Raw genomic sequence first — 60948 nt, 5'->3', positions numbered from 1 at the left:
GATTCTCAGGAAAAGGCAGGAAAGTGCTTCAGGCGGAAAAACGCCTTGATCCAGTCCTGCCCTGCTCAATACAGCAACCTCTGCAACAAACTCTAGATTTGCTGAACACATTGCAGTACTATAACCGCAGTCACAAAGCCTTTTGCCAGTTCTAAAGCTGTTCCCAGCCTTGTTCTCCTGATATCAATCAAGAGCTCGACTGGCAAAGGAGCTGCTATATGTGAATGCTTAATCTGGTTTGATAGAGGTACATCTAAAGGGCTTGTCATAAAGACTAGGGCTAAACACAGACCTCAACTAGACACAGGCAGGAGAGTTCAGAGCTGACTTGTAGGTGCCCCTGGAGACAGCAGGTGATCAAGACTCTCTTCAGTCTGTTTCATTATCAGTTTACTACACTTTTAGTGATAGCTGATCCATGGCCATCTGATGTACCTTTGGGGACTATTAATTTGGTATATATTTATTATTGGTTGGTTAACATGCAGGCCTGTCACTTCTTTCACTGGACTGTATTTGAATGTAATGGTTTTCATTTCATATTATTGTTAGCTGTTACAGTCATACCTCATGTTATGTCCGTTTCATGTTACGTTCTTTCAGGTTACGTCCCGCGGTAACCCAGAAGTACCAGAAAGGGTTACTTCCGGGTTTCGCCGCTCGCGCATGCACAGAAGTGCAAAATGACGTAACCCGCATGCACAGAAGCGGCGAATCGCAACCCGCACGTGTGCAGATGCGCGGCTGCGGTTGCGCTCTTTTCATGTTGCAAACGGGCCTTTAAAATGGATCCTGTTCGCAGCCAGAGGTACCACTGTATCAGTTCATTATCCTGGAAGAACTGTACTGTCTGCTGCTGTGCTCGGAGCACCCTATTGCAATGTTTGGAGCACCCATCATCTCATAGGATATTGTCTGTGGAAAGGCATTCTGTCTCTATTTCAGTAATCTTTGACTTACCACTCCTACCATTCATGGAACATTTATTTGATTCTTATTGGTTTGTGACTCCATGCACATATTATATGTCTTCTGTTTATGAATTTTGAAAAAGCATAGCGTAATAATAATAATAATAATAATAATAATAATAATAATAATAATAATTTATTATTTATACCCTGCCCATCTGGTTGGGTTTCCCCAGCCACTCTGGGCAGCTTCCAACCAAATATTAAAAACAATACAGCGTCAGACATTAAAAACTTCCCTAAACAAGGCTGCCTGTTATAAAAAATATTATCAGTATATTATCAGTATGTTGATGACACACAGCTCTGTTTTCCCATTCCATCTGAACTGGGTGTGCTTTTCTACCTGCGAAGGTGTTGGAACCTGGAAGCTATGGTGGACTGTATGGGGCCAGTAAAGTGAAGTTGAATCCCAATTCAATAGAGTTGTTGTAGTGGGGGATTCTTATGTCCGAGTATTAGGTCTGAGTATTCATTTACCAAGTGGTAACTTATCAGAGTAGACAAACATCAGTGGAAGAAACTGTGAACACACACATGTGCCAGGGAGAAATTTATCCACCCATTCATGCCCAAGGACATAGTGACATTCTCCTTTGCCACAAGTGGGCATGCAGTAATGTATATGTGAATGAATGAATGTAAACAAGCCTGGTTACTGGGCATTTTTACATTTGATTTGTTCCAGTAGCCACTGAATTCCATCTACCAGTCCATCCAAGGTGGAAGTTTCAGTGTCCTGAACCTGTGAAATGCAGGAATAAGCAAATGTTAGTATCTTTCACAAAACAAAAGTGCTTGAGGCTTCAGCTTGATTGGCAAAGATGAAGGCCTGTTTCTCCAGGCATTGCCTCTATGAGTGGATTTCCTGTGGGGTGAACGGGTTCACACTGCTGATCCAGCAAGTGTTGGAAGCCTGCTTTCTCTTGGCAATGGTGGTGCACCTTCCGGCTCCCAATTGTGTGCTGGTAGCTGCATCTCTACCTGTTCCTGATGGAGTCAGGTGAGGGCAGGTGAGCCCGGTGTAGGGAAAATGGCCTTGTGGGCCAAATCTGGCCTGTGGGCTGCTATAGACATAATCTCAATGAATTTGACCAACCCTTAAAAAAAGAATAAGGCATCAAAGGTATAGGCCAGTTCTGTAACCTACAGTGAAATTCTATGCAAGTATACTCAGAAGGCAGTCCCATTGGTTTAACAGGCATTACTCCCATATAACTGAGAATAGGATGGCAGCCTCAATTACACGATGTGGAATGGTGCTTCTAGAGCCTGTTGTCAATCAGTTTCATGATCCCAGATACTTAAACAAATGAAAGGGGGGGAAATGCTACCATCCATGGCTGCGTGCCAAGCAGGTTCAGCTGCAGCTGATGCGCCATGTAAACACAAGGAATCCTTTCGATCTCAGCACAGGAAACGCAGGACAGGGCAAGCAGAGGCCTATCTGTAGGGCCAAGGACTGGGTCAAGCATGGCTGCCAGCCAGTCAAATTCAAGTTGACGGTTGTGTCCTGCAAAAAGAGAGTGAGGGAGATAAAGGCTCTGCCACCCTCTGCCAGCTGTACGCTAAAAGCTATGTTGGCATCATTCAGAAGCCCTTACATTTATTTATTTTAATTTTAAAAAGGTTTTTGTTGGTATAAAGCACATGCACACAGAAAACAATAGAAAATACAACAGATCCCCCATTCTTAGACCCTACTGGGTTGTGTAGCCACATAATTATTCCCTTTTGACCCATATGGCACAAAGGTCCTTACTTTCATGAGTGTCAGCATATGCAAGATAGATGAACCCATCCATTAGTCTGCACACGTTTTTTAAATGTTTGTTCAGACTGTAATGCATTTTCCCATCAACACCGGACTCCGCAGAGAACACCTTGTTGACGGGACTAGTGTTCTCTTCCTTTGCTCTGAGACTTTCCTCACTGGAAAGAGAGGAGAGAAACCAGTAAGGAAGGGGGAAACTATGCAGAACTGAAGGTGTTGAGGACTAGTGCCTTAAGAAAGAACAGTGTGGTCTTCTGTACACATCTAGGCCAGGCCGTTCAAGGAAATGAACAATTCACAGGTCTACTCTGGCTCCTAGTAGTCTTAAGTCCCCCAATTCCTGAGTGAACTGAGCAAATGAGGCCATGTCCAGACTGTGGCCAAAGGTTTCCTTGGAAGAAACGTGCACAGAATGAGCACTTCTTGAAACGGGCTTGCTCTCCTCTTCAGACAATCCTATTACTATTAGAAAATTATCATATGCATCGGCATGATGATGGAGATCTAGAATTTTCTTATTTTGGGACAATCCTATCACTGTTGGAATACTGTTACTTAAAGGGGCGGGGAAGCAAGCAAGCAAAAAACACCTCAGATAACACTTACATGCTTTCTGTACACAGTGTAATATTGAATTTCTGGCCATTCAAATGATATGTGACTCCTAATTCTATCCCTGTTTGAGACACAGAAAGAAGAAAAGAAAGGTGAAGAATTTGAGGCCTGTTTAAAACTGACAAGTTCTTTAAAAGGTAATGTTTAAAACTGACAAGTTCTTAAAAAGGTAAAGGACCCCTGACAGTTAAGTCCAGTTGCGAACGACTCTGGAGTTGCGGCGCTCATTTCGCTTTACTGGCCAAGGGTGCCGACGTTTTGTCTGCAGACAGTTTTTCTGGGTCATGTGGCCAGCATGACTAAGCCACTTCTGGCGAAACCAGAGCAGTGCACAGAAACACTGTTCACCTTCCGGCCAGAGCGGTACCTATTTATCTACTTGCACTTTGACATGCTTTCGAACTGCTAGGTTGGCAGGAGCTGGGACTGAGCAACAGGAGCTCACCCCGTCACGGGGATTCGAACCACTGACCTTCCGATCGGCAAGCCCTAGGCTCAGTGGTTTAGACCACAGCGCCACTCGCGTCCCACATCCTTCTAAGTTCTTAGAAGATTATAAATGGCAGCTAACAGATTGAGGTTGAATCCTGACAAGACAGAAATACTGTTTTGGGGGGGACAGGGGGCGGGCAGGTGGGGGGGACTCCCTGGTCCTGAATGGGGCAACTATGCCCCTGAAGGAGCAGGTGCGCAGCCTGGGAGTCATTTTGGACTCACTGCTGTCCATGGAGGTGCAGGTCAATTCTGTGTCCAGGGCAGCTGTCTACCAGCTCCATCTGGTACGCAGGCTGAGACCCTACCTGCCTGCGGACTGTCTTGCCAGAGTGGTACATGCTCTAGTTATCTCCTGCTTGGACTACTGAAACACGCTCTATGTGGGGCCACCTTTGAAGGTGACCCGGAAACTGCAACTAATCCAGAATGCAGCTGCTAGACTGGTGACTGGGAGTGGCCACCGAGACCATATAACACCAGTCCTGAAAACCTACATTGGCTCCCAGTACATTTCCAAGCACAATTCAAAGTGTTGGTGCTGACCTTTAAAGCCCTAAGCAGTGTCAGCCCAGTATACACGAAGGAACATCTCCACCCCCATCATTCAGCCCGGACACTGAGGTCCAGCGCCGGGGCCTTCTGGCAGTTCCCTCACTGTGAGAAGTGAGATTACAGGGCCTTCTTGGTAGTGGTGCCCGCCCTGTGGAATGCCCTCCCACCAGATGTCAAGGAAATAAACAACTATCTGACTTTTAGAAGACATCTGAAGGGAAGTTTTTAATGTTTGAAATTTTATTCTGCTTTTACTGTTCTGTTGAAAGCCGCCCAGAGTGGCTGGGGAAACCTAGCCAGATGGGCAGGGTAGAAATAATAAATTATCATCATCATCATCATCATCATCATCACTATTACTATTATTATTGGAATACACAGAGCCTCTGTTCTGCCACTGACTCATTGTCCCTCATAAACAATATACAGTAGTACTACTGTACTAGATAAATACTATATATTTTTGAAAAGCTGTTTCTTCTCTTTCTGTCTCATGGTAGGGCTGGCCCCACTCTGCCTCCAGTTAAACTACGTTCTGTAGCTGGGTTAGAAAACATCCCACTCAGAATAAGGAGGCTTCAAATGTTCACCATTGCCCTTTCTGTTTGCTTGCTTAAGATAAAGAAATCATGTTACCATTCAATTGTCCAGAAGGAAAACCAGCCAGCGGCCAAATCTCCGGACACACCGCCATTCTGTACAGCAAAGAGTCATTCAGCTCTTCCAACACAGGCCCAAACATTGCAAAGCGAGGCTCTGTCTGTGTGATCAGCGACTGTAACATGGAAGTGACAGATCCGGAAGTGGGTTGGCTGGGTTTTGGACATCTTTTACGCCAGAAGCAACACTTTCTGTACCTGTGTGTATATAGAATGTGTGTGTGTGTATACACAGAGAGAGAAAAACCACACACACTATAATAATGAAAACTGATTGTAAAACCTTAAAAGGAGTAAGACAAGTTTTTCAGCATGAGCTGCAAGGTCCCACAAATAACAACAACAACAAATATGCTCAGCGCTGTTGACGCAGCTGAATCTAACCTGGTGGGACAATTCTGCAAGCCCAAAGGAAGCTGCTCAGAGCTTTCCAAGGAAGAGTGAGGTGCACATTTGTGAGCTTTGAAAGTACTCGAACTTACTGTGACACTTACTGTTAACAACTTCATGGTGAGTACCAGCACCTATTTTTCCTAGAAAAAAAAGTACTGCCTAAAACCAACATTTGGAATATATGCTAATAGCAAACTCAGTTCTCTGAGCGTGGATCCTTATGCCATCAAAACATCGCCATCTATGGTCAAGAGGGAAGCAACAAAGAACCCTTAAGCAAAGGCTGTGTTGTAAACAATGGAAGTACAGTGGTACCTCGGGTTAAGAACTTAATTTGTTCTGGAGGTCTGTTCTTAACCTGAAACTGTTCTTAACCTGAAGTACCACTTTAGCTAATGGGGCCTCCCGCTCCCGCCGCGCGGCTGCCACCCAATTTCTGTTCTCATCCTGAAGCAAAGTTCTTAACCCGAGGTACTATTCCCGGGATAGCAGAGTCTGTAACCTGAAGCGTCTGTAACCCGAGGTACCACTGTAATATGATTCTATGATAGCATACAGTAACTGTCGAAGGCAATCTGCTAACACACAAAGTAAATCTGGGATGGCATAAAATTTAATGATATATTAGTGGCAAATGTATTATTGATGCCAAATGTTATATAATGTTTACAAAAAGAGTAATTGTAGAATCAGGTTTTAGTATTACTGAATGTTTATAGCTGTTCATCAATTTATGCTATTTTAAATCCTGTTATGTTTTTGTTTAAAAAGGAGATTAGGAGACATACAGCACAAAACTTTATATGTCTATAAAGATGTACGTTGCCTATATGGAATTTTAGAGGATACTTACGCAGCCATGTAGTCACATGAGGCACTATTATGAAGCTCAGAAAAGGATTTATTAAATATGTTTGCATCAGGGACTGACTCCCAATCAATAGAACGACAGGAAGGAAGATCGCGGATGAGAAAATAACACCATAGTAAGGGATCCTGGATTGTTAGACTCCAGTAGCGATTGGTGCTTCCCAAATTACTCAGATCTTTGGGTGTGAGGAAGGACATGATGTATAACTTCAAATCTATCTGGGGGAGAAAGATTAAATATTTATAAATGAATCATTTAGGAAGCATAAAAACATAACAACAGCCCCTGTCATTCATTCATATATATATGAATGACCTCAGGGAGTCCCTTCCAAATTTACCATTCTGTGTTTCTATGAAATGCTCCAGCAATGGCCTGGAGCCTTGTCCCAAACAGCCTGAAGGAGCCACATATATATTTTTGTTTTCATGCAATCAATTTGTGCATCTTGTTGACTTTTTTCAGTTGGTATTTTTAAAAATTAATAAACTTAGTGTTATGAGTTTGTGGGTGCTAGACCTCTTCAATCTCTGGATCCAGCAAGTGCTAGAATTTAATCAAGGCTTGTGGTGTTAAAACTATATGCCAGACTTCTAATCCCTGAATCCAGCAAGGGTTAAAAGCTCATCAAGCCAGGAAATCGCCTGGGTGATGGGCCATTAAGAAGGAAAAAAGAGAGCGGGCTCTGTGCCCCTCCTCCAGCTCTCAGATAGTTAGAAGGACAAAAGTCTGAGTCTTAGAGCACCTTCTGCTGTGATGTGACCCAGAGGGAAAAGTTGTCAAATGAAAAGGCAGAGAAAAACTATGCCTGATTTCTGCTGGAATCCAAGGCTGCAGCTATGGGAGAAACAAGACCCTTTTGGGGTGTTAATGCTGTGAACCCCTCCATCATATGCTCAGGTTGTATATATGAGTTAATAAATTATATGTCATAAAAACACCAGAGTTTCAACTGTGCCTCATTGCCAAAAGGAAACACGGACCCTGGGTAAGTGCCTGGAATGGGGGTGGCGCACAGCAATATATTAAAATAAAATAAAGAGTGCAACTGCCTGGCGTCAAAGGGGCGGGGCCGTGAAGGGACCAATGGGAAGCCGAGCGAACAGGAAGCTCCAACGGGGAACTTTTGGCAACACTGCTGGAAGCGGCGGCCGTTCGCCTCGCTGGGATGCGCCAGGCGGGCTCGGGGGCGGCGGCGCGCTTACCGGCAGGGCCTCCAAGGCGCTGGGCGTCGTTGTCGTCTGCTTCTCCTCCTCCTCTTCCCCAGCGCGATCGTCGCTCTCCGGGATCCTCCCCGGCTGCTGTTGCTGCCCCCACTTGCCGCGCAGGACGCGGAGGCTGCTTCGCAGGAGCGTCTCCAAGCGCTGCCACTCCTCGCCGCCCTGCGCCATCGCTCCGGGGCGCACCGGCAACCCTCCCCGTCTCTTACTTAGCTGCGATTCAGCATCCCCGGCACTGCAGCAGCTGGAATCCTGCGCCCCTTGGCGTCGGATCCCGGATCCTACCAGGAGGTGGGTCTCAGTAGGAGGAAAGCGGCGTCCGCGCAAAGGCGAAGCTGCTTGCGCGCAAGTAAGAAGGGGAAGTCTGGCGAAGAAGAAGCCGCGCGCCCCACCTGGATTCCGCCTTTGGTTTGTTCCGGAGGCGTGGGAGGTATTCGGGACGCCTCCCCCGCAGTCCGGCTGGCAACTGCGCGCTGCTGCTCCGGATTCTAGTCCTGGGTTAGTGCGCGAGCATCGCAAAAGCCAAACCCCCGCGATTGATTAAGCATTCGAGGCCGCGTGGAAGTTCCAGAAGTCGTGGTGCAATAAAAATATGGTCCCCACATCCCGCTCCAAAATACAGTACACATAAAACCTTCTAGAAGTTTTAATTATTATATTTCTAATCTTTAATGATTATTGTCATATCAACTATATTCCTTTGCTTTTCCGTTAAGATCATATGACGTTTAAGATGATAAGACCCAGCTAAACATACACGTCCTTTACTTGTTCCTCTTTGGTTTCTTAATCAGTTGAGAATGCTTCCTTCCTACTTAACAACCATCTCTTAAGGTTTACTTTGATGCAAGTCCCCTGTATGTTGAAATGGCCTTACTCTCTAGTAATACGTTTAAAACTTCAGCCTCAATAAAAAACAACCGAACACCTTAAACACTATTAGTCAATAAATTGTGGCATCAGCTTTCAGTTTGTGAGATTTGTGTTTACTGGCTGAAATTCATTCTCATTCATTTAATTTGCAAGAGCAGATATACCAGAATGTCCCGTTCTGCAATGTGAATGTTACTAGCACTGGTTGTAAAATGGGGTCAGGGAGTCAGCTCAAATTAATAGCATGTCTACCTCTAATCCCAAAAGCAAACCAACAGTCTTTTGAAAGAGGGGCTATAAAGTGAAACTTCTTATGGACCCAAGTGAAGGCCAGCCTGGGACTACAACTCCCATCAGCCTCAGGCAGCACATCTGTGTGCATAGCATCTGGAGGAACCTAGATTGGGGAAGGCTAAGCAGATACCAGTAACACTGGGCAGATTGTGGTAGGCTAAGTAGACAAATAGCCTGAGCTGCTTATAAGGCACCTTCCTGTGTGCTTTTTAAAGAATTGGATTACACTGTGGACTAACATCATGCATGTAGTAAATATGGAGTAAAAAGTATGGCTTTGTAGGCACATTGTGGGACGTGGAATCCTTTAAAAAATGTAATATAATCTTTTGGTACAGCAAATGTCAACATTTTAATCAACTCTGTGATTGAGACTGGTTACATTTATTCACGTTTGCTGCATCTCTGTGTTGAGCTTTTTTTGATTAGCAGATGCTATTCAACCTGCTGCAAGATCTGCTATGTAAAACTCACTTCTGAAACACTTCAATATATCAAAATTGCACGTGTGCCACAAGATAGCATTCATCTAAGTTTCTTATAACTTTGAGTATCCGTTCAGGTATACAGAACACCTTATTTGGCAGTTACTTTCAAGCCACCTCACATAGTCTGCATTTCATGTGCTACATTCATGCATAAGTAATCCAGTGCAGAATGAAAAAGCAACAAAGGTCGCCTCTAGATGAGCTGTTTATTGAGCATTCATCCAAATTTGCTGGCCCAAGGTTATGCAAAGGTTAGACTGTTTTACTGTGCATTTGTTCCCATTTGTTTGTGTGGAGGTCATATGACAGCAGAGTATTTTTCTGCTTCAGAAACATGTGAAGAAGCACAATGGCTTAGAGCAGGGACTGATCCACTGTCCTTCAGAGCCTGTGGGGGGCCAGACTATATTTTTGGGAGGAAAATGAATGAATTCTTTTGCCCCACAAATAACCAAGATGCATTTTAAATAAAAGGACATATTCTACTCATGTAAAAACATGCTGATTCCTGGACCGTCTGCGGGCCGGATCCGATCCCCAGGCCTTAGTTTGCCTACCCATTTTTTAATTTAGAGGATCTCAGAATGCCAGATTCTAAGCTCATTAAGGTTATGGAAGACAATCAGGGTTGTCTGAAATTGGTGCGGTCAGAGAAGGTAAATACACGTACTAAGCACATAGACCTAAAATGTTATACAATAAGAGATTTGAGCCAGAATGGGTTTATTGAAATGCAGTATCGTCCAAACAATGGAAATGACAGCTGATATTTTAGCAAAGCCTTTGTTGAAATGAAAGTTTTGAGAAGTTATGTGCTAAACTAAATTTTATTAATTCAAATTAGGCACAGTGAAGAGATTGTAACATTTGTGACATTTATTAGGATGTCTAGCATCAGGTGGGCAGGGCTTATGTGTTGTGCTCTGGAATCGGCCCCTCCTTTCGGGTGTTCGGTTAAGTTCAAATGGACAGGCCAACTGTCATTCTTGCCTCATGATGCTGTTTTAGTTTCTCTCAGACAGTATGTTATGTTACAATTTTCTCTATTATTAAAGCTTTGTTTGACATATACAGTACTTGTATTGAACAAATTCCTAAAAGAAAAGAAACATTGCTAAAAGAAACTCTGCTAAAGAATGGTGGAATATCCTAAACTGGGTGGGGGGATATTCCCAGACTCGCCAGCATGCCCCATCCAGAGTGTCACTGAGGCTAGCTGTGCCCTGCAGGTGGCTTGGGTGCCTTGCAGGTCCTGCGCTGCCTGAAAAAGCAGTGTGAGGCTGGCATCCACCTGCCGCCTCCCCCTCAGCTGCCCTCTGGGTGGGGGGTGCCTGGGACTGGGACTCTATGCCACTGCCTTAGGGGCCCAGGAAATCTTCGTCTACTCCAGAAAATCAGCCAATGGGAGTTCTGGAGAACTTTGGGCTGGTGAACTCACAATGGGGGCCATGCATGGACAGGGAAATTCCAGAATGCCTTCAGTTGGCTTTGGAGTCAACTGCCACCTAGCTGAGTTCATGGCTGCTCCAAGTGCACTTTGGGACTTAGTACAATACGCTGCTGAGCTGGCTGATTCTGAGGGTCCCATGAACCGCCATGACTGTATCCTGAGAGTGTCACTGAGTTATTTGAAAGGGGAGGGGAATCTACCTGTCTACCTACCCATCCACCCCATTTATCTTCATCTCTTCCTCCAAAGAGTTAAGACAGCAAATCTACTTCTCCTCTCCCCCATTGGTAGGTAAGGCTGAGAGACAGTGACTGGCCCCCAAGGTCACATCCTCTTTTTCAGTGTTAAAAATGGTGTCCAGGCGGATTTTTAGAATTCGGCAAAGCATCCAGTTGTTTGGTTTGGTTTTGTATGGCTGCTGTCGTCAACAAACTCTCACAAGCCTTGGGCACGCAGGGCATCGCTGCTGCAGCTTGGGGTGGCCCCATTTCTTCTTTCTCAGCTGCTTTATTCTGGGACTAAGAGGGATCCTAGCAAATAATAATAATAATAATAATAATAATAATAATAATAATAATAATAATAATTTATTATTTGTACCCCGCCCATCTGGCTGGGTTTCCCCAGTCACTCTGGGCGGCTTCTAACAAAGATTAAAAATACATTAAAATGTCACACATTAAAAACTTCCCTGAACAGGGAAAAGAAGGAGGGGGTCCCGCAAAAGGCAGGCCAGGTCATCGTGGAGAGTTAGCCATCTGGTTTCCAGGATATAGGCCTCGAAACTCGAAACGCGGCTGAAGGCAGTGGGTTTCTTTAGGGTATTGTAACCCAGGGCGACGACAAAGCTGGCAATGCCGTGGGCCTCCCATCTCCTCCGGCGGCAGCCTTGCAGTTTATGGGGACGCCAGTCACCTTGCAGCCGGCGCGAATGTCCCCTCCGGCAAATATAATGTTCTGCCGCCGGCACAGATCAGATCAGACACCCGGAGCAGGAGGAGAGCAGAGGCAGCGGGAGCCGGCGGGGTGGCTGCTGTGGTGGCGACATCTCTTGCCCGCTCGCCCTAGCTTTGTCTCCCTCAGCGCCGGGGCTGGCCTGGGACAGGCCCCGCCGGGCCTCCATTCCCTCGCCCGGACAGGACGTGGCGAGCGGGGCAGAGGGCGGCCGAAAGGGCGACGAGGGTAAACCCCGCCCACTAACGACAGGAAAGTGACGGTTGCTGAGCGGTGGGAGGGGCAGCGTTCCGTGCGCGGCTTTGAATTCAAAGTTAATTCAAAGCGGCGCGAGGGCGGGCAGGCGGGGCGGGGCTGCTCTTCCCTTGCCCTACGGTGGCTCCTTTGGGACATACTGCGCAACGGCGGAGCGCGCCCCGCCTCCCCCCGTGACTCCGCCTCTAGATTCGTGGCCAAGCGCCGCGTAGTCTTGGGTTAGCGCGCGCATTGCAGAATCCCCACGATGGGCGATGCAATTGCGGCCGCGTGGAAGTTCGAGAAGTCGTGGTGTAATAAAAATATGGTTCCCACCCCCTGCTCCAAAATACAAATAAAATCCCCTAGAAATTTTAACGGTTATGTTTTTACTTTTGATTATTATTGCCCTATCAACTCTTGCTTTCCTGTGATGGTCATTGAATCTGGAAGATGGTAAGATACAGGTAGAAATACACGTCCTTTACTTGTTCCTATTCGGTTTCTTAATCAGTCGAGAATGCTTCCTTCCTACTTAACCACCACCGCATAAGTTAGGCAAAAAATATATAAAATATATAAATATATAATCGAAATTATAGATGGGGCCTTTGGAGGCAGAGATAATGGGTGGCTTAAGCTAGTTTATATTCAACATAGCTTTGGTTTATGGTTCTTCTAAACAGCTCCTCTGAAAGAAGAGGGGAGGAAATACAGTATTTATCTTCCTCATTAATTAATCTAGCCTTGTCTGTGTCTGTGTCCTCGATGGGGTGGTGAGTACATTTGACTGAACTCAAGCATCTTAAAGAAACCGAAGGGGGGGGAGGGAATTAAGTGCTGCTCATTTTATATATTTAGGCTGTGAACGTCATTCCCCCATTTTGAAAGAGCGTTCAAGTTTGTTTGTTTTTCTTACTTCCAAACTCAAAGCTCAAAAAACAAACAGGACCCTGTCCTGGCCCCAGAGCTGATGGGTGCAAATGAGCTGCTGACTTTACAACAACTGTCCCCCCCCCCCCCCAAGGCGGTATAGTCCTTTAGACCTACAGTCAGCTCGCCTTTCAAACCGATCTTGTAAAGAAAAAAACTCAAATGCTCCACTGTGAATTAAATCCGGACCAAGATCTGCGGTATCGACGGCTGGGGGTGTACGCGTGCGTGTCGCAAAACCCGGAAGTGGCCTCAGCGGTTTTAAAACCCAGGAATCCAGGCAAGTTGCCCCCTTCTATACTTTTCCTATCTCTCGTGGCTACAAAGCCTCCGCGGCGCGATCCCCCTCTTCCTCCCCCCTCCCTTCCTTTGGGCTGGAGCATATCACGTGACAAGGAAAAGAAAGAAAGAGGCGTGATCTGCGTAGCAGCTGCCAGCCCGGACCTGGGAGGCGAGCTCCGCGCGTTCCAGATGGCCGGGGCCGGTTTCGCTGCCGAGCTGCGGCTGCGGCTTGCGGCGCTCAAAGGCAGGCTGCAGCGCTCGAGCCAAAGCGAAGAAGCCTCCGAGGGTAAGAGCGGGGTGGTTAAAACTGCGAAACCCGCTGCGGGGAGAAGCGCTTCCTGTTTGCATTGAACCTCCCACTCTCCCCTTTACGCTTAATGGGGCGGTCCTTGGTTTTAGGGTTTGTTTTTTCTTAATTAAAAACCTCCCATTTCTTGGGTATTTTTCACCGGCGGCGGCATTTGTAGGGTATGTGCCCAGTGCAGCATTTACGTATAAGCTAAACAAGCTATGGCTTAGGGCCCCACTCTCTTGGGGGCCTGCAAAAAAGGGAAAAAACTGGATGTAGATTTCCAAAATATGAGAAAAAACGCACAAATAAAATAAAACCTACATACAGCAACAGTGTTTTGTGTTGTTTAGGCTCCTATGATATAAGTAATGAGCCCTGTCTGCTTCCTAAAATATCACTGATTTGCTCATTTCTATATATAGGGTGCCTACATTCTGCATGAATTGGCTGCATGGCAACATGTGCAAATGGCTTTAGATACCTATTAGATCCATAAATTACCATATAGTATATATTCAACACACAAAAAACAGCAACAATTTGTTGTTGACAAAGGACAGCTGGACATATAAAGGGCCCCATTACTTTCAGTAGCTTACGGCCTCATCAAACCTAAATCCGGCCCTGTATATGCAACCAGAAGCAAGGCCTTTCCCCCAGATTAGATGTCTGCATAGGATTGCAAACCTAAGGACGTAGGAAACTGCCTGATCCACACCATGGGCGCATATGGTTTATTGTTGCCAACACTGGCTGGCAGCGGCTGTCCGATGGATTCAGTCGAAGGCACCTTGCCAGCCCTACCTGGATGAACCTGAGGCCTTGGCATGCAAAGGAGGTTCTCTGCTCCTGAGAGCAGCTGCGTTCTCCTGGATTTGTAAAGGGTTTCTCATTCATTATTTATGTTGTGAGGGTTTTGGGGGTTGGGGTTCTGTATCACACTTGAGCCCCTTCTAATTTCTTGGGGGTCATGGATCCAGAAAGGGTTAAAAAATATAATAGATTGTTGTACTAGTCAAACATGTTTTTTGTGGCACCTTTGTAGCTCAGTATGAGACTTTTGCTTCGAACCCCACATTGGGTTCTGCAGAAGCTTTTGAATGAGCCACTAAGGTTTTACAGGTTCTGAATACTGTAATATCTCAAAGATGTTTGTGGGGGAAATACTGTCTTATATGGATTGTGTTTTGAAAAGGTCTTTGTCTCTTTTCATCAACAGATCCCTTCTTAATGCAAGCTTCTGCTACACTGGAAAACTTGACGGACCTTTGTAACCAGCCTGGAGAAAATGGCACACTTTCCAAACTCTTGCAACTTTATACGCAGGTACTGTGCAGTGATGAATTTTCAGCTTTTTAGGCTGCAATTTTAAGCATGCATGCTTGGACAATAGAATTCATAGTATGTGAACTATAATATGGTTTGTACTGGCAAATAAGAGAATTTCCCAGTGAAAGAGTCACTATGAAATAAATGCTTTGTTTGTGGTTAAACTGGAATGAGGTTAAAATTAATAGCACTGTGAATACATCTTAGATTTGTATGTTTAAAGGAACAGACCATGGGCAGTCCATGAACCAGTTTATGGGCGTGGTATAAATATTTTTATTGATTTATTTACCCTATTTTGTATGTATAAACTGAGGTGCTGTTGTCAAATTTCAGTGACACAAATAAAAAACTAGCTTAATGGTGATTAAGATGAGCTTACGTTTGTGATTCCATTGACTTATTAAATTTGCTTAAATGCAGTTTTCTGCCTTGATCTTTCTGTGGCTTAAACTGTAGAGCAGTTATATATTCCAGTTACTGTTTCTGTTTCATTTTCTAATTTTATTTTAAAGAAATTAAGAGGGCTTGATATGGTCAGTGCTTTGGGGGGGGGCCCATACCCCTAAACATTTTGTGAATATTTGTACTTTTGTCCATTTACTGTATTTATTTTTCCTGATTTGAACTATAAAATGGTGATTTTCTTGAGTCAAAAAGAGAGTGCCCCTAAACATATATTTTTTTAAGAAAAAAAGCACTGGGTGCGGTTATGATAGGTTTCCAAGGGGTTGCTCGAGAGCAAGCAGGCAAGTACCTGTCCGGAGCGCCACTCTCCCGTGGCTGACTCATTCACTGGCAGAATCCGTGAATGGGCGGGGCTTAAACTTTCCCAAGAAAGTAATTTATTGATGCCCAGTCTGTGCCTCCTCACTCTGCGCGAAACCTTACTGCGCAAGGAGGGCGTGGGTAATGGTGGACCTCTCCCCTCCCCGCTTTGCCCAGGCAAGGTGTCCTGGCAACGCCTCGCCTCCTCTGAACCCTGCAGCTCCTCTCCACTGGAGGCCTGGTTACTCTCCCCCGCCAAGGAGGAGCTGCTTTCCACGATCTTTGGGGGCTCTCTGTAATCCATCCGGCTTTTCCTCTCTCCCTCCTGAACCTATGGCAGTTCCCTGACAGGTTATATAGCCATAACATGATAACTTCTGACCTTCACTCTTCTTAGATTTGCTCAGACTGCTTGCCCCAGATATAAGTGAGATGACTTAAGACAGTGGTTGATAAACACAGCAATACTTGCTACCACAAATTCTTGCCAGCGTAGAGCAGGCACATAGGAAACTGCCTTTTCAGGCTTTTATTGATAAAGTCAAGCTTTGCCCACTCCGATTGACAGCAACATTACAAGGTCTTTCTTACCACCTAGAACCTAATCCCCTTTTAACTGGAAATGCCAAAGATTGAAGCTGGGACCTTCTGCTTGTAAAACATGTCTCATACCACTGAAGTCGACCCCTTCCAGAACAGCCTTAAAACTGAGGTGCTGAGCTGATTCATTGCATCAGTATATTTGTCAAGGCAGAGAATAGCAGACCTATTATGCTAATATCCACCCCAGGATGCTTAATTTTCAAATTCTGAGGTTACAGAGAAGGTATTGGTGACCTGGAAGTGTTGAAGGTAAATGTGGTCTTGCAATGATCAGTGATGCATGTCCCCCCCTCCCATTTGTATATTCTAACATGCTATCATGATCTTCGGAAAGGGATTCCAGGATACAGCAGTGAAAATACTTGTACAGGTTGAATCCAGCCCAACGCTGGCATTAGCAAATCCATCCTTTGCACTGTGGTTTGTAAACTTCTGGTTAGAAATCCTTGCAGCCTGGTCAGGGGAGAGGGGGAAGTGTAGAAGGGACTTGCTTTAAATCCCCTTCTTAGAAAGTTGCCTTAACATAGTACTTTGTTTAGTCGTGTCCGACTCTTTGTGACCTACTAGTAACATAGCACTACTCAGGGCTTACTTGGACAAGGTGAACGGTCAGCTAGGAAGGACGGAACAGGTTGCAGATTGTGGTGCTGATATTCTTCCACCTTTTTAAAGGCCGTCCTGGATATCACATATTTTGAAGAGAACCAGCTTGTCGATGAAGACTTTCCAGAGGAGTCCTCTTTGCAGAAAGTTGAGGAACTAATCAACGCACTTTCAGAGCCAGAGATCTTGATCGATAAAAGCGGTACATCTCAAGAAGTGAGTACTAAGTGTTAAGTCTCATTCGCCTATATTTCTTTAAATTTCATGTAATACACGAAAACAACCTCTAAGCCCTCTTGCCCTCAGTGTCTCTGCTCAGATTGTATTCTCATTTTCTTTGTTTTGAATTTTTCAGCCTATAGCATTCAGTGGTATTATCAGCAAAAAGTACTGACTTGACACCCGATGGTTGTGTTGAACTGTGTTAACTTTTACAGGTGAAACTCAGAAAATTAGAATATCGTGGAAAAGTTCATTTATTTCTAAACACCCAACTTCTTCTGCAATTACCGTTTGAGGCATTCCCTCCTTATGGAGGGTCTCAATGATGGCCTTCTGCACAACTGTCAGGTCAGCACCCTTCCCCATGATTGTGCTTCCTACTGAACCCATTGCAGGTGTTATGGATTGAATAGCAACTGCACCTTTTCACAATATTCTAATTTTCTGAGATTGTTAATTTGGAGTTTTTATCAGCTGTACCCCATAATCATCACAATTATAACAAATAAAGGCTTGACATATCTCGCTTTGCATGTCATGAGTCTATCTCATATATCAGTTTCACCTTTTAAGTTGAATTACTGAAATAAATGAACTTTTCCACAATATTCTAATTTTCCAAGTTTCACCTGTATTTAGGGAAATTCACTGTTGTCATGCTTCAAGCCAGAATTTTTGTGTTGGTGGTGGGGTCCTTAAGATGTGAGAAGATAATGCAATACAGTGGCCTGCATCTAAATAAAGGCAACATAACCTAATTTAATGAGGGACGCGGGTGGCGCTGTGGGTAAAACCTCAGCGCCTAGGACTTGCCAATCATATTGTCGGCGGTTCAAATCCCCGCGGCGGGGTGAGCTCCCGTCGTTCGGTCCCAGCTCATGCCCACCTAGCAGTTCGAAAGCACCCTTAAGTGCAAGTAGATAAATAGGTACTGCTTTATAGCGGGAAGGTAAACGGCGTTTCCATGTGCTGCGCTGGTGCTGGCTTGCCAGAGCAGCTTCGTCACGCTTGCCACGTGACCCGGAAGTGTCTGTGGACAGCGTTGGCTCCCGGCCTCTTAAGTGAGATGAGCGCACAACCCTAGAGTCGGACACGACTGGTCCGTACGGGCAGGGGTACCTTTACCTTTACCTTTTTAACCTAATTTAAAGTTTTTAGGTGCTATTTAGCTAAGTTTTATCCCGAGTAATTTCCTGCTGAAATTAATGAAACTCACCTGGTTATGTTCATGAATTTCAGTGGCTCTACTCTGAGTAAAAGTTAGTTAAATACCACCCATTGAGTTGCCTTAAGATTGCATTATAATAAAAGAAAATGAAATTATATATTTAAAATAAGCACCTGTTGCTTATAATTTTACCTCAGTGCATTTCTACTCATTAGCTAGATTACTGGAAGACAGTGCGATACAAATCCTATGCATGTTTCATGCAGAAGTAAGTTTCACTGTAGTAAGATTTGCTCAAGGATACATTGGATTGCACCCATTCTGATAGGGACCCTGCCTGCCTGTTTTGTTTTATTTTGCCACAGTAAAAGCGGAATCTGTAACCCAAAGTGTTTGTAACCTGAGGTGTTTGTAACCCGAGGTACCGTATTTTTCGCACCATAGGACACACTTTTTCCCTCCTAAAAATCAAGGGGAAATGTGTGTGCATCCTATGGAGCGAATGCAGGCTTTCGCTGAAGCCTGGAGAGTGAGAGGGGTCGGTGCGCACCGACCCCTCTCGCTCTCCAGGCTTCAGGAAGCTATCCGCTAGCCGTGGGAGACCCAGCTCTCCCATGGCTAGCGGAGCGCTGCATCAATCCCGAAGCTTGGGGTGTGCGGAGCTCAGCGCGCCCCAAGCTTCTGGGTGCCGGCAAGGTCTCCGCTAGCCGTCTAGACCTTGCCAGCACCCAGAAGCTTGGGGGTGCTGAGCTCCGCACGCCCCAAGCTTCGGGATTAGCGCTCCGCTAGCGTGTCTAGGCTGCGGATAGCAGCCTGCTTCCCGGAGCGTCGGGCGCCCTGAAAGCAGAACGCCCGGCGCTTCAGGAACACATCCGCAGTGTGGGGAGCCTTGCAGGAGTTCCCCACAGGGCTCCCCACGCTGCGGATAGCAGCCTGCCGCCCGGCGGGTGGGGCGCCCTGAAGCAGAGCGCCCCTCGCGCCCGGCAGACATCCGCAGAGTGGGGCGCCCTGAAGCAGAGCGCTCCTCGCGCCGGGCAGACATCCGCAGCGTGCGGAGCCCTGCAGGAGTTCCCCGCAAGGCTCCCCACGCTGCAGAGCGCCCGGCGCTTCAGGAACACATCCGCAGCGTGGGGCGCCTTGCAGGAGTTCCCCACAGGGCTCCCCACGCTGCGGATAGCAGCCTGCCGCCCGGCGGGTGGGGCGCCCTGAAGCAGAGCGCCCCTCGCGCCAGGCAGACATCCGCAGCGTGCGGAGCCCTGCAGGAGTTCCCCGCAAGGCTCCCCACGCTGCGGATAGTAGCCTGCTGCCTGGCGGATGGGGCGCCCTGAAGCAGAGCGCCCCGCGCGCCAGGCAGACATCAGCCAGCCCCACAAGCTTGGGGGACAGCAGGGAGGTGCAGCGCCACTATCCCGCTGTTCCTCGACCTGGTTAGGTTTCCCTGACCTGCTTTTTTGGGGGGGGGGAAATAAAGGGAAATTTTTTTCCCTTTATTTCCCCCCCCCCCAAAAAAAACTAGGTGCGTCCTATGGTCCGGTGCGTCCAATCGTGCGAAAAATACGGTAATACTGTAATTGAATATAATTGAGATAATGCAATAAGGGAAGTACAGGGGGGAAATAAATTGAGACAGGCTTTGCATGTAGAAGTTTTAGTTGTGCACCCAGTCAGCTCTGTTCAGTATATGTAGTTCTACAAACAACTGGGTTTCCTGTGTCTTGTGAAACTGAATCCCTGAGAGTGTGGATACAGTATACAAATATGATTTGTTTCATGCCGTTGGGAGACATTCATATTAAAAGATATGAAACACTATTTTTTTTTAAAAAAACCCTCAAACTCATTCCACCAACTCATTTCCAAATATGCTATGTTTGCCCTTTTTATTCAAGGTTTAGGCATCTTAATCAATGTGGATATCTGATTTATTCATTCATTTCCAGCCACTCGCAGTGCTTGGTGTAGAACTGCTGGAATGTCTTTACTGGAGGAGAGGAGCCTTACTCTACATGTTTTGCCACACGGTGAAAGGAAGGAAGGAGAGGTTGATGAATAAGACCGAATTGTTTAAAAAGGTAAATCCCTTTCTGCTTAAAAAGTTGTTGTTGGCACCCGTCTGTTTTGAGACAATGGCGGAGAGAGCAGAGTTTTGCCTTCAGTCCTGCCCAGCAGAGCAGCAGGACTGCGGATACAGCCGTGGCTACAACACTCCATCATGCTTTGTTGCTGCCCAGCCAGGGTTAGGATTGCTCTGTTAGCTGACGTCATGCAAACTTGGTAAATAAAGCCCAGCATGTTTAGGATTGTATAGATCCTGCCAATCTTCGTCCAGATTTAACTTACAATTTAATGTTTGTCTCTTTCCCTTAGTATACAAGAAAGGTTTGAAAGGTTACCTGACTGTAGGTAAAGGACTGTACCACAGTGGTAGACCCTGTGTTTTGCATTCAGAAGGTCCAGGTTCAATCTTTGCCATTGACAGGAGTCTTGCCCAGCCCTGAGACACCAGACAGCTACTGCCAGTCAGTGTAGATAATACTGAGCTGTAAATTCCAATCACCTGCCTCAGTATTAAAGCAACAGCTTGTGTTTGCCTTCTTTAGGAGTTGTGTAAATTAAGCGGTTCTTTTGCACCTGGCGGCTCTCATGCCATGACTGAGTCCTGTTTGTCATATTTATTGCTGTTTTTTCAGCTTTGTGACTAGAAGAAGGGGGGGGGAGAACATTCTTTCAGAATGAGGAGATGAAGTTTGAGACTAAAATACATAAAATGCAGTGTTTAAATTTTCTCCTTCAGTTTCTTAATGAAGGAATCCAGTACTTGGTGAAGATGCTTGAGTTCAGGTGTTCTGATCACCCCATTGAAGACTTCGTGTTTCAAGACACAGACACGGCTAGATTAATACATGAAGGTAAATATTCCATATGGTGCTTTTTTGGTCTACTTTTTAGAGAAGTTGTTTAGAAGAACACAAATCAAAGATAATCTTGGATATAAGCTTTTTTTCAGCCACCCATTATCTCTCCCTCCATAGGCCCCATCTATAATTTTGATTATTTTTTGCCTACCTTAGGAGGTGGTTGGTTTAAGTAGGAAGAAAGCATTCTCAACTGATTGAGAAACCAAATAGGAACAAGTAAAGGATATATATTATTAGCTGCCTTATCTTCTACATTAAATGATCCTAACAGGAAAGCAAAAGAACACAGTTGATGCGACAATAAGCTTATTTTTGCTTTTATTATCACAGTCTAAAAAAGTATCACCCTTTTTGTCAATGGACCTCTTACACCCACGCTTGAGCCCAGGTCAGGCACAATGCTAAACTATGGTTTACTGTTCCATGCATGGGCCATTGGCTTGCACACTCCCCTATCCACAAGGACTACATTGGTATCCCAATTGGAATAAGCCACCTGTGACCAGTATCTTGGGAACTTTATGCTGCACACTACAGAACTTGTAGGGACGCGGGTGGCACTGTGGGTTAAACCACAGAGCCTAGGACTTGCCGATCAGAAGGTTGGTGGTTTGAATTCCCGCGACGGGGTGAGCTCCCATTGCTCGGTCCCAGCTCTTGCCAACTTAGCAGTTCAAAAGCACGTCAAAGTGCAAGTAGATAAATAGGTACCGCTCCAGCGGGAAGGTAAGCGGCGTTTCCGTGCACTGCTCTGGTTCGCCAGAAGCAGCTTAGTCATGCTGGCCACATGACCTGGAAGCTGTACGCCGACTCCCTCGGCCAGTAAAGCAAGATGAGGGCTGCAACCCCAGAGTTGGCCACGACTGGACCTAATGGGCAGGGGTCCCTTTACTTTACAGAACTTGTGAAGAGGAACAGGTGCAATTTTAGGGATTTCTCTTATATGTTTGTTGCTCACAAATTGCAGCCTTGTCATTTGCAAAATGTAGCTATTAGATAGAAGTTGTACCTATTCAGAACCGCTGCTTGCCTTCAGCTGCTTCTCTCCCCTATCTTTGGCAGGCATATTTAGCGACACCCACCTGCTGGCTATGATGTACTGCGGAGAAATGTGCTACTGGGGACTGAAGTACTGCAGAGAAGTTAAGGAACGAAGTCGAAGCACAGAGGCAGGATCGAGCAGGGAGCAACCCGGAAGCTCACAGAGCGAAGTTCTGGACCATCGAGAGACGGGGGAGAAAGTGCTCCTGAAATACATAACTGTGTGCGAAGGACCGTTGAGACTGCATGACTGGGATACCAAAAACGCAAAACTCATACTGGACTATTTTAAGCAGTTTTCTGCCTAATTGACTTAAGGCCACTGAGAAATGGGGGGGACACATTATTTTTCCTTTTAGAGGCTACATTCCCTTGCAAATAATCCATTGGGGACCACATGGCACGGGTGGTTAGAGCACTGCTTTTTTTAATCTCCCCACAAATTACTTTTCCCCCTTCCTCCAAATCTTCACTTAACCACAGTTGGCCTTGGAAGTTCTGAAGCGACAGGAATGTTTATTGGGTTAGGTGCCAAGGTTACTTCCCCTACCTATTCCCAGTGTCTTGTCTGACTCATTCTCCTTGCAGCAGCTTCCACTTTTGCTGGAGAGAATTGAGAGTCAGGAAAATACCAGGGAGCTTGGAGGCCTGACTACAAAGAATGGCAACTAGAGCTTCCCAACTCTCCTTCTCCCAGCAGCCATCGCTTTTGCTGAGCGGAATGAGGAAGGGACTGGGAAGCGGGGTTGGCTTGCAGCAGAGGAGATGGGGGGAGTTGCAGAGAAGGGGGTTGCAGCCTAGGTGGAGGCACCCGAGGCCAGGTAGAAAGGTGCTGTGGGCTGGGGTTGGCAGAGACACTGGCAGTTCCTTGTCCCTGATTTAAGCGGATGGTTTGTGTTCCCAGAACAAAACTGGGGCAACCTTGTATAGCTCCTTGCGAACCAGAAGGTGTAATTTGTGCCTTTAAACAAATACACAACATTTCAGAGCGTACCTTGATTTAATTTCTGTACAGTTTACGAAACTGCCGTACAAGTTACTTTACAGTAATCCTTCTGAAGCTGCTCCAGTTGCCGACAGAGTATAGGTCTCCAGGTAGAGCTTCAGGTAAACCTAAGTTGTTGGCATCCATCTAGAGACAATGGAGTGTGCTGGGGCGGGGAGTGAAGTCAAACTGCTGTGTTAGCAGCACCAAAGAAAGATGTTCTGGTTAAAATCCATATAATATAGCTTTGTTTGGTACATAAAACACATGCGAAATTGCGTAGAAATAACTAAAAATGATTACCAAGTAGCTGCAGTTACATTATATATTATTATTGCTGTTATTAATAATTATTATTATTTTACCCATTGAAGATACCTAAGACTTTGGAGGAAACCCAGTTTGGCATCAACCCTGTGCACAGAGATAAGCAGCACACAAGGGTACAAAATAAAAATTAGATGTCATTTTTGCAGGAGTTCTAGGGTTGCTACCACTTCTGGAGTGACTTCGATGTTGCTGAATTTCTGCTCCCCAGCAGAGAAGTGAAAAGTGCAGCAATGTCTCAGTGAAGTGCTCTGTTTCTGGGTGTCTGCCTTTTCTAGAATATTTCCTTCTCCCAGCCACTCAGCACCATGTGGCCACTGAATGCGCTCAGTCCTTGCTGGGCTGCTCTGTCAATGTTTTGTGCTTTGACAGCCCTTTTTGCATTTTGCTGCCTGTTCATACTTCCCTCTTCTACGTGGATTAGGTGGAGGAGAACAGAATAACCTTCCCATTTAATGCTTATTCATTAGCATGGTTTAATTCCCACCTTGGAACTGTTGCATGCTGCAGGGCAGGGCTAACAATAAATATATGCTTGCATCCTACACCAGGTTTTTAAAGGGCCTAATTGGCATGGGAGGGACTATTTGGGATGACAGCAGAGCGGACAGCTCCTCCTCGAAAATCACTGTCCTCCACTTGCAACATTTAGGCTTTTTTAAAAAGTTGGTGTGCAATGGAAGCTTTTTATTTATTTTTTAAGTTTGTATAAATAAAAATGTATCATTGCAAAAGAAAACCCAACTAATAACATTTCAATAAATTGAAAACAACGTAAGGTTGAACATTGTCATTGTACTTACCGTATTACTCCAGTATATCAGGAACATTCCTCTCCCTAAATTTAGTGGGTCAGTTTGCATTCTCCTATAGTGGGTTAATTTAGCCATTGTCACAAGAGACAAGACCTTTTTGAGCCTTTCAAAAATAATAGGATGTAAGCTCTTTTTCCAGGTTTGGTTTTTTTTAATTGTAATTTTTGTAGTCATAATTAGGTCAGATACCACTTCTGTATCATTTTGAAACAATGTTCAAAGCCAAGTCTGCTGGTTCTTTTTTAAGATGGAGAGCTGCATAGGGGGGTGGGGCTGAGGAACAGAGCTGATGGGGGGAGGCAAAAAATGGAAGGGGAAAAAGCTGGGAGAATGGGATGGGTTAATGTGTTTGAAACAGATGGGAGATAATGAATGGAATGGATTTGTGGAAGTGTTGGTGACTCCTGCCATGTCATAGAATACTGTAGAGTTTGAAGGGAGGACAATAGTGAACCAGTCCAACCCCATGCAATGAATTTCCTGCCCAACGTGGAGCTTGAAATCACATTCCTGAGACTTGAGTCTCATGCTCTGCCGATTGAGCTACCTTAACTCCTTTCTTGCAACTTTAAGCCATTGGTTCGTGTCCTACCTTTTAGAACAGCAGAAAACAAGCTTGCTCCATGTCCACTGTAGCCAACCAGTGGATGTTACTGACTACAACTCCCATCACCCCTGACCACTATTCATGCGTACTCTGGAGCGTATTTTTATTGCACCACGACTTCTGGAACTTCCACGCGGCTGCGAATGCTTAATCACGGGGGTTTGGCTTCTTGCGATGCTCGCGCGCTATCCCAGGACTATGTGGCGCTGGCCACGAATCCGGAGCAGCAGCGCGCAGTTGCCAGCAGGGCTGGAGGGGAGGTGGCCCGAGTGCCTCCCACGCCTCCGGAACAAACCGGAGGCGGAATCCCGGTGGGGGGCGCGGCTTCTTCGCCAGACTTTACTTGCGCGCAAGCAGCGGCCGCAGGGAGACACTGCGCGCTTCGTCTTTACGCGGACGCCGCTTTCCTCCTCCTGAGACCTAGTGGGATCCGGGCTCCGACGCCAAGGGGCGCAGGATTCCAGCTGCTGCAGTGCCGGGGATGCTGAATCGCAGCTAAGTAAGAAGCAGCTGAGTAAGAGACGGGGAGGGTTGCCGGTGCGCCCCGGAGCGATGGCGCAGGGCGGCGGGGAGTGGCAGAGCTTGGAGACGCTCCTGCGAAGCAGCCTCCGCGTCCTGCGCGGCAAGTGGGGGCAGCAACAGCAGCCGGGGAGGATCCCGGAGAGCGACGATCGCGCTGGGGAAGAGGAGGAGGAGAAGCAGAGGACGACGCCCAGCGCCTTGGAGGCCCTGCCGGTAAGCGCGCCGCCGCCCCCGAGCCCCCCTGGCGCATCCCAGCAAGGCGAACGGCCGCCGTTTCCAGCAGCGTTGCCGAAAGTTCCCCATTGGAACTTCCTGTTCGCTGGGCTTCCCATTGGTCCCTTCACTGCCCCGCCCCCATGACGCCAGGCACTTGCACTTCCCAATTTTTATTTTATTTTAATATTATAAAGATCTGTGGTGCTCAATGTTTAGGTTTAGTGAATATTAGTTTTTAAGTAAAATTTCTGTGTTATAACTGGGATATGTTATAAGACAATCTCTATGTATTAGAAAGGGAGTTATGCAAGGAGGTTGAGGTGTTTATGTGCAATGACTGGATCTTGAGAATGTCATCAGGATCCAAGAGTATTGGAGTCTGTGGACTTATGAGCGTCAGCAATTAGCATGTGAAGAGGTAAAGGGACCCCTGACCATTAGGTCCAGTCGTGACGGACTCTGGGGTTGTGGCGCTCATCTCGCTTTATTGGCCGAGGGAGCCGGCATACAGCTTCCGGGTCATGTGGCCAGCATGACTAAGCCACTTCTGGCAAACCAGAGCAGCGCATGGAAACGCCGTTTACCTTCCCGCCGGAGTGGTACCTATTTATCTACTTGCACTTTGACGTACTTTTGAACTGCTAGGTTGGCAGGAGCAGGGACCGAGCAACGGGAGCTCACCCCATCGCAGGGATTCGAACCGCCGACCTTCTGATCGGCTAGTCTTAGGCTCTGCGGTTTAACCCACAGCACCACCTGCGTACCCAGAGTAAACCTGGGTAAATGTCCTAAGTGTGTACCAGTCTTTAATCCCAGTCAATCTACAGGTGCTGATGAAGTAAGGGGAACCCCTTTGTTAGGTGACACCTGGCGGGGGGAGAGATTAACCATTAGTACTTCAAAGCACCAAAAGAGCTGGCCATTAGAATGCAACTGAATAAAGGATGCTTAGTTGTTAGGAACAGCAATGCCTTGGACTCCATGGCTCAGGGAACAAGCCCCTCTTGAAATGACCATGCTGTAAAATCTGGGTTCCTTCCATGCGCACTTGAAGGTGTAAACAGGTGAATAAACCATATTTCTCAAAGCTACGACAGTCTCGGCCACGACTTCAATTCTCCAAGGGAACACAGACCCTGGGTGAGTGCCTGGAACTCCCTGTAATCATGCAGAGAGGGGGAGTGGCACCCAACTTTTGTAACAATATTTTGCTGCATGCTACTCCAGTCTTTGAGGGCAGTGAGACTCCGGGGGTCCCAGTACCTATTCAGCCAGTGTCTGTGTTTCCTTTTGGGAAAGTGGCACAGCTGAGATTGCGGTGTCCTTATGATATCGGGTTTATTTACACATATATACAACCTGAGCCTACGATGGAGGAGTTCACAGAACAAAAGGGTCTTGTTTTCCCCATAACCACAGCCTTGGATTGCAGCAAAAATCTTCCGTGGGTTTTCTTCTGCCTTTCCAGACTTCAGCTTTTTCCTCTAGGTCGAATCACAGCGAAAGGTGTTCTCAAACTCAGGATTTTGTCCTTATCTGAGAGCTGGAGGAGGGGCCCCACAAATTTGACATCTTTCATAGAGACCCCTTTCCTTTGCTCTCTTAATGGTCCATCACCCAGGCGATTACTTGGCTTGATGTGTTTTTCACGCTTGCTGGAACCAAGGATTAAATGTCTGGCACCCTGTTTAGCACCCCTAGCCTTGCTTAAATTCTAATACTTGCTGGATCCAGTGATTAAAGATGTCTGGCTGTTATGAGACATTACAGTGGTACCTTGGGTTAAGTACTTAATTCGTTCCGGAGGTCCGTTCTTAACCTGAAACTGTTCTTAACCTGAAGCATCACTTTAGCTAATGGGGCCTCCTGCTGTCGCAGCGCCGCCGGAACACAATTTCTGTTCTCGTCCTGAAGCAAAGTTCTTAACCTGAAGCACTATTTCTGGGTAAGCGGAGTCTGTAACCTGAAGCGTATGTAACCTGAGGTACCACTGTATTAAGTAGATCAGGGGATTATTTGTATATATTATTATGCCATTATTATTTTTATTTGGAGGTCCATTGCTGGGCATATTCACACCATAAATTTAAAGCATATGACTTCCCCCAAAGAATCCTGGGAACTCCGGTTTGTTCAGGGTGCTGGGAGTTATAGCTCTGTAAGGGGAAAACTACCATTCCCAAGATTCTTTCAGGGAATTTATGGGTTCTATATGCATGGTGTAAAGCTGCCTGGTTCTGATACCGTTAGCATATATTTTGCAGTAAACCTTGTTTTAAAAATATGCGTTCTTATATATGTGAAGAGGAAATTTTGTCAGGGGCTGCTGTTAAGTTTTTATGTTTCCTAAATGATTTATGCATAAATATTTAAATTTTATTTTCCAGATGGATGTGAAGTTATACATTATGTCCTACCTCACACCCAAAGATCTGAGTAATTTGGGAAGCACCAACCACTACTGGAAGCTAACAATCCAGGACCCCTTGCTATGGCGTTATTTTCTCATCCGCGATCTTCCTTCCTGTCATTCTATTGATTGGGAGTTAGTCCCTGATGCAAACATATTTAATAAATCCATTTTTGAACTTCATAATAGTGCCTCATGTGACTACATGGCTGCGTAAGTATCCTCTAAAATTACTCTTCAGTAATAAGTAATTTAAAGGTACAATTTCATGCTAAAGCCTGATTCTAAAATTACTCCTCTTTTTGTAAACATTCTTTAACTCTTGGCATCAATTATATACTTGCCCATTCGTATATCATTAAATTCTGTTGGGCTCTCTGAGTTCTCAGCACTGAGCATTTTCTTGTGTTTCTTGTGTGGGGCCCTTCAACTCATGCTGAGTCTTGCCTTACTCCTCCTAAGATTTGGCTATCAGTTTTCATTATTATGGGGCGGGTTGTTGCTTTTTAATTTTTACACAGGTACAAGAAGTGTTACTCCAGGCGTAAAAGATGTCCAAAAGCCAGCCGGCCCTATTACGGATCCGTCACTTCCTTTCTGCAGTCGCTGATCACGCAGGCAGAGCCTCGCTTTGCAATGTTTGGGCCGGGCTTGGAAAATCTGGACGACTCTTTGGTGCACAGAATGATGGCGAGCCCACATATTTTGCCGCTGGCCGGTAGACCTTCTAGACAAATGCACGGTAACATCATTTTCTTTTCTTTTAAAAGGGCCATGGTGAACATTTGAAGCCTTCTTATACAGTGTGGGATGTTTTCTGACCCTGCTACAAAACGTGGTTCAGCTGGAGGCAGAGTGGGACCAGCCCTACCCGTTAGGCAGAGAGAGGCAGAGGCTTCAGGTGGCAAATGCTGGTGGGGAGGCAGTGATTGGATGTTTGTGTCTGTGTTATGCAGCCTGCCCCCTGTAGGCCCCAAGCTACCCTTTGAAGAAGTAAGATTCAGCTGATGGCCCAGTGGGTTGTCTTGCTGTCTTAGGGAGCGTCATGTCTTGGGCGGGTCTGACAGAAGGTGCCAAGTATTGTGCCTTGCCACTGACCCATTGTCTCTCCTAAAGCATGCTGGCCAGGGTGGTGGTTCTGTGAATTAATGGAGGACTAAGATTTGACAAGGGGACACGGGTGGCGCTGTGGGTTAAACCACAGAGCCTAGGCCTTGCCGATCAGAAGGTCGGCAGTTCGAATCCCTGCAACGGGGTGAGCTCCTGTTGCTCGGTCCCTGATCCTGCCAACCTAGCAGTTCGAAAGCACGTCAAAGTGCAAGTAGATAAATAGGTACCACTCCAGTGGGAAGGTAAACGGCGTTTCCGTGCTCTGCTCTGGTTCGCCAGAAGCGGTTTAGTCATGCTGGCCACATGACCCAGAAGCTGTACGCCGGCTCCCTTGGCCAGTAAAGCAAGATGAGCGCTGCAACCCCAGAGTCGGCCACGACTGGACTTAACTGGATTTGACAGGACCAAGCAGTAGAGGATCAAGTTGGCCTATTTGTCCACATGCCCAAAGCCAAGGTTGGTCAAGTTATTTCGGCACCTGAATTCGAAAATTCACATAAGCCCTTCTGTCCCTCTCTGAAGCAGAGCCTAAATAATTTATTGCACAATTTAAAAACAAAACAAAAAACCCCACACTGTTGTCTGTGACACTTAAAACAGCAGCTGCTTCAGTTTGCCTAATATCAGTGCCAATCTATTATATCTGGGGAATTTAAAGCTCATGCTTTCAAATGACACACTAGGCTGCCTCTGAGGGAACCGGGCAGAGGGCCTTCTTGGTAGTGGAATGCCCTCCCTTCAGATGTCAAGGAAATAACCATACAACTTTTAGAATACATCAGAAGGCAGCCCTGTATGGGGCCATTTTTAATGTTTGATGTTTCATTATGCTTTTATACTTATTGGAAGCTGCCTGACCAGAGTGCAACCCAGTCAGATGGACAGGATTCAAATAATAAAATTATTATTATTATTATTAATAATAATAATAATAATAATAATAATATATGATCTTCTGAAAACCTACCAGCTCTCAAATTCTTTGCCTTTCATTTCTTCTTTCTTTGTTTCAAACAGGGATAGGATCAGGGGTCACATTTCGTTCGAATGGCCAGAAATTCACCATTCTGACATTGTATACAAAAACTAGGTAAGCTGTTATCCAAGGTGCTGGTTTTTGCTTGCCTGCTTTTTTCTTCTCAAGTAATGGTATTCCAACAGGGATAGGATTGTCCCAAAAGAAGAAAATTCTAGATTTTATCATCGTGTAGATTCACACAGGAATTTTCAAACACTAATTGGATTGTCTCAAGAGGAGAGCAAGCCCATTTCAAGAAGTGCTTATTCTGTGCAAGTTTATTCCAAGGAAACCTTTGGCCATAATCTGGGACATGGCCTCATTTGCTCTGTTCACTCAGCAGGAATGTGGAAACTTGGATACCCAAGAGCCAGAGTGTTATAATTCAAGCCCGTCTTGGAGGTATGTGCCTATCTGTTCAGGCACCGGCTGAATTCCTTAGACCTCCCTCCGGCGACTCCTGGCAGGATAAAACATACACGAGGTCCGTTCCGGCGATTTTCCTCAGGCTGTGAGGAAAACACACCAACTGCTTCTCCTCCTTCTCCTCCTCCCTGCATATCCCCAGGGAGGGGAATCAGACACAGTCAGAAACGTTTCTACATGTCTTTATTTGTGTCTTTTAGCAGTCATACAGTAAAGATGTCTGCTCTCTTCAACAGACAGAGAGAAACTCCACCTCCACCCATGTACATCCTGTACAGGTCATGTGACAAACCCACTGAGCTAACATCCGGTGCTCAGTACAGAATAGACTGCCCCTTTGTTCCCATGGCAACAGTCACAAACTTCCTGTTTGGCTTTCCAGCCACAAGCAGCAGACTTGGCTGCTATAGCCTTTGCTTGCTGCCGCATTGCTGCTTTAGAATAACATACTCCCCCTAAAGTATCAATGTGTGCTGCGAGCAAAGCGTCATCCAGAGAAGAAAACAAACAGTTGTTATACTTATAACATTCCCCTGTTGTTTCAGTTGCACCCTTGGAACTACCCGCCACTGGTTTTACCAATGTACCTCTCTGGTTGTGTGACTTCCAAGGAATGAGTGCTTCTGCATTACCTTGGTTAGCAACTCTCTGTTGTGCCTTTGTCTCTGACTCAGACACAGCTTCAATTTGACCTTGGTCGTTTACAACAGCAACACATAAGTTAGCAAACTCTTGTGAATACCTCTTGGGTGGTACACCCTTCGTTGCTCTCTCAGACCTACGTAAGAGGTGCTGCTCTTCTTTGCTTGCTGGTTCAGCCTTTGGACTCTCTGGAGAACCAGTACCAATTGTAAACAGTGGTTCATCCTCCTCTTCTGAGGGTCTAGTCATTACGTGAGATTTCCTCTCAATGACTGTGACAACTGAGCTGTCTGAGCTATCGCTGTCATCATCAGTACTACTGAACTCAATAAGATCAAACTCATCATCATCATCATCAGAATCATCACTTGTGGGAAATGTGTGAACAATCACTCTCTCCTGTTCAGGAGCACTCTCTAGAAATTTTGTGAGAATCACCTGACCAGATTCAGACAAAATTACTCTGTAGAGACCCTTTTCATAACCCACAAAAATGCCTCTGGCATTCTTTACTCCACCTGGAGCTTCTGTTCTCACATGAGACCCAAAAACCTTGAAATGGGCAACAGAAGGTTTTCTGTGGAACAGTTTCTCAAAAGGAGAACTTCCCAACTCTTTTGAAAACTTTCTCAACCACGTGTAACAATATGACATTAGTGACTCAGCCCAGTACTCATGTGGCAGATGTGAACTAAGCAATTGCGCTTCCATTCCCTTTTGCAATTCTTTGTTCACCCTAACGCAAACACATTTGTTCCAAGCTTCTTCGGAACTAGCAATTTTGTGTTTTATCCCTTTCTTCTTCAGGAACCTCTGGAACTCCTGTAAAAGAAAAATTGGCTTCTCATCTGTGCAAAGACAATCTATGTCAGCATCATGCATGTTTTTAACCTTGTCACAAAACTCTTTAAACCTTTCTAAGGCTTCTTTCGGTCTCTCCAAAAGATAAATCCAGACAAAACCTGTAAAAGAATCAACACATATTAGGTAATACTTTGCATTGCCTCTAGATGGTGCTAAAGGACCAATCACATCAGCATACACCCGCTGAAATGCCTTGTCGACCCTCGAGGTGACCTGCTTGGTGTTCTTCTTGGCTACACCTGCAAAAGAAATCATGTTAGAATCACAAGAATTACATTCCATGTAATCACTTTGATCAAAAGTCAACAAATACAGTCCATCTTTCTCTTTGGCAGAAAGATACAGCTCTCCATCTTTGTAAATCTCGCAGTTCTCATCATCATAGGACAGTTTTAGTCCCTTCTTGGCAATCTGCGAAACGCTGAGCAGATTGTACTTCAACTCTGGAACCAAATAAACACTGCTTATAGTCAAGTTCAGACTTTTAAGATACACAGTCCCAATTCCGGTCGCTTCCAGCTTTTGACCGTTGGCTAGTTGCACCGCGAAGCTTTGCTTCTTAAACGTAGAAAATAGTCCTCTGTGTCCTGTCATGTGAACTGTGGCTCCAGTGTCTAGGACAAAGAAGTTTCCCACCTCTGGTGTGGCTTTTAGCGACATCAAAGCCTTTGCAGTCTTTGCCTTTGGCTTGGTGTGACCTTTGTCTGACGCCTCAGACTTTGCGGAGCTCGCCTTGGCTCCTCTGTTCTTACGTGGCTTCTTGCAGTACCGCAGAAGATGCCCAGTCTGGTCACAATTGTAACATCGGACAACGTTCAAAGCTTCGGCGCTTTCTTCAGTAGCAACAGCAGTGGGGGTGTTAGAACTCCGTTCTTGTCTCCCCCTGTCCTTCACTTCCAGGGCGGCAAGTCTGTCATGTTCATTCAGCACGACGGCAAAGACCCTCTCCGAAGTCAATTCATTCGCTGGGAGAGACCCCAGCTGACTGGCAACTGTTTTGTAAGTCCGATTCAGGCTGTTGATCACCATGAAGCAAAACACTTCCTCCTGCAGACGGAAGTTGCGTTCCACCATCTGTTGACGCAGAAATTTCATTTCCGTCAGGTGCGCTTGAACATCTCCATCAGGCGCAAGCCTCAGGTTGGTCAGCTTCTCAAAATACAGCAACGCTGAAGAACCTGCACCTCTCTGATGTGTCCTTCTCAGCGTGTCCCAAACATCTCTCGCGTGGTCTAAATCTTGTATGTGGATCAGCTGCGAATCTGACACACACAGAATTATAGCCGTTCTGGCCTTCACATCCTGTGACTCCCAAGCACGCGTTGGTGCTGCTGGAATGGGGTTCTCAATCACCTCAAACAGTCTCTGATTCTGCAGCAAGGCCTTCATCTTAATAGACCAGGATGCATAATTGTCACTGGTCAAAAGGGGCGGAGAAGGCAAAGCTCCCTTCTTTGCATCCATCTTGAGTCCTTGCATTGACTCTCAAACACAAGCCTCTAAAATCCAATAGCTGGCTTGTTTACACTCTGTGCCACCTGGCAGCTCTCAACGCTGGCTGCATTGGAATGTTTCTCCCAAGAGTTCCTTTGGAAGGGCCTAGTCATAACAAAACCTTGTTTTTGCCTCTCCGAGGCAAAAGGCTGACTTGGCCCGCCCTCTCGTGAAACTGGCCTTCGTTGCTAAGCAACAGCATTCCTTTTCCTTGAACAGGAAACCACAGGAATGTTTGGAATGCAGAGCTCTTGTCTCTCGGAGCTGTTTTTCCCAAACGTTTCTCCCTCGAAGCAGAGAATAAATCAATCTGCATTCACACTTCTAAGCCCGAAAATCTCATACCTGGGCTCCGTAGCTTGACTTTCAGATTCTTCTGGTCAGCTTCTGGCTGCAGAGAATCAGCTTCTCACCTCAGGCTTCCATGGAGGCCACTTCTTGATGCAGAGGTCGATGAAAACAGCAACCATCCTCTGCTACCACTGTTATAATTCAAGCCCGTCTTGGAGGTATGTGCCTATCTGTTCAGGCACCGGCTGAATTCCTTAGACCTCCCTCCGGCGACTCCTGGCAGGATAAAACATACACGAGGTCCGTTCCGGCGATTTTCCTCAGGCTGTGAGGAAAACACACCAACTGCTTCTCCTCCTTCTCCTCCTCCCTGCATATCCCCAGGGAGGGGAATCAGACACAGTCAGAAACGTTTCTACATGTCTTTATTTGTGTCTTTTAGCAGTCATACAGTAAAGATGTCTGCTCTCTTCAACAGACAGAGAGAAACTCCACCTCCACCCATGTACATCCTGTACAGGTCATGTGACAAACCCACTGAGCTAACATCCGGTGCTCAGTACAGAATAGACTGCCCCTTTGTTCCCATGGCAACAGTCACAAACTTCCTGTTTGGCTTTCCAGCCACAAGCAGCAGACTTGGCTGCTATAGCCTTTGCTTGCTGCCGCATTGCTGCTTTAGAATAACACAGAGTAGACCTGTGAATTGTTCATCTGCTTGAACTGCCTGGCCTAGATGTGTACAAAAGACTACACTGTTCTTTCTTAAGGCACTAGTCCTTAGCAACTTCAGTTCTGCGTAGTTTCTCCCTTCCTTCGTGCATAGTATCTGAAGAAACTGGTTTCTCTCCTCTCTTTCCAGCAAGGAAAGACTCAGAGCGAAGGAAGAGGACACTGAACCTGTCAACAAGATGTTCTCTACGGAGTCCAGTGTTGATGGGAAAACGCATTACAATCTGATCGAGCCCGTTAAAAACATGTGCAGACAAATCGATGGGTTCATCTATGCTGCAGATGCCGAGGTTGATAAAAGTAAGGAGCTTTGCTCTGTGTGGGTCAAAAAGGAATAATTATGTTATACCACCCAATCTGTTGGGGGATCTGTTGTATTCTGTATAGTTAGTTGTGTGTATATGCTTTATACCAATGAAAACCTTTCCAAACTAAATAAACGTAAGGGCTTCTGAATGATGCCAACATAGCTTTTAGGGTACAGCTGGCAGAGGGTGGCAAAGCCTTTATCTTCCTCATTCTCTTTTTTGCAGGAAACAACCGTCAACTTGAATTTGACTGGCTGGCAGCAATGCTTGACCCAGTCCTTGGCCCTACAGAAAGGCCTCTGCTTGTCCTGTCCTGCGTTTCCTGTGCTGAGATAGAAAGGATTCCTTGTGTTTACATGGCGCATCAGCTGCAGCTGAACCTGCTTGGCCCGCGGCCATGGATGGTAGCATTTATTATTATTATTATTTTGCTTTTGTTTGTTTTGTTTAAGTGTCTGCCCCAGCCTGCATTCCACTTTTGGAATTATGAAACAGATTGACAATAGGTTCTGGAAGCACTATTACTCCACTTGGTGTAAATTGAGGCTGCCAATCTATTCTCAGTTACATGGAAGTAATCCCTGTTAAACCTAAGGTGACTGACTTCTGAGTAGATCTGTACAGAATTTAACTGTAGGTTACAGAACTGGCCTGTACCTAGGATGGCCTTTTTTTTTTTAAACAAAGGATTACAGTGGTACCTTGGGTTACAGACACTTTAGGTTACATACGCTTCAGGTTACAGACTCCGCTAACCAAGAAATAGTACTTCGGGTTAAGAATTTTGCTTCAGGGTGAGAACAGAAATTGTGCAGTGGCGGCGCAGCGGCAGCAGTAGGCCCCATTAGCTAAAGTGGTACCTCAGGTTAAGAATGGACCTCCAGAACGAATTAAGTTCTTAACCTGAGGTACTACTGTACAGTCGTATCTTGGATTCTGAACACCCTGGAACTCAGACGTTTTGGCTCCCGAACGCCGCAAACCCGGAAGTGAGTGTTCTGGTTTGCAAACGTTCTTTTGGAACCCAAATGTCCAACAGGGCTTCCGCAGCATCTACTGAGGTCCAGCTCCGAGGGCCTTCTGGCGGTTCCCTCACTGCGAGAGGCCAAGTTACAGGGAACCAGGCAGAGGGCCTTCTCGGTAGTGGCACCCGCCCTGTGGAACGCTCTCCCATCAGATGTCAAAGCGATAAACATCTAGCTGACATTCAGAAGACATCTGAAGGCAGCCCTGTTCAGGGAAGTTTTTAATATGTGACATTTTAGAGTATCTTTCATCTTTGTTGGAAGCGGCCCAGAGTGGCTGGGGAAACCCAGCCAGATGGGCGGGGTACAAATAATAAATTATTATTATTATTATTATTATTATTATTATTATTATTATTATTATTACTTGGCTGCAGGAGCTTCCTGCAGCCAATCAGAAGCCATGCTTTGTTTTCTGAACGTTTTTAAAGTCGAACGGTCTTCTGGAACAGATTCCATTCGATTTCCAAGGTACGACTGTATGTCTATAGCAGCCTGTAGGCCAGATTTAGCCCACAAGGGTATTTTCCCTGCACTGTTCTCACCTGCCCACATGTCATATGTGATACCAGGTGTGGGACAGGCAGAGATGCAGCTGTCGATCGGCAGTCTTAAGGTGCATTGTGAGTTGTGCATTGCCAAGGGAATGCAGGCTTTAGCTGGAGACTGGTGGAGTCAATGCCTGCCAGATAAATGGTGTAAAACAGTTCACTCCACAGGAAGTTCGCTCACAGAGGCAATGCCTGCAGAAGGCATGCCAGTGTGGTGTAGTGGTTAAGAGCGGTAGTCTCGTAATCTGGTGAACCGGGTTCGCTTCCCCGCTCCTCCACATGCAGCTGCTGGGTGACCTTGGGCCAGTCACACTTCTCTGAAGTCTCTCAGCCTCATTCACCTCACAGAGTGTTTGTTGTGGGGGAGGAAGGGAAAGGAGAATGTTAGCCGCTTTGAAACTCCTTCGGGTAGTGATAAAGCGGGATATCAAATCCAAACTCTTCTTTCAGCTCCGTGCCGATCAAGCTGAAACCTCAAGCACCTTAGCTTTGTGTAAGATACTGACATTTGCTTCTTTCTTGGCTTTTACAGGTTCAGGATACTGAAGTTTCCACCTTGGATGGACTGGTAGATGGAATTCAGTGGCTACTGGAACAAACCGAATGTAAAAATGCCCAGTAAATCAGGCATGCTTACAAATGCCAGTGTGATTTAAAAGAAAAGAAAAGAAATGCCTTATTTACAAGCAAGTCTTGAGGCAGGCACAATTTCTCCCTAATTTGACACGAGCTGAGAAGAGGTTTTTGTGCATAACACGGACCAACATTGCCCTAAACCTGTTGCTATTTAAAATGCAGACTGGATAATACAGAAAAGGGAGGGATTATACCTTAAGGGGGGGGGGCATTGGCATAGTGGTCGCGCTTCTCTTATGCTAGTGCCCCTCCCCATTGGCAAGTTTATCCAGTAGTAAATCTCCTCTGAGAGGTGCCAGGCTGCTGCCATTTAAATTTCCCACAATGACTTCAATGTAACATTGCTTTGGGGCAGCACCAGAGAATTACGATGGTAGGCACTCAATCCTGAGCACCAGATTTATTTATTTAAAAAGTAAGGTGGGGGACGGGGACTGGCAGCTGCCCAAAGATGCCATGTGGTGATGCCAGGCTTGCTGGATTCTAGTTGTGTTAGGCTGTTTATGGTGCTAACAGTATCCAATGCAGGTTGGAATGTCAAGCTTTTAATCAGGTAATTCTGGACCATAATGCACACATTTAGTGGAATCTCTGCAATAGACGGGTAACTGATGGACATTTCTTGGAGTGGAGAATATGAATGACCATTTTATCAAGTGCACATAAGACAAAAGTTGGCCATGTGCCCCCACCCAAGTTTATTGTTAATGCCCAACATGTTTCTGAAAATGATTTTCCTTCAGGGGTCAATCTAAAACCCATACAAAAAAATTCTTTCTTTCTTTCTTTCTTTCTTTCTTTCTTTCTTTCTTTCTTTCTTTCTTTCTTTCTTTCTTTCTTTCTTTCTTTCTTTCTCTTGCTCTTGCTGTATGTCTCAGAAAACCACTTAAAACATCTTAACAAAGAAACTTGCTCTGGTCAAATTCATTGGGAACAATCAATCAAACCTTACCTCTTGTTCTCTAACTCACACCTGCAAAACAGAAAAGTGTTGCTGGTATAAACCAAACACAATAACTTGAAATACAATGCAATGTCTTTCTGAACCCAGTTCTACTGGAAACTACAAATATTGCTTTCTCAGAAGGAAAAAAAGGAGGGCATTGGTGAAAGAGAACAAATAAAACAATATCACAGCACTTTCTATTTACGCTTTTTGTTGGAACATTGCAGGAAGAAGAAAAAATACTATGGAGGCTTCTTTCCTTGGCCATATGAAGCTATGAGGTTGAATGCCCTACTAAATGTCCACTTATACAGAGGGGGTATTTTGAAGGTCATTGAGTTTGGCCGACTGTAGAACAGGTTTTCTTTTTACAAACACATTCAATCACATACGCATTACTGCATGCCCACTTGGGGCAAGGAGAATTTCACCGTGTCTTTGGGTGGATAAAGTTCTTCATGTGTGTCTACTGTTTCTCACAGTGATGTGTGTTTACTGTGATAAGTTGCCAGTTGTTAAACGAAAACCAGAACAAGGGAGGCATGGCAAAACAAAGGAGAAAAACTCAAAATATTCCTCCAAAAGTTAGCTGTAGTTAATAATACTGCCTCCAGCAGTGGCGGGAGAGCATCGCCATCGTGGCCAGCAGTGATCAGTAACCTTATCCTCCATGAATTTGTCTAAACCAGGATTTCCCAAACTTAGGTCTCCAGCTGTTTTTTTAGACTACAACTCCCATCATCCCTAGCCAGCAGGACGATTGGTTGGGGATGATGGGAATTGTAGTCCCAAAACAGCGGGAGACTCAAGTTTGGGAAACCTTGGTCTTAACCTTTTTTTAAAGACATGCTGGCCATTACTACCTCTTGTAGTATTCCATAGTTTTAACTATGCATGGCATTAACAAGGGCTTTCTTTTGACCTAAATGTGCCTGCATTCAGCTTCATTGGCCATCCCGAAGTTCTGGTATTATGAAAGAGGAAGAACAACCTTTTTCCATCCATTTTCTTCCTCCACGCCATGTGTGCCCACTCTTAGTTGCCTTTCCTATTAACTGAAGGTAAAGGGACCCCTGACCATTAGGTCCAGTCGTGAGCAACTCTGAGGTTGCAGCACTCATCTCGTTTTATTGGCCGAGGGAGCCGGTGAACAGCCGCTTCTGGCGAACCAGAGCAGCGCACGGAAACGCCATTTACCTTCCCGCCGGAATGGTACCTATTTATCTACTTGCACCTTGGCGTGTTTTCAAACTGCTAGGTTGGCAGGAGCAGGGACCGAGCAATGGGAGCTCACCCCATCACGGGGATTCGAACCGCCAACCTTCTGATCGGCAAGCCCTAGGCTCTGTGGTTTAACCCACAGCGCCACCTGCATCCCTCATATTAACTAAAAGGTCCCAATTTCACAAGCCGCTTCCTTTTGAGTACGTCCCTACAGCATAATCTACAGCCTAATGCATATATATAGCTAAGCAAGCTCTACCACAGCCTTGCATTGCTATGCCCATTCCCTGGAAGTAGGAAGTATTCCTGCACAAGTTGGAGCCAGTGTGGAATAGTGGTTGGCATGCTGGACTAGGACCTGGGAGATGAGAGTTTGAATCCTGACTCGGCCATGAGTCTCACTTGGGCCAGTGGCTGTCTCTCGCCTTAACCTACCGTGTAAGACTGTAGTGAGATTGGCGGAGGCATGGACACCACCTTGAGCATCTTAGCGGAAAGATGGGGTATAAATGTAAAAAAATAAATGTAGACTTCACAAGTGGAGGGCAATAGACAAAGTAGCACACAGGAAGGAGGGGGGAGTTGTAACAGTTGTAGATACAGACGTGTTTTAACTTACTGCTAATTGTCTTTAAATGATTTAAAATTGATTATTCTAATATTTCTTTTAAACTGCCTGAAGGTTTTGCTATAGTCAAATTATATTACTATGTTTTGTTAAATAAAAAATTAAAATGTATGAAAATTAAAATGTATGAATTTTAACATATATGTTTAAAAAATGTATGTAAAGATAAATAAAGCTAGGTTTTTAAACTATACAGAATGAACACCTTTTGGGCCAGCTGGAAAAACCTATCGGAACAAATATGTCTTTAGTTGTGTCTCAAAAGTACAAAATGTGGGTGGCACTGTGGGTTAAACCACAGAGCCTAGGACTTGCCGATCAGAAGGTTGGCGGTTCAAATCCCCACGACGGGGTGAGCTCCCGTTGCTCGGTCCCTGTTCCTGCCAACCTAGCAGTTTGAAAGCACGTCAAATTGCAAGTAGATAAATAGGTACCGCTCTGGCAGGAAGGTAAACGGCATTTCTGTGTGCTGCTCTGGTTCGCCAGAAGCGGCTTAGTCATGCTGGCCACATGACCCGGAAGCTGTACGCCGGCTCCCTCGGCCAATAAAGCGAGATGAGCGCCGCAACCCCAGAGTTGGTCATGACTGGACCTAATGATCAGGGGTCCCTTTACCTTTTTTACTGAGTCTCAGCAGGGATGCTGCCCCCTGGAACCAGCCCTGCCGCACGGAAAGCCGTGCTCCTAAGTTGTTACGGAGTTGGCTCCTGATATTTTAGGGGCTTCCAAACAAAACTCCACTGCACAACAGAGTAATCTATGTTTGCTCAGAAGTATGTCTACAGTTCAGGCTTTACCTGCAAGCAAGTGTTCAAACTATTGCACCTCCTTCTCAGCCACCAGGTGTCACCTATGTTACACAGGAGTGAAGAACAGAATTTAGAAAAAAATCTAGCTCCTTTTTATCTACCTGCATTTTGCATTCGGGTGTGAATGAGTTGTTGAGCTTTTTGGGAGGGGGGTTTTAAAGCTCTTTTTCTGCAAAAACAACAATTTTGGAATGAGTTGCCATTCGTCCGGGTTTCCCCAGATGTTTTGCCGATTGCTGAGAATTCGAGGGTCGAATCCTGTATACATCTGGGGCGTTTGGCAGCCCTAGTGTAGCTCAGCTGTTGTGTGTGCGTATAGGGATACTGTAGACTCATTGACCTTGTGCATAACTATGAGTTCGACTTCCAAAACATTTGGAAACCAAAGTGCGGCTTCTGGTTGGTGGCAGGAAGCGGAAGCCCCGTTGGACATTCGGCTTCCAAAAATAGTTTGCAAACTGGAATAGCCAAAACGTTTGAGAACTCAGTTGTTCGAAAACCAAAGTACGTCTGTACTGCTCAGCTGTGTACATAGGTACTGGTACTCAGATTGTTCCCTCACTGAATGTAACGTGGAGTTCCCTACAAAGAAGAAAGATTAAGGAAATGGCAACCAAGAAGAAACAGAAAGTGAACTTGGAATAGGGGCAGAGTAGAGAAAGTTGAGCAGGCTTGTTCTGTAAAAACCAAAAGTCTGATTTTAGATCCCTTTTGACTGACTTTTTGTACAATAGACTCATCCTCTGAACTGACCAAAAAATGCCAGGTCCTGACTCTGCCTCCTGTCTAAGGGAGCTTCATATTGTAAGGTGTCGTTCAAATCTCAAAATGGGGCATTGGTAACAGTCTACTTTTTTACGAAAAGCTTACAGGATTCCTCCCACCACCACGCTAGCCCAGAAGGATAAAAGTGCATTAACCTGTGTGGATGCTCCCCAAAAAATGATGACATGCTTGTCTGAGCACCCACCCCACAATAAATCCTTCTCTAAAAGCATTGCAAGATCTGTTCAGGGTAGACTTTGCCGCAAGTCTCTGCCTAGGGACCAGAATCTCTTATTTCCAGATTTGGCATCACTGGGAATGACTATCCCTCTCATAGACCAAACCTACCAGAGAGGCTGTAATAATGGTAGACGTTCCAATGTGCTGTTTTGCTAGCAGATGATTCCCTCTGCTTGCGATTTAGTCTCCCAAAGGATCGGTATACCAAACAAACTTAACAACGATATTCTAAATAAGTGCCATTAGCAAGTCTGTGAAGCAGCATCAAACTGCCAATGTTTATTCCTGTGGGCTTTTTTGCTGAAAGTTGAATTAGCATATGAGGTAACTGAACCAAAACAAGTGCTTTTAACTTTGGAAACTGTGGAAGGTAGGGCTTGCGTATTACTTGACAAGTGGTAACATCAAACTAAATTGAAGCCATTTAGAGGAACAAACCCAAAGATGAATTTCTCTATGGGAGAATAGCAGCTTGGCAATGTTCCTGTTTAAAAGTCTGCTGGCTCATTTGCAAAGTTGGGCTGGGGGAATCCGGATTGGAAGGGTTTGGAATATGTACTCAGCAACCAGAAACATCATAGCCAGACACTGCAGAGACCTGTCAGGAGTAAGCATGGAACAATGGTATCAAATAGTATGGGAAACAGCCTTATTAGAAAGACTAAACAACAAACTGAAACTGACATGGGGGCAAATAGAAGAAGATGCCCTTCCCCTTTATAACATACTTACTTGGAAAATCAATACAACCCAGGTGGTTAAGAAAGCCCAACAGACACTCCATCTCCTCAGAGTATTGTGAAAGAACGATGTCAATCAATATTTGATGATCTTCTACCGGTCCACAATGGAAATTGTCCTTTCATACTGTATCATGGTGTGGTACGCTGGTTTGACATCAACTGATAGGAAGTGCCTACAGAGGGTGGTGAATACAGCACAAGATATTATGGGCTGTCCTGTGAATCCGCTGGATGACATTGCGGAAGAACGTTGCCTCAGGAGAGTGAGGAAAATTCTCAGGGATGATTAACACTCTGGCTGGCACTTTATTGATCTCCTGCCCTCGGGCAGAAGATATAGAAGCATGATTAGTCGCACCAACAGGGTAAAGAACAGCTTCTATCCATGGGCTGTTAGGCTGCTGAATGAAAAGATAACAACAGGGCAACTGACTTTCGGGTTTGGTGGGTGTGTATCAGTAAATGAGGGGAAATAAGACTAAGAGAGCAGAGTGGGTGGTGCTCGTGTAATCTCACTGTTTACAAGTTATACAAGTGACAATAAAGTATTTCAATTCAATACATAGCCCAACAAGGCTAACCTGATCCAAACACACACACACACACACTCACACCACTCACACATGAAAACAAATTTCACTACAGCCAATCAAAGACAACCAACCACACCTTAGGGCAATGATGGTCAAATTTGTCCTCCAGCTGTTTTGGGACTACAACTCCCATCATTCCTAGCTAACAGGACCAGTGGTCAGGGATGATGGGAACTGTAGTCCCAAAACAGGTAGAGGGCCAAGTTTGGCCATCACTGCCCTAGGCCAACCCCAACCTCTCTCACCACCAAAGGAATGCAAGCAAATAGCAAAGAGAACCCGCACAGGCGATGCTGACACAAAACCCCACACATACACTAAGTAAAAGAATAGAAGCATTGATACCCCACCCCACCCCCCTCCACCTCTTTCCCCCTTTTCTTCCTAATGTAACACTAATGTCTCAACAAATGAAACTGATCTGTGGAAAATGTAACTCGAAAAAAGAGACAGATTTCCTGTTTTACAGAAGTATGTGCAATATCTATCTATCTATCTGCTGGCTCTCCTCAGGGTGCTTTCATATTTTTTAAAGTGGTTTCGTGCATTCCTCAGGCCCAACACATTAGTAAGTTAACTTTTTAAAAAATACGTATTTTTTAATTGATTTTTCAATATTCCAATAACAGCCTCATTGTAACAATACCAATTCTATCCAATTAATACAATTATTAATGTCAATTATTCAAATGTCAAAATTATACAATTTAATTAAACTGGCCCCCTTGCATTCTAGAGTTGATGAGTTCATTCTTCTACATTTTTTCTGCGTTTCAAAATTTTAATAATTTCCATTACATTCTATTCATATATAATAATCCCTTATATAACAGCTACAATCTTGTAATTTCAATTCGTGTTGGCATAATAGGTAATTTATAACGTTTCAAGTGAGGAACTTTAGCTGTAATCCTTATTCTTTCCTGTGTGTGGCAATTTTCCCCATGGTGTTTTCCCATCCATATATGGTGTATCCTTTATTCCTGCGACTGTTGATGGTTCCTGTCATGTCTCAGGAGAAGCTGTTATCTCACAGTTTCCAAAAGGTCACAGCATCACTTCGTCCCGTGATTCAGCTTCCAGTAAACAAGCCGTCTTTGCCATTTTTCCAGCCTAGGAAGAACGGTCTGAATCCAGACTGCAGATAGTTAATCCAAAAACTTCTATTCTCCCAGCTAGTCAACTCCTTTCCTCTTTGCCGCTGATTTATGGCCATTTATCCTTATCTAAAACACATTCCTTTGGGGATAATGGAGGTTAGGGAGGATTTTGCTCTATATTTTAAAAGCACAACATTTCTTTCCCCCTTCCCTCTCATTTCCTTTCTCTCAAACACGAATTTTGTTAAATTCCATATTATATTCCAATTTCTTCCATCCTCACTTGTGCAGATATTTTAAAATAAAACTTGCATTCGGGGTGTGTGTGTGTGTGTGTGTTGCCATATCATAAATGCAGAGAAAAACCTTAAGTAACCAAACTGTGGGCTCCCCTCCCCTCATCATCTCTTCACTGAATGAAATCCGCTCTCAATCCAAACCATTCACATCCTTGTAGTTGGGTTGTTTTTGCAGTTTCTGACCTCGTTGTCTCTGGCATGCACCTGTAGTTTACTCCAATTAAAATCCAATTAACCTGTGCTTCCAGGAACTGGATTGGGGTGAGGGTCGCAGCAGCCAGAGTGCTCCATGCACCCAGTGCCTTTGCCTGCCCTCACATTCCATGGGGAAGCGAGTGCCAGACCGCGATGGCAAATTGCGGATGAGAGCCTGATTCCTCTTCCAACTGAAGAGGAATCCAGAAAATGAAATTCCCCATCATTATTTGATTATCTCTCTCTGTGTGTGTCTCTCTCTCGCAGTGTTGGAAGCGGCTTTATTCCTGTCGCACCGGAAACAGGAAACCCATTAGTAAGTTAGCTTAGCAGTGGGCACCCTGAATTCTCAGACTGCCTTAGTACATTATCACACAGCGATGCTCCTATACAGACAACGACAGAGTTAACAATTCGCAGAGTGGTTTAACAACTGATTCTCCTTCACAGGGAACTCTGGGAATTGTAGCTCTGCCAGGGGAACAGGGAATTCCTAACAACTTTCAGTACCCTTAAGAAACTACAGCTCCCAGAATTCTTTGGGGGAAGCCATGACTATTTAAATTGGTTTCATAGTGCTTTAAACACAGTGTTTTTTCTTCTAAAAAAACTGTTTAGGGGTACTCTCATTTCCCTACTCATATTGAAATACTGCCCCTCAATGAGGACAAAATTAGACTCACAAAATGTTTAGGGGTATGCGTAGCCCTGCGTACCCCCAGAAAAAAGCACTGTTTAAACGTATGGTTTAAACGTATGGTGTTAATGTATAAAAAAGTGGCAGATCCTCTCAGTTTCCCAATTCACACACACACAAAAGTTTACTAGGTGTGCATGTAAAGAGGGTCCTGTATCAGCACAAACACCATGCTAAATTTTAACACCACCTCCTGTAATTGGCATGTGAGGCTACAAGATTTAGACCAAATAATTTATCACAGAACTCGTAAATCAGATTTATGTTTTGAGGAGTAAGTAGGCCCTTCAGCAACACTGGATTTAGGGTGCTGCAGGCAGTTCCCCTACACAGGGCACTAAGCTGAGGGGGTGCAAAATTATAATAATAATTTTTAAAATTTATATTTATTTGGGTACTTACTGGGAAGAGCCATTAAATACGCAACTGTACCAAAAGGAATTACTGTGACAACAAGAGATATTTGTTGGGAGGGCACCAAATTTTGTGCCATATTACCACCCTTGCCCTTGAATTCTTCTGGTTAAACAACGTATTGCCTATATGAGATAGCAGAGGAAAGACGACATTAAATTTAAGAAGAGTTTGGATTTGATATCCCGCTTTATCACTACCCGAAGGAGTCTCAAAGCGGCTAACAATCTTCTTTCCCTTCCTCCCCCACAACAAACACTCTGTGAGGTGAGTGGGGCTGAGAGACTTCAGAGAAGTGTGACTGGCCCAAGGTCACCCAGCAGCTGCATGTGGAGGGGCGGGGAATCGAACCCAGTTCACCAGATTACGAGTCCACCACTCTTAACCACTACACCACACATCTATTCCTGAGCGAGCTACTGGGTAAGTGTGTTCATGGAAATCATTACCCAGGTGCATAATGACAGCAAGAGCACTCACATAACGTACCTGGCATGCACCAGTCTCTACACAAAGTCATACCAAATGGTAAATTGCACTGGAAACAAATTATTTGGTTTCCATAATTATGGTTGATGGTTGGTGTGATTCTCTCATCTCATTTCAGGAAGTGATAATTTCCAGGGAATGTATGTGTGTGTGTGTGTGCACAGACATATATAGAAACCTAATATATAGCAAGGACTAGTATGAAGTAAACAAGCTGATATTTCTCCGAAGTCTGCAGAGAACCAGGAAATAAGCAGATTTACACACAGTGCTCTAGGTATGTGGGTGCTCATAGTCACAGCTATGCACAAGCTGTTGGGGCTTTTAGTGCTTTACTTGTGTATTGCTGGGTCCCCTTACAGCATGGCTCCTTCCTGCTTCACAGAAGTAAAATCAGAAGCTCTGGAAAATTTGAGTTATGTCAGAGACTTGGGGGAGGGAAATGGAGTCACTGGAGAGAAGGGAAGGGAGAAGCTGAGAGTGGAGGGTGTGTGTGTTTGAATACTGGAGTGTTAGAGAATGTGTGTGAGACACAGGGCCCTTTTAGATGGTGTGTGTGTGTGTGTGTGTACACACACACACACACACACACACGTCCCTCTGAATGGGTTGTACATTCATGATAAATGCTTACGTCAGTAGAAGTGCAATTCTGTTATTCTTATTTGATCTCTCTGTGGACACTTAATGACCATGGTATCCTTCTGAGCCAAATTAGTGGGATGGTTTTGTTGGAATTCTAGCCCGTCTTGAGGTATGTGCCTATCTGTTCAGGCACCGGCTGAATTCCTTAGACCTCCCTCTGGCGACTCCCGGCAGGAATAAACATACTCGAGGTCCGTTCCGGCGATTTTCCTCAGGCTGTGAGGAAAACACACCAACTGCTTCTCCTCCTTCCTGCTCCCTGCATGTCCCCAGGGAGGGGAATCAGACACATATAGAAATGTATCTACATGTCTTTATTTGTGTCTTTAAGCAGTCATACAGTAAACATGTCTGCTCTCTTCAACAAACAGAGAGAAACTCCACCCATGCACTTCCAGCACAGGTCATATGACAAACCCACTGAGCTAACATCCGGTGCTCAGTACAGAATGGACTGCCCCTTTGTTCCCATGGCAACAGTCACAAACTTCCTGTTTGGCTTTCCAGCCACAAGCAGCAGACTTGGCTGCTATAGCCTTTGCTTGCTGCCGCATTGCTGCTTTAGAATAACATACTCCCCCTAAAGTATCAATGCGTGCTGCGAGCAAAGCGTCATCCAGAGAAGAAAACAAACAGTTGTTATACTTATAACACTCCCCTGTTGTTTCAGTTCCACCCTTGGAACTACCCGCCAGTGGTTTTACCAATGTACCTCTCTGGTTGTGTGACTTCCAAGGAATGAGTGCTTCTGCATTACCTTGGTTAGCAACTCTCTGTTGTGCCTTTGTCTCTGACTCAGACACAGCTTCAATCTGACCTTGGTCGTTTACAACAGCAACACATAAGTTAGCAAACTCTTGTGAATACCTCTTGGGTGGTACACCCTTCGTTGCTCTCTCAGACCTACGTAAGAGGTGATGCTCTTCTTTGCTTTCTGGTTCAGCCTTTGAACTCTCTGGAGAACCAGTACTAAGCTTAATCAGTGGTTCATCCTCCTCTTCTGAGGGTCTAGTCATTGTGTGAGATTTCCTCTCAATGACTGTGACAACTGAGCTGTCTGAGCTATCGCTGTCATCATCGGTACTACTGAACTCAATAAGATCAAACTCATCATCATCATCATCATCAGAATCATCATCACCTGTGGGAAATGTGTGAACGATCACTCTCTCCTGTTCAGGAGCACTCTCTAGAAATTTTGTGAGAATCACTTGACCAGATTCAGACAAAATTACTCTGTAGAGACCCTTTTCATAACCCACAAAAATGCCTCTGGCATTCTTTACCCCACCTGGAGCTTCTGTTCTCACATGAGACCCAAAAACCTTGAAATGGGCAACAGAAGGTTTTCTGTGGAACAGTTTCTCAAAAGGAGAACATCCCAACTCTTTTGAAAACTTTCTCAACCACGTGTAACAGAATGACATTAGTGACTCAGCCCAGTACTCATGTGGCAGATGTGAACTAAGCAATTGCACTTCCATTCCCTTTTGCAATTCTTTGTTCACCCTACTACAGACACATTTGTTCCAAGCTTCTTCAGAACTAGCAGTTTTGTGTCTTATCCCTTTCTTCTTCAGGAACCTCTGGAACTCCTGTAAAAGAAAAATTGGCTTCTCATCTGTGCAAAGACAATCTATGTCAGCATCATGCATATTTTTAACCTTGTCACAAAACTCTTTAAACCTTTCTAAGGCTTCTTTCGGTCTCTCCAAAAGATAAATCCAGACAAAACCTGTGAAAGAATCAACACATATTAGGTAATACTTTGCATTGCCTCTAGAGGGTGCTAGAGGACCAATCACATCAGCATACACCCGCTGAAATGCCTTGTCGACCCTCGAGGTGACCTGCTTGGTGTTCTTCTTGGCTACACCTGTAAAAGAAATCATGTTAGAATCACAAGAATTACATTCCATGTAATCACTTTGATCAAAAGTCAACAAATACAGTCCATCTTTCTCTTTGGCAGAAAGATACAACTCTCCATCTTTGTAGATCTCGCAGTTCTGATCATCATAGGACAGTTTTAGTCCCTTCTTGGCGATCTGCGAAACGCTGAGCAGATTGTACTTCAACTCTGGAACCAAGTAAACATTGCTTATAGTCAAGTTCAGACTTTTAAGATACACAGTCCCAATTCCGGTCGCTTCCAGCTTTTGACCGTTGGCTAGTTGCACAGCGAAGCTTTGCTTCTTAAACGTAGAAAATAGTCCTCTGTGTCGACACATATGCTGCGTGCATCCGGTGTCTAGGATAAAGAAATTCCCCGCTTCTGGTGTGGCTTTTAGCGACATCAAAGCCTTTGCAGTCTTTGCCTTTGGCGTGGTGTGACCTTTGTCTGACGCCTCAGACTTTGTGGAGCTTCCCTTGGCTCCTCTGTTCTGACGTGGCTTCTTGCAGTTCCGCTGAAGATGCCCAGTTTGGTCACAATTGTAGCATCGGACAACGTTTAAAGCTACAGCGTCTCCTCCAGTAGCAACAGCAGTGGGGGCGTTAGAACTCCGTTCTTTGCTCCCCTTGTCCTTGACTTCCAGGGCGGCAAGTCTGTCATGTTCACAAAGAACCACGGCAAAGACCCTCTCCGAAGTCAATTCATTCGCTGGGAGAGACCCCAGCTGACTGGCAACCGTTTTGTAAGTCCGATTCAGGCTGTTGATCACCATGAAGCAAAACACTTCCTCCTGCAAACGGAAATTGCGTTCCACCATCTGTTGACGCAGAAATTTCATTTCCGTCAGGTGCGCTTGAACATCTCCATCAGGCGCAAGCCTCAGGTTGGTCAGCTTCTCAAAATACAGCAACGCTGAAGAACCTGCATCTCTCTGATGTGTCCTTCTCAGCGTGTCCCAAACATCTCTCGCGTGCAGTAAATCTTGTATGGGGATCAACTGCGAATCTGACACGCACAGAATTATAGCAGTTCTGGCCTTCACATCCTGTGACTCCCAAGCACGCGTTGGTGCTGCTGGAATCGGGTTTTCAATCACCCCAAACAGTCTCTGATTCTGCAGCAGGGCCTTCATCTTAATAGACCAAGATGCATAATTGTCACTGGTCAGGAGGTCTGGAGTAGGTAGGCCTCCCCCCCTCTTGGCATCCATTTTGAGTCCTTGCACTGACTCTCAAACACAAGCCTCTAAAATCCAATAGCTGGCTTGTTTACACTCTGTGCCACCTGGCAGCTCTCAACGCTGGCTGCGTTGGAATTTTCCAAGAGCTCTTCAGACTGTGTAGTCAAAACATTCCATTTTAACTTTCACTTCTCCTCTCTGAGGCATGGCCTTTGTTGCTAAGCAACAGCATTCCTTTTCCTTGAACAGGAAACCACAGGAATGTTTGGAATGCGGTTTCTCTTTTGACTGGAGCTGTTTTTATCAAACCTTGCTCCCTCGAAGCAGAGAATAAATCAATCTGCATTCACACTTCTAAGCCCGAAAATCTCATACCTGGGCTCCGTTGCTTGGCTTTCAGATTCTTCTGGTCAGCTTCTGGCTGCAGAGAATCAGCTTTCTCACCTCAGGCTTCCATGGAGGCCACTTCTTGATGCAGAGGTCGATGAAAACAGCAACCATCCTCTGCTACCACTGTTGGAATTCTAGCCCGTCTTGAGGTATGTGCCTATCTGTTCAGGCACCGGCTGAATTCCTTAGACCTCCCTCCAGCGACTCCCGGCAGGAATAAACATACTCGAGGTCCGTTCCGGCGATTTTCCTCAGGCTGTGAGGAAAACACACCAACTGCTTCTCCTCCTTCCTGCTCCCTGCATGTCCCCAGGGAGGGGAATCAGACACATATAGAAACGTATCTACATGTCTTTATTTGTGTCTTTAAGCAGTCATACAGTAAACATGTCTGCTCTCTTCAACAAACAGAGAGAAACTCCACCCATGCACTTCCAGCACAGGTCATATGACAAACCCACTGAGCTAACATCCGGTGCTCAGTACAGAATGGACTGCCCCTTTGTTCCCATGGCAACAGTCACAAACTTCCTGTTTGGCTTTCCAGCCACAAGCAGCAGACTTGGCTGCTATAGCCTTTGCTTGCTGCCGCATTGCTGCTTTAGAATAACAGGTTTAACATATAGAATAAGAGAACAAGAAGAACATACGTTTAGAGTGGATTGGAAAACGGTTATTGAATGTAAGGGAAATAACTGTGTACAGCTGAAAATGCTGGCAGCATTAAGATAAATTCAACACTGTAAACAAGTTATGATGGATGTAATAATGGAATACTGAATGATATAGTTTCTGCAAAGTATGCAGGGATTTATTATATGTAAAATGAACCATGGAAAGAAGGGAAGTCACTGATATCTTAAGGATGTATAAACGAGTACTTTAAACTGTAAAACAGAAAATGTAATACATATAAAAACAAATTACAGTGGTACCTCGGGTTATATACGCTTCAGGTTACAGACTCCGCTAACCCAGAAATAGTACCTCAGGTTAAGAACTTTGCTTCAGGATGAGAACAGAAATCTTGCTCCGACGGTGCAATGGCACCAGGAGGCCCCATTAGCTAAAGTGGTGCTTCAGGTTAAGAATGGACCTCTGGAACAAATTAGGTACTTAACCCGAGGTACCACTGTAGTGGGAAGGATATTGGAGGTACTGTTCTACAGTTCCTCTAAGCCTGTCTCCAAGGTTGGTTTCAGAGAATAGCATTGGGCTCTTGTCTTTTAGCCCTCTGGCTGTGCTAACCTGTGAGGTGTTTCAGGGTTCCATCTTGTCCCCAATGTTGTTTAACAGCTATCTGAAGTTTCTGGGAGCAGTCATTAGGAGATGTGGTGAGGTGTCATCAGTGCACTGATGATATCCAGCTGTGTTTCTCTGTAATGTCTGAACCAGGAGAGGTTGCGCAAGCCCTGGGCTAGTGCCTGGACTCCATGGTGGGCTGGATGAGAGTCAACAAACTCAGTCCCGGCAAGATGAGGCACTGTGGGTGGATGGTTCACAAGTCTGCACCCATGCACCCATCCAAAGGTTTGTAGTTGCAGGGGGTGATCTGAGATCCATCTTTGTTTATAGATGTCTAGGCAACCTCAGGAACTAGGAGTGGAGTGCCTTCTACCAGCATCAGCTGGTTCCACAGCTACAGCTGTTTCTGAACCAGGATATCTTGATCGCTGCTGTGCTGGTAACTTCCAGGCTGGATTGCTGCAATGCAGTCTTGCCATAGAGATTGGTCTGAAAGCTGTAACTTGTGCAAAATGTGGTGGCACATTGGGGTAGGATAGTACCAACATGATATCCAGTTGTTGAAAAAAACTACACTGACTGCCATTTAGGTACCAGGTGCTAGTTTGAGTGTATAAAGCCCTATGCATCTTTGGAACGGGATACCTGAAAGATCACCTTACCTATGTACTGCAGGTGAGGACCTCCTGCAGAAACCATCTTACTAAGAGGTCTTTTCCACACTAAATAGGAACTGAATATTTAGTCTTGTGGCACCTACCCTTTGGAATCCCCTACCCTTAAATACTGGATAGACACTGTCTCTTTTGTCTTTTCAGCACCGATTGAAATCCTTCCTTAGGGTAATTTATTGTGGAGACAGGCTCTTTCCCAATGGTGGGTGGGGCTATTGTCAAAAGTGGATGAGGTTGAAACACTAACATGGGGTTATGATTTATTCAGAGTCTGGGAAACCCAAACTCCCAATGCAACAGCAGGTGTGAGGAGCTGAGGAAGATGAAGTGATCTAGCAGTAAAAATCTGTGCTGCGCAATTATTTCTAGAGCAAGGTCAATATATGTACTTTTGAAAGGCAAGACAAAGATAAAGAATTCGCGAGGCATTCAAACAAAGCACAACCACCCAAGTGAATAGAAGCCAGTATTATTATAAAAAAATAAAATGCAAATGGATAGGAGCACCTTAAAATAAAAAGCAACCTCACTATTATATAATTATAATGGAAATCAGCGACATGAAGGCATTTGGGGATCAACAGTTGTGTAAAATGCTTTAGTAACTGTACTGATTACATAGTCAAGACCTTGAGGAGTTTCTCTGTTACCAACAAACAGTGTTCTTGAACCTCTCATACAAAATTAAATCTAAGCCACAGCCTTGTCTAAATGAATAAGCTGAAGGTACAATTCTCAGGCAACCAGAAGCGTTTGGATTTCCCCCCCAGTACTTCTTTGTTCCTGAAGTGCCTTAGCAGTTTCTCTTCAGACAGCAGTCAAGGGTCTCCCGCTGTTGAAAATTTGTCCATATAAAAACCTTCTCTGCACAACAAAAGCTAGAAACCAGGAACGCATTGTCTAGTCATTGTCTCAGATTTCATACCCATAGTCCTTGGCAAGCTTCATCAACAGTGGAAATTGAAAATGAAATTGCAGGACCAGTAATCCCTTCAGATCTTTGCATTTGAGCCACCCATCGTGGCTTCCATGGAGGGATCTGCTATACCAGGCATAGGCAAACTCGGCCTTCCAGATGTTTTGGGACTACAACTCCCATCATCCATGACCACTGGTCCTGTTAGCTAGGGATGATGGGAGTTGTAGTCCCAAAACATCTGGAGGCCGAGTTTGCCTATTCCTGTGCTATACTGTTTAACCTGCAAGTGTGATCAGCATATAGGCGGGCTCTCCAAATGTGGTTGGACATCCCCAACAATTGGCCATGCTGGCTTGAGATGATGGTAGTTGGAGCTCAACAACACTTGGATGGCCACAGACCACAAGCCTCCCCAATAATAGAACATATGCTTCTTTCCTCTGCTTCTTCCCCATATTCCTGGGCTGATTGATAGCCCCCTGGCTGGAGGGAAGGGCAACAGAGCCATCACCCTAACCAATAACCACAAGGAAAGCATACTGGTTTAAACCTCCCTTTCTCAACTACAAACGTGGTAACTACCACCACCCAGTGGTGCAGGAACCCTCTCTGGCACCCGGGGCGGGGCTACTGGCCCTACTGCGCATGTGTGACAGCTCATATGGACACCATGCGAGCTGCACCTATACTGACTGCATGCGCACCCTCAGCCACTCTACAGCTGGGGGGAGGCAGCGAGCCATCTTGTCACCCTCCCGAGTGGTACACGGAGCAACCCGCCCCCTCTGCTCCCCTTCATACGTCCCTGCCATTACCACCCCAGCGTGGCAATTACCATCAAGTAAAAACCCTCCCTTTAGCGACAATGGGAGTTTGTTTCTCTAATGTTTGGGGGGGGGTTGTTTTTTTAATATTTTATTTAGGATTTCCTTGTTTTACAGAAGTGTAATGCCTCGTATTCCCCCCCCCCCATGTAACATTTTTACAAATCCGTTTCATTTGTTGAGGCATTAGGGGGAGAAGAAAAAAAAAAGGAAAAAGAAAGGGGGTGGAGGGAGGGAAGATGGACGGGGGTGGGGTCAGGTGGTGGTGTTTCTATTATGCTTAATGTATGTAGAGTTTGGTGTCAGCGTTGTTTGTGTTGTTCACTTGTGTTCCTTTGGTGGTGAGAGAGTTTGGGGTTGGCCTAGGGTGTGATTGTTTGTTTGTGGTTGGCTGTGGTGATCTTTGTTTTCGTGTGTGAGTGGGGTGGGTGGGTGTTTTGGATCAGGTTAGCCATATTGATTTTTATGCTGTTGGTGGATTATTGTCATTGTCTTGTTGGGCTGTGTATGTGATAAAGGGGAGCCATACCGGGGTGAAGGTGTCTTCTTCTGTTTGTCCCCGTGTCAGTTTCAGTTTATTAGTTAATTTTTCCAGTAGGGCTGTTTCCCATACTATTTGGTACCATTGGTCCATGCTTACTCCTGACAGGTCTCTCCAGTGTCGGGTGTTTTTGTTTCTTACCAAGATTGTGGCTGCTGAGAGAAGACTAAAACCATCTCTCTATGCTGCAGTGCCCCCTCGCCCCCTGCACACCTGGTATTTTGTTTTTTAGGACTCACGCGGTTGGTAATCTTGTCATTAACATAACTTGTAGTTAGCCTCTTTTCAGAGCTTCTGAAAACATGGAGATTCAGGGTCTATTTTGTCCCCAGTCTTAAGTGGCCACACACACCATCTGCCACCTGTTTCTTAAATTGAGGGGAACGTAAGCAGCAGCTAGAGATTTTTCTTTGGCACAGCTCCTGTGCCTTCAACAGCACAAATTCAGCAGGCAAAGTATTTCCTCAGCACAGAGAGACCTACATAAAATGTTTGGCAGGGACATAGCTCAGCAGTAGAGCATCTTCCTTGCAAGAAGACCGGGGTGCCAACTTAAATAAATTGTTGGGGAAAGCCTAGGTAAGTCCCGCCCTGCATAATCAATCACATGATGCACTGCACGCACATTTGAATGGCAATGCCCATCAACTTTGCGGGGGGGGGGCAACCCCCTCAACCACTTTATTGTGGGGGCTGAAGCTCCCATGGCCTCTAGGAGATGGCACACACACACACAAAGATTCATGCTAAATGATGCTTTCATTTAGATTTGCTGCTGCTGCTGTGTTTTTCATCCATTTTCAATTGTGGAGTGGGCTTTGGGGCACAATAACCTTCTGTGTATTCCTCTTCTTTAAACTTTCTTGTAAACTAGTGCTGTGTTAATTCCCTTTTGTTTAATTCTTTCGAGGCTTGCTATGACCTCTGCTCCTCCACAGTGAAATAATCCTGAACTTTAACTATGCGACATTTGTCTTTGATATATAAGAAAGTGTATTTGTTCACCTCTTGGAGGAAGGAGAGACAGAGAGAGAGAGAGAGAGAGAGAGAGAGAGAGAGAGAAATGCTGGGATTGGACTAGTCTATATATATGATTTATTTACTCAGTGGTGTGTGGGTGGTTGTTTTTTCTTTTTTTGGGGGGGGGGGAGAATGCCTAGAATGCCAAGACTGCTTGACACCATCACACTCGGAATAAAATGTTCCGGAGTCACAAATTACTTAAATTCAGCCTTTTGGAAGTAAACACATTTCCATTTAACTGGGAAGAACAAAATAAAATGAAGTGGTTTGTTTACCTTCGCTCAGCATGAGAAAGAGAAGATTGATGTTCAATAAAAGCAGAGATGTAATTGCTGGGGAGTATTGATGGCGGGGGGGGGGAATCCACTTCCTTTTGTTATTAGTGTGCTTAATCCAAATTGAACGGAACTGTCCAAAAGTAATATTTTTGTATTGCTATAGCGACACCTGACTAGATAAATGTTTTACTAGTTGCCTACCAAATGCCACTAATCATTGCATGGAATTACAAGTACCTATTATTGCCCCCTCCAAAACTGTGGTGATGTCTGTTACTTGGAGTTAGATGGCCTTTCAAGGGCCTTCAGATGTCTTCTAATGCTTGTATAGTTACTTATCTCCTTGGTTTGGGGGGGGGTCGCAGAACTCCATACCCTTCAACATTTCTCCAATGAAAATAGGGATGTCCTAAGGAAAAGTGAGGGATGCGGGTGGCGCTGTGGGTTAAACCACAGAGCCTAGGACTTGCCAATCAGAAGGTTGGCGGTTCAAATCCCCATGACGAGGTGAGCTCCCGTTGCTCGGTCCCTGCTCCTGCCAACCTAGCAGTTCGAAAGCACGTCAAAGAGTAAGTAGATAAATAGGTACCACTCCAGCGGGAAGGTAAACGGCATTTCCGTGCGCTGCTCTGGTTCGCCAGAAATGGCTTAGTCATGCTGGCCACATGACCCGGAAGCTGTACGCTGGCTCTCTCGGCCAATAAAGCAAGATGAGCGCCGCAACCCCAGAGTCGGCCACAACTGGACCTAATAGTCAGGGGTCCCTTTACCTTTAAGGAAAAGTGGGACATTCCAGGATCAAATCAGAAACCAGGACAGCTTCTGTGAATCCAGGCTTGTGCAAGAAGTATCAGCCACAGTAACAAATGTACGGTGAGAACAATACAGGGGAAATGGTGTGTGCCCACCCAAGCTGTGTCCTAATAATAATAATAATAATTTTATTATTTTTGCCCCAGCCACCCAGGTAGCAAGAGGCCAGGGGAAATATTAGAAAAGAAATTTGTGGGATGGAAAACACATTAACATCCCAGAAGCAAATCAGCACCAATATTCATGGTCGTATGACCTCTACACAAATGAAAGGGAACAAATGATTAGTAAAACTCACAGTATAACGTGTGCATAGCCTTGACCCAGCAAATTTGGATGAAAACTCAATAAACAGCTCATCTAAAGGAGGCCTTTGTTGCTTTTTCATTCTGCATTGGATTACTTGCACATGAATGCATGGATGGAGCATATGAAATGCAGCATGAAAGTAACTGCCAAATAGGGTGTTCTGTATACCTGAACAGAAACCTAGATGAATGCTGTCTTGTGGCACATGTGCAATTTTGATATAATGAAGTGTTTCAGAAGTGAGGTTTACGTAGCAGATCTTGCAGCAAGTTGAATAGCATCTGCTAATCAAAAAAAGCTCAACACAGAGATGCAGCAAACGTGAATAAATGTAATCAGTCTCAATCACAGAGTTGATTAAAATGTTGACATTTGCTGTACCAAAATATTATATTACTTGTTATGTCAATCACATTCTTGATTCCACTGAACCGAAGGCCCATTAGGGTGGTTTGTAATGACTGATGTTTTAATGTATTTTTAATGTTTTGTTGGAAGCTGCCCAGAGTGGCTGGGGAAACCCAGCCAGTTGGGCGGGGTATAAATAAATGATGATGATGATGATCAGTGGGATTAATCCTACATTTAAGTTAATGTTTTTAAGAATGGAATCCTCCTTTTATACACACTCAAAGCATCTATTTCTGAAATAGGAAACATTTTCTAAAAGATCCCATGTCCCACAATATGCCTACAAAGACAGACTTTTTATTCCAGATTTACTACATGCATGATGTTGGTCCACAGTGTAATCCAATTCTTTAAAAATCACACAGGAAGGTGCCTTAAGCTCAGGCTATTTGTCTATCCAGCCCAGTGTTGTCTGCTTAGCCTTCCCAAATCTAGGTTCCTCCAGATGTTATGCATACAGATGTGCTGTCTGAGGCTGATGGGAGTTATAGTCAGGCTGGCCTTCACTTGGTCCATAAGAAGTTTCACTTTACAGCCCCCTTTCAAAAGGCACACTGTTCGTTTGCTTTGGGATTAGAGGTAGACATGCTATTAATTTGACCTGACCCCATTTTATCAGCAGTACTAGGACATTCGCATTGCAGAACGGGACATTCCGGTATATCTGCTCTTGCAAATTAAATTGGTGAGAATGAATTTCAGCCAACAAACACAAATCTGACAAACTGTGAAATCTGATGCCACAATTCATTGACTGATAGCCTTTATTGTGGTTGGTTGTTTTTTATTGAGGCTGAAGTTCTAAAAGTATTTCCCAGAGAGTAAGGCCCATTAAACATACAGTGGGCTTGCCTCAAAGTAAACAAGCAAAGGCTTGCACTGTTAAGAACACTTTCAGTTTTTATTCATTTGTGTAAGCAGTCGATGGGGAACCCTTTTTAGCCTAAGGAACAGAACATCGGCACAGGAGGTGACGCCTTCCAGCTACGGGTGAAGATGGGCACTATTTAAATGTAGGAGAGCCTTGTGCAGTGAAAGAGAAACATGTCCGCCCTCTTAAAACTGAGGCAACATGAATTCTTCACATCACCACATGCAGCTCTGTAGTGGAGGCTCAGTGAAATGTCAAAATTCCATTTGAAAGCCTACTGTAGCTGAAATTGCACATCACAGCCAGCTAATGTTTTGCCTGAGCTCAAAGCTGGCAGTTGTTAATGTCGGCCTTACAGCTGCTTAAACCAAACAACATCCAAGCTCACTATTATAATGGAGATTGGCTCTGATGACAACGATTACCCACATGGAACTTAGCCAGGACTAATTAATTGTCTACATATGTGCTAACTGGAAGATTATTATTTTTGTTTTGCAAAGGATTGACCATAAGCTTGGCATAAACAATACTGTCACCCTCAAACAGAAACTTTCCATCAATGGCTTCGTCAGCTGTGTGTGGCAAGCTCATGTTACAAATTGGTAAATTCTACCTGATCAAGTGAAGCATAAATCAATGTCTTTGGATTTAACATGATAATTTGACATCCAGCATGCTTCCTCAGTGCTGTGCAGCTGATTCCCTTCCCTTTTAGAAATCAGTACTCTATCAGGGTGCTTCCATATCCTTAAGGTGCACAGTAATGTTATGGACCACCATCAAAGAAAGACAGGGCGCAAAGGTGAATGCATTACATTGATTTATACATTACAAATGAATGCATTACACTGATTTATGATGCTTTATGCAAACACGTGTGTCAGAGCCACCCGTCTGGTCCCAGCTCACAAGAGACCCAACTCCAATCCGGTTTATTTACAGAAAGCCTTTATTGAAGATCATGGTTGCGTTTGCATTCCATCTTTGTGACTCTACGTCTGTAACGTTAGACCGCTGAAGTACCCTCTGAATCTGTACCGCCTCGGCACCAATTTAAGAGGCTTGTGCTGGACCACCTCTTCCTCTCCTTCCTTTTCCGCAGGGTCTTTCTGCCCCCCTGGGTTCCCCCTCGCCGGGACTCGCCCGAGGCTGAATCCTCTGATGCCTCTGCCCCCCTCCTTCTCGCTTTGGGGCCGGGCTCCTCCCCAGGGCTCTCCTCACTTCCGCGCGCCTCTACATTTGAACTTGGCGCGCGTACGTTGCTTCTGACCTTTCTCTCGACCGCTACACTGCTCCCGGTGCTACTCTCCACCCCCTCCGGCTGAGCGCCCTGCTCCGATCTCCTCCCCCTGTCTCCTTCTCGCTCTGCTCCCTCTGACACACTGGTAACTCCACCCCCTTCACTCCGTTCCGGCTGAGAAGCCGGCTCCTGTGTCCAACTCCTACTGGGGCTTCTCCCTTCGCTCCCCTGCTCCTCACTGCTTCCCCCTTGGCCTCCCTTTGGTCTGATCAGGGGGGCTCCCTTCTGGGAGTCCTCTGACTCACTGGACAGACTCATGGACGACCTTTGGTCATCGTCATCCTCCTCCTCATCTCTCTGGGATTCTTCCCCCTCGCTCTCTGTCTCCTCCCCCATCTGCTCTTCTCTCCCTGAAACCCTGACATCCATCCCCCCCTCGAAGCCCCCCCTTCCCCCCTCCCGCTCGGCGGGTGCCGGTTGTGGAAACTGCGGCTCTTCGGGGGTAGGCTCAGGATACAGGTCGTCTACGTCAATGTTCTCTGCTGGCAGTTCTGTGTATGTGTGTTCGAACTCGGGTTCTTCACCCAAAGCCATCTCAGTCTCTTCTTCCATTGCTACTTCCTCTGGTGCTGCCCGCCAAGGACCCATCATCCACCTCTTACGCCATTCCTCCTCTGGTTGCTCCTCCCACCAATAAGGGGTTTCCGTGTCCACCCCCGAGCACGATCCCCTGGGCGGGCTCGATTCTGGTGTTCTTTCCTCGGGGGAAGAGAAACCCCTGAACGTGCTATCTGACAATGTGGGTGTGAAAAGCCAGTCATCAAAGTACTCAGCTGGCATGGGTCTATGTGGGAAAAGTGCATGGAACTCTTCCTTCAAAAGGGGTTCGTCTAACGCGTAGCCCGGCACCCAACTATTGGCAGTGGCTGGGGTGCCCTCTCTGGCGAGAAAGTATTCAACCCCTCTTCCCCCCATCTCGAGTCCAGTATCTCTGTGACCTCGTTGAGGGGTTCGGCCCTAGGCGACCCCCCCCTCTTGGGTGCCCCTTTGCGTGGGTCTGGTACTGTTTCTGACTCTTGAAACCTGTGCGGGGCTTTGTAGGGAGTGAGCACCGACCTATGAAAGACCGGGTGCACTCTGGAGCCTTCTGGAAGGGCCAGGCGAAATGCTACAGGATTGATCCTAGCCTCAACTTGGTATGGTCCTAGCTGCCTGTGTCCTAGCTTCTTCTTGGCTAACGATTTGGCTGGCATCGCTTGGGCCGCTAACCATACCCAGTCCCCCACCTGGATGTCTTCTCCCGCCCTTCTGTGCTTGTCCGCCTGCACCTTATAGGCCTGTTTGGCCAGCTCCAAATGTCTCCGCAGCTCCTCGTGCACCTCTTGCAACTCTGCTGCGAACTGGTCGGCCTCTTGAGGCACCCCCTCTCCTGGTGCTATAAGCCTCGGAAAGGTTCTGGGATGACGGCCATTGTTCGCGAAGAACGGCGTCACCCCGGTCGATGTGTGCTTCGTGTTGTTGTAGGCAAACTCAGCCATCGGCAGGTAGTCCACCCACGCTGCGGG

General features: G+C 45.5%; 3 protein-coding genes across 5 annotated transcripts; 2 read left to right on the top strand and 1 right to left on the bottom strand.

Annotated features, from left to right (window-relative positions):
• Positions 1-1511: 1511 nt before the first annotated feature.
• On the bottom strand, positions 1512-10536 carry LOC309380111 (F-box only protein 4-like). Of its 2 annotated transcripts, none has more exons than XM_081929938.1 (7): positions 7536-10536; positions 6313-6548; positions 5044-5264; positions 3352-3421; positions 2734-2903; positions 2306-2484; positions 1512-1716 (listed from the first exon to the last, which is right to left on the bottom strand). In XM_081929938.1, the coding sequence occupies exons 1-7, from the start codon at positions 7719-7721 to the stop codon at positions 1627-1629; spliced, it is 1152 nt and encodes a 383-aa protein (XP_081786064.1). In that variant the 5' UTR covers positions 7722-10536; the 3' UTR covers positions 1512-1626. The 2 variants fall into 2 exon arrangements, with proteins under 2 accessions (XP_081786064.1, XP_081786065.1); XM_081929939.1 differs by having other exon boundaries at positions 6313-6544; positions 7536-7747.
• A 2387-nt stretch (positions 10537-12923) lies between these two features.
• On the top strand, positions 12924-24092 carry RIMOC1 (RAB7A interacting MON1-CCZ1 complex subunit 1). 2 transcript variants are annotated; one of them, XR_014172708.1, is made up of 7 exons: positions 12924-13344; positions 14570-14676; positions 16723-16869; positions 19984-20115; positions 20838-20952; positions 22024-22484; positions 22531-24092. XR_014172708.1 is itself a non-coding variant. In XM_081929922.1 (6 exons), the coding sequence occupies exons 1-6, from the start codon at positions 12939-12941 to the stop codon at positions 22308-22310; spliced, it is 1194 nt and encodes a 397-aa protein (XP_081786048.1). In that variant the 5' UTR covers positions 12924-12938; the 3' UTR covers positions 22311-24092. The 2 variants fall into 2 exon arrangements, 1 of the variants encoding a protein (XP_081786048.1); XM_081929922.1 differs by having other exon boundaries at positions 22024-24092.
• Positions 24093-24369: 277 nt separating this feature from the next.
• On the top strand, positions 24370-38120 carry LOC309380110 (F-box only protein 4-like). The gene is made up of 7 exons (XM_081929937.1): positions 24370-25471; positions 27862-28097; positions 28406-28626; positions 30012-30084; positions 34592-34761; positions 34995-35173; positions 36878-38120. Exons 1-7 carry the CDS (start codon positions 25289-25291, stop codon positions 36965-36967), a joined length of 1152 nt encoding a protein of 383 aa, XP_081786063.1. The 5' UTR covers positions 24370-25288; the 3' UTR covers positions 36968-38120.
• The last annotated feature ends 22828 nt before the right edge of the window (positions 38121-60948 follow it).

The sequence above is a fragment of the Podarcis melisellensis genome, assembly GCF_964234715.1.
Source record: "Podarcis melisellensis genome assembly, chromosome: 11".
Lineage (NCBI taxonomy): Eukaryota > Metazoa > Chordata > Lepidosauria > Squamata > Lacertidae > Podarcis > Podarcis melisellensis.
Note: the sequence above shows the minus strand (reverse complement) of the source record. Positions and strands in the feature narration are given on the sequence as shown.

Excerpts from the sequence above, each read along its gene's own strand:
- RIMOC1 (XM_081929922.1), top strand. The coding sequence starts at position 12,939 with ATGCTCCACTGTGAATTAAATCCGGACCAAGATCTGCGGTATCGACGG. Across the intron at positions 16,870-19,983 it reads AAAGCGGTACATCTCAAGAA|CCACTCGCAGTGCTTGGTGT; the intron begins GTGAGTACTAAG and ends ATTCATTTCCAG. Across the intron at positions 20,116-20,837 it reads AGACCGAATTGTTTAAAAAG|TTTCTTAATGAAGGAATCCA; the intron begins GTAAATCCCTTT and ends TTTCTCCTTCAG.
- LOC309380110 (XM_081929937.1), top strand. The coding sequence starts at position 25,289 with ATGGCGCAGGGCGGCGGGGAGTGGCAGAGCTTGGAGACGCTCCTGCGA. Across the intron at positions 28,098-28,405 it reads TCATGTGACTACATGGCTGC|GTACAAGAAGTGTTACTCCA; the intron begins GTAAGTATCCTC and ends ATTTTTACACAG. Across the intron at positions 34,762-34,994 it reads AGATGCCGAGGTTGATAAAA|GAAACAACCGTCAACTTGAA; the intron begins GTAAGGAGCTTT and ends TCTTTTTTGCAG.
- LOC309380111 (XM_081929938.1), bottom strand. The coding sequence starts at position 7,721 with ATGGCGCAGGGCGGCGAGGAGTGGCAGCGCTTGGAGACGCTCCTGCGA. Across the intron at positions 5,265-6,312 it reads TCATGTGACTACATGGCTGC|GTACAGAAAGTGTTGCTTCT; the intron begins GTAAGTATCCTC and ends ATATACACACAG. Across the intron at positions 2,904-3,351 it reads ACACTGTGTACAGAAAGCAT|TGAGGAAAGTCTCAGAGCAA; the intron begins GTAAGTGTTATC and ends CTCTCTTTCCAG.